The sequence below is a fragment of the Sorex araneus genome, chromosome 10, assembly GCF_027595985.1.
Source record: "Sorex araneus isolate mSorAra2 chromosome 10, mSorAra2.pri, whole genome shotgun sequence".
NCBI classification, from domain to species: domain Eukaryota; kingdom Metazoa; phylum Chordata; class Mammalia; order Eulipotyphla; family Soricidae; genus Sorex; species Sorex araneus.
The window spans coordinates 2368303-2439569 of record NC_073311.1 but is presented as its reverse complement, the minus strand read 5'-3'; the positions used below and the strand labels follow the sequence as shown (position 1 = coordinate 2439569).

Below are 71267 nucleotides of genomic sequence, written 5' to 3'. Positions count from 1 at the left end.
GAACACCAGCAGGGGCCACTCCTGAGCACAAAGCCAGGAATAGCTTCTGCTAGTGATAGGTGTAATAGAAACAAGGAAAGGAAGGGAGGGAAGGCGGGAGAGCGGGAGGGAGGGTGGGGGGCAGGGAGGAAAGTAGGCAGGCAGGAAGAAGGAAAGAAAAAGAGGCCATCCAATAACTATGATCTTTTTCTATATCATCCTTGTCATGTAGGTTTTATTCTCACAATCAGACTATCTCAGATATATCTCCTATCTCACATTTGTGCTGCAGGCAGAAAATAGGTAGAAGGATAAACTGGTTTGTCTTTTTAGTTCCTGTATTTTTTATTTCAGTATTATAGTTTATAACATTATTAAAGTCATTTATCTGTTTTCTTAGATTTATTTTTGGATTTGGGGTCACAACAGGTGGTGCCATTCCCTAGTATGGCTCAGTGCTCAGGAGTCTCTCCCAGCAGTGCTCGAGAGACTGTGCAGTGCAGTAGACTGAATCTGGGTCTCCTGCATGTAAAGCCTGTGCTCCCACCCATTGGGCTGTTTTGGGCCCTCAGTTTGCCTTTTTTTTTTTTTTTTGCTTTTTGGGTCACACCCAGCGATGCTCAGGGGTTACTCCTGGCTTTGCACTCAGGAATTACTCCTGGCGGTGCTTGGGGGACTATATGGGATGCCGGGGATCGAACCCGGGTCGGCCGCGTGCAAGGCAAACGCCCTACCCGCTGTGCTATCGCTCCGGCCCCCTCAGTTTGCCTTTTTAACAAGAAAGCAAGATGCTTTCCTGGGACTTCTGAGGGTCTATACAATGTTACGAGACTACTGTAATCTTGAGGAAAGAGAAATGATCTAGTATTTCATCTTTCCAGCCTTTACCAAGGAAGAAAGGCAAAGAAGGGAGGTTTAAATAAGTGTTTCTAGAGCCACCCCTTCAGGCCCTACCATATTGCTCTGGGAACTGGAACGTTTGGAAGATGAGCAGAGGAGAGAATCTACAAAGAAAGCAGATCTATTTAAAGGAGTAGGAAGAAAGTGGGAAAATATCTACAAGGGGAGAATATATCTCTGAGGGGAGGGAGTATCAAATAGGAGTGCTCTACCTACAAGTGTCTTCCACATGGGACGCAGAGGGGTGGCTGGAGGGACCTGGGGTAGAACTAGACCTAAGAAAGCGCATCCTCCTCCACTGAGCAGCTGCTTTCGTGCAGCAGGGCAGGATGCACTCAGAACAGTGGGAGGGGAAAAAGCCAAGCCAAAAGTTACTTGGGAGAAAATGTGAGGTGAGAAAAAAGAGCAAAAGAAGCGATGTAGGGGGCTGGAGCAATAGCAGGGTAGGGCATTTGCCTTGCACGTGGCCAACCCAGGTTCGATTCTCATCATCCCATATGGTCCCCCGAGCACCACCAGAGGTAATTCCTGAGTGCAGAGCCAGGAGTAACCCCTGTGCATAGCCGGGTGTGACCCAAAAAGAAAAAAAAAAAGATGTATCTGCTGAATGTGAAACTGGAAAAGGAAAGATGGTTGGGAAAAGAGGTCAAGGTCCCCAGCACCTCTGTGGTGACCTGGGGTGCCAGCACTGCTGTACCTCCTCCAGCTCTTGCGTAGAGTCACTGGCATGGGTGGCCAAGAATGACGGGTGGGATCCTAGATCTCCTGGAGAATGCTTGGCAGCCCTCACTTTGAAAATACCCGAATTGTTCTTCCATCTGTATTTTGTATTCAGTAAATGTTAGGTGACCGAGTACTAAGCTCTAGGACTCCTACTTCTGTCATTTGTCCCTTCCATGCCATCTCATTTACGTTTTATCTTGGGAGAGGGTCTCCCGCTCAGTGCTCAGGGAGATCAGGGGTCAGTCCCAGGGACTCCCTGCCAGTGACCATCAGCCAATAGAGCTGGATGGTTGTATGTCAAGACCCAGTAACACACTGTTGTTTGAGTAAAGAGCTGGCTGGCCACCAGGGTCCAGGGATCTTTAGGGCCAACTCCAGGGGTGTACGGTTCACGGGATGGAACTGGGAGTTCCTCACATGAAAAGCTTGTGCATCCCTGTGCTGGCTCCCAGGCCTCCCCCAGCAGGAGCTGGCTGGCTGTCCCCTCCCTCTCATCCACTATGGCACATGTGGGCAGTGCAGCGTGCTCCCTGAGTCTCATCTCTCACTGTGCCCTGCGGTGGAACGACCATCCCCTGGCCGGAACACTTTCTCTCGTTTCCTTCTTGTCCTGTATGCTGATTCTCCTCCTCGTTCCTCATTGTCACTTTCTTCACTCCTTTTCATTTTTGAGACGCTCCTTGCAGGCCTCTCAGTGGCAGGCTCATTCCTGTCTCTGTCCGGCATTCCAGGAGATCAGCAGTGATGCTATCAGTCTGCTTCTCTCCCCACCGGACTATGTAAGGATCCTAGCCAAATATTTATCTCTGCAACATTATCATTTGGTTTATGCCTGGTTAAAAGATGGCACTACAAGTATGTACCTTTAGAAATAAATTTCCTGGGGCTAGAGCGATACAGCAGGTAGGGTGTTTACCTTGCACGTGGCTGACCGGGTTCGATTCCCAGTATCCCATATGGTCTCCTGAGTACTGCCAGGAGTAATTCCTGAGTGCAGAGCCAGGAGTAACCCCTGAGCATCACCAGTGTGACTCAAAAAAAGCAAAAATAAATAAATTTTAAAAAAATTTAAAATAAGAAATAAATTCCCTTAGGCTGGAGACATAGTCCAGTGGGCATAGAACTTGCATTGTACCTAGCTGACTTGGGGTCAATCCCTGGCACCACACAGGTTCCCTAAGCCCCATCAGGTGTGATTCCTGAGCACAAAGTCAGGAGTAAACCTGAGCATTGGGGGCTGGATAGAGAGTACAGCAGGCAGGCCACTTGCCTTGCATACAGCCAACCTGAGCTCCATTCCCAGCACCCTGATTGTCCCCCAAGCCCTTCTAGGGGTGATCCCTGAGCATGGATAGAGCTAGGAGCAAACCCTGAGCACTACTGAACATGGTCCAAAAACAAACAGAAAGCCCTGATAACAATAGTGTTAAAGTTTATACTTTCGGTCTATAAAGTTACTACACTTTTACCACCACCAAAAGACCAAAGACTGTCCATCACCCAATGATAGACCCTTTGTGGTGGGGGCCTCCCAAAAGGTATTTGGAGACTTGGAGGTCCTACTGGTAATTCTCGATCAGCTGGGCTCTGAGTTCAGGCAAGAGGCCGAGATTATAGTGCTGCTTGGGTCCTGCAGTGCCAGGGATACTTGGCCACCATACAGGGCTGGGGGCCTCCAGGGAACCACCCATGATACTCGAGGTACCTTGCAGTACCAGGAATCATACCCAGGTTGGCACCTTAACCACTGTACTTTCTCCTGGCACCCAATACTTTGATCTTGATGGAGACTTGTTGGAGAGTCCCAGATAGATGAATTTCTCCTAAATACATTATTCAACTTAATTCAGCTCTAAGAACTCTCCTTTTACTTCACTATTTCAATATTTCAACCTGCTTTTATACTCTGCCCTTTCCTTTGCAAATGTCCTTTCCCAAAGCCAAATTTCAGACTGAATCAGATTCCTCAGTTCTGCATTTTCTTGCCCCCTTATGTTGGTTATCTGTTGATATAAAATAAATATAAATAAGGCGCATATGCTGCCTGAGCCCTGAGCTGCATGGCCAAGCACATGTGTCACCCGAGCACATGTGTCACCCACATCTCCCCTCTTGAGATGTGTACTATCATGCTTTCATACTTTTGTGTCTAAAGCTTGGTTATGTGTAGGTGCTTCCTCCACCCTTGGAGAAGCCCGCGTTCTCTCTTGAGCGTGTTACTCTTACTATTCTCTCTCCCACTTATCCCTTCCTCCTTCCCTCAGAAACCTCTGAATAAAATCTATTTACCTCAAAAAAATATATAAAAATAAGTAAATATATGTGGGTAGGACCAGACTATAGCCTTGCACACAGCTGACCTGGGTTCAATCCCTGGCATCCCATATTGCCCCCTGAGCCCAGCCGGGAGTGATTCCTGAGCGCAGAGCCAGACGTAATCCCTGAGCATCTTTCTAAATAAGTTTCATCAAATCAAATACTGTCTCTTTCTTCAATAAAAAACAAAACCAAAAAATTTACTGGCTTTAAAGAAGCATTTATTATTAGAAAAATATTTTTGAGCTGGGAATTTGGAGTGGCTGAAGCAGGTGCTTCTGACTCATGAAATCTTGTATAGTGCTAGTCCAGATTTCAACTGTGGGGAGAGGACTGGGCCCATGACTCATGTGATGATGTACATGTCTTGCATATTCAAGGTTCTGGGTTTAATTCTTGGCTTTCTATGACCCTGGTCCTCTGAAACCACCAGGAGTAGCCTCCCAAATAAATAAATAAATAAATGAAGTTTTAAATGACATCGGCTGGGATTGCTGTCATTTAAATTTGACTAGAACTGTATAGTTCCACTATAAAATTGCCAACTTTGGGCCAAAGCAATAGTTCAGCAGTTAGAACTGTCCCAGGTTTCATCTCCAGCACCACGTAATACTACCCTGAGTACTACCAGGAGTGATCCTGGAGCATAGAGCCAGGACTGAGCCCTGAGAACCACCAGGTGTGGTCCTCAAAATCAACCACCAAACAAAAACTAAAATAGCCAAATCAAGATAGCCCAAAGATGCTGTGTGCATGCAGGAGGCCTGTTTTGGATTCCCTAGTACTTCAGGGTCTCCCAGCACCACTGGAAACAACCCCCCAAACACTGTGATGGAGTATCCCATGAGCATCCGTAGGTGTGACCCCCTAGAACTAAAAGTTAAAAAACATTTTTAAAAGATAGCCAAGTCAAGGTTGTTCTGAGTCAACCTGGTCAATTTCCAGCTGGCCTTCTCCTTTGGGGTACAGGAGTGTCCAGACATCTGCCTTGAGAACAAAGGCTCCCAGACAGGAAAAGGTAGAAACGAGGCCTCTTTCATCTGACTTAAATTTTTGAGTTTCAACCTCATCATTTCCTCCATCTCCTAGGAATTACACAGATCCCCTTTACGCAGTGTAGGCGGCAATTGCCTGAAGGTGAGACCCCCCCCCAGGAGGCGGGGATATTTGGGGGAGCAACCACACCCCCTTGAACATCAGCAGCAAGTCTGGAGGGGCACTAACAGGAAATCAGGAATCATGATGGGTGGGCACTTACTCCATGTCAGATGACATTTTCTCAGAACCATACTTTGAGGCCTGGGGCTGAGCTGGCCCAGCAGGGAGAGGCTCACGGCGTTCTCCCCGGTGGCAGTGCTGGCCATACCCAAGCCTGAACTGGAGACAGAATGGAGACCCACTCACAGTGGACTTTGACTCTGAAGCGTCATCTCTAGGACAGGAGCCTCAGTGTGAAACGACAAACCACAGAGCAGAAGGCCAAGGCACTCAGTCGATCCTGGTCCAGGCTTGGGGACAGGATAGAAGTCAGCAAGGTATTACAGCGGGTGAGATGCCTGCCTTGCAAGTGGCTGACTCAGGTTCCATCCCTGGCACCACACAGGGACCATTCCCCAAGTTCACCAGAAGCGATCCCTGAATGCAGAGCCAGGAGCAAGCCTTGAGCACTTCAGAGTGTGGTCCCAAACCAAATCAAACTGAAAAGCAACAACAACAAAACTCGGGAAGGGATCTGGGGAACTTTGTGCTGGGAAACAAAGGCTTCAGCCCAACACCCAGAGTCACCACCACCCTCTTCCCCACATCACAGTTCCTTTCTCCCAATCCTGGAATAATAAAGGGTGAGAGATTAAAGCCACACACAGAGTGGTGAAAACCAGATTTTCTGGGCTCAGGAGAACCTTTTCAATGAACTACTTAATTTTGTTTGGTTTGGGTGCCCTAACCAGGTGTGCTTGGGGCTACTCTGGCTGGGATTCTCAGTGCTTGCTCTTGGCAATGCTCAGGAAACTATGAAGCACCAGGAAAGGAACTCGGCCTCCAACATGCCAAGCATGTACTCCAGTCCTTTGAGTTCTCAGGCCCAGGCATCTGGTCTTTTTAGCTCTCCTCTCAGAAACACACAGATCCTGAAGGCAATACCACAGGTGAGCTCCACCCACCCCAAGCTAAGGGCCTCACACTGGGGCCTTAGCCGCTCCTCCCCGTTCACATCCGCCTCCAGCAGGAAGTGCCAATCAATGCCCAGAGCCAGACTTGATCCTGCAGAGCTTCCTCTAGCCATGGGAGAAGACAGACGCTCAAAAACTTCCAAGCAAAATAAGTCCAATAGGTGACCACCGAGACACACTGCCATTGAAAGGCCAAAGGCCAAAATAGAGATAGACTGCCAACAGCAGCGAAAGGAAAGACTCTATTATAAGGGACCTTCCATAAAACTCAGATTTCATTGACCAAGCAAATAGAAGCAATAACAAATGGGACACTGTCAGATGAAGAGGGTTCTGCACCACAAAACAGATGATGACCAGAACAAGAAGATGCCCCAAAGACTGGAAGAAAATATTTTCTCACCACTCACCTGACAAAGGGATAATATGAAAGACATAGCACTGGTAGAACTTTATAAGAAAAAACAACAAACAACCCCATCGGAAAATGGAGAGGGCTTATTCTTCAAGCACTTGTTTTCCCTTGAATAGGTATCTCGCTTGTTTGTCTCTTTCTCTCTTTGCTTTTTCTACTCTAAAGAAACCTGTGTTCATATTTCTTGAATATGTACTTCCTCTCTTTCTCTAACCTCATATCTTTCTAAATAAGTTTAATTCAATAAACAAAGTCTCTAGCTTCACTAAAAATAAAACAAAACCAAAAAATTGGGAGAAGAGATGAACAGAAACTTCCTCAAACAATGCAGACATACATATGGCCAATAGGTAAACTAAAAACAAGCTCTGCATCATTTATCATCAGGGAGATGCAAATCAAAGCAACAGTGAGATATCATCTTACACCAGTGAGACTGGCACACATCCAAAGAACAGGAACAACCAGTGTTGGTTGGGAAAGAAGAAGCCCTCATTCACTGACAGGGAGAATGTCAATTGGTTCAACTCTTTTGGAAAACAATATTAACACTTGTTTTGTTTTGTTTTGGGTGAGAGGCCATACCTGCAGTGCTCAGGCCTTATTCCTGGCACTGAACTCAGGTATCACTTCTGGTGGGCTTAGGGGACCACATGGGGTGCTGGAAATTGAACAAGGTTTGGCCCTATGCAAGATAAGTGCCTTACTCACTGCTGTATCTCTCCAGTTCCCAATGCTTCTCAACAAGCAAATAAAAAACCAGAATTGAGGGGACAAAGAGATAGTACAGTGATACAGTGCCTGCTTTGCAAATGAACAACCCAGGTTCAAACCCAGGCATTCCATAAAGTCCCCTGAGCACCACCAAGAGTGATCCTTAAGCAGAGATCCAGGAATAAGCCCTGAGTATAGATGGTGTGGCCTGAAAACCAAACCAAAGCACAGACGCAACAACACTGAAAACATGAGATCTAAGCTGCAACCCCCAAACTTTGTAATATGCCCATCATGGTGAGGGCAGTGATTGGAGGGAGGGTGGGAGGGAGCATGAGAACACTGGTGGGGGGAAGTTGACATTGGTGGTGTCATTAGAATTATATGCCTAAAACTCAACTATCAATAACTTTGTCAATCATAGTTCTTCAATTAAATTTTTCAAAAACAAAAACAAAAAATAAATAAAAACCCCTAAGAATTGAGTTTCCATATGATTATGCATATCCACTTCAAATATCTACCCCAAAGGCCAAAAAACTTTAATTAAGAAATACGTCTAGGCTCCTGTCTTTGTTACATGATTTTCACAATAGTGAAAATCAGGAAACAGCCCAAGTGCTAAGAACAGGTGACTGGATAAAACACTATGGTCCAAATACACAATGTAATATTACTCTGCTATAAGAAAGAAAAGAAATCATGTAATTTGCTGCTATGTGGATGGATCTGGAGAGTATCCTGCTGAGTGATGTGAAGCAGAAGAATAGGGGCAGACAGTGATCTCTCCCATCAGTGGGATGTAAAGAAACATAATATGGGAATGACAAATGCCCAAGAGCAACAGAAACTGACAACTTATTTACAAAACTGGGCTCACTGAGGGCAGGAGGGTTGTGGTAGTGGCGATTGGGAAGGCCATTCCAAACAATGGAGGGAAGTGGACACTGTGTGGTGTCCACTGGGTGGGGTTGGAATGTCGTATGCATGAACCCTTATATTTGACAGTCTGTAAGTCATGGTGCTTTAAAGAAAAGGAAATAAAATGAAAGGGGAGAAAATATATCAGATTTATAAAATAAAATTTTATAAGCCAGCAAGGAATAGTATGATACATACAATGTGTTGAATAAAAAAAGATCTCCAGCTAAGAAACTGTAGGATATTCATTAATTCAAAGGAATGACATTGTTTTTTGGATAATCAGTAGTTTGTGCCATAATATCAAAAAGAACAGAAAAATAAAGTGTTGGCAGGAATGTTGTATAAAAGGAGCTCTCATCCACTGGCTTTGTTATGTTGTCTGAGTCAGTGCCTATAGAAAACAGTGTAGAGATTCCTCAAAAAAAGTAAGAATAGAGCTCCCATATGACCCAGCATTTCCACTGCTTTTCATCCACCCCCCAATACAAAAACAATTAAAACAAAAAATAGGTATCTATTTCACTGCCATGCTTAGCACGATGGCCAGGGTATGGAAGCAACTCAAATGCCTAGTGAGAGGCGAATGAATAAATAACTTGTGATGTAGACACACAATGGAGCACTGTGCAGGCACAAGAAAAGAGAAAGTCATGTAGTTTGCTGCAATCTTGGTGGAATTAGAGGATTTTATTTTGAGGAAAATAAGTCAGAGAAAGAACAAATAACTAACTTTTCATATCCACACTCTTAGGACAAGATAAAAGAAAATGTGCAGATCCTTATCTCTTGATTACAGAAATGAAATTGCCAAGGAAGGGGGAGGCTGCCAAGCTGCATAGAGGTGGGAAACAGGTGATGATAAGATAGGGCACTGATTAAGGACCTTGGACATTTTGGTCCTGTAGAGTAACTATAAACATCAAAATTATAAGAGCCAACACTATTGTATACACGTGAACCAAATTATAATAACAAATTCAAACATAAAGTTACTAAGGAGGCAAAGCAGGGATCAGAGGGAACTGGGGGCCTAGGTGGAGGAAAGCTAATACAGGTGATGGAATTGGAGCTGGAACACTGCATTTCTGAAACTTTTTTTTTTTGTGGCGGTGGCTGGGGAAGGGGGCTGCAGTTGTGGTAGTTGTGGTGGTTTGCTCACACCTGGTGGTGCTCAGGGCTTACTCTAGGTTCTGTGTTCAGGGTTCGCTACTGACAGGCTCGAGGGACCATATGGAGTGCTGGGAATCAAACCCATGTTGATGACATACAAGGAAAATACCCTACCTGCTGTATTCTTACCCCAACCCCTGTGACTATTATTAAGAGCACTGTAAGTCATGGTTCCTAAATTTAAAAGCTAAAAAATAAAAAATAGAAAAGAAATTCACACCATTAAACTGGCTTTTTGAGAAATCCTGCATGGTCTTCTACAAAAGGCAGTGCCTAGGGTTCACTCCTGGCTCTGCACTCAGGGATCAATCCTAGATGTGCTCTGGGAACTACATGTGGTGCCGGGGATCAAATTCGGATTGGCTACATGCAAGAAAAGCACTCAACTCACTGTATTACTATTTTGGCCCCTTCATAAAATAGAGATAATTCTATCTATCCCTAAAAGGATTAGAATTTTCTATTACCAGCTGTCTTTTTCTCCATTTTCCTAGTCACTGCCAGAATTTTACCCTTAATGTAAAATTTTTCTTTTCAAGTTTTAGTAACATAATGGTTTTTAGTAGAACAGAAGCTGTTTTTTTTTTTGGGGGGGGGGTTCACACCCGGCAATGCACAGGGATTACCTCCTGGCTTTGCACTCAGGAATTACTCCTGGCGGTGCTCAGGAAACCATATGGGATTCTGGGAATCGAACCCGGGTTGGCCACGTGCAAAGCAAACGCCCTACCCACTGTGCTATTGCTCCAGCCCCCAGAACAGAAGTTTTTAAGAGGACCAGGGAGAGAGTTCAACGGGCTGGAGTACGTGCTTTGCAAGCAGGAATCTTAAGTTTGATTCCCAGCACTGCATGGTCCCCTGAGCTCCAGTGGGAGTGGGGTCCCATAAGCAATCTGATAGACAAGCAGTCTGATCTCCTTCAAGCAATCAGTATTTATTGAGTGTCTGTATTAGGGGTCTAGGCCACAGTTCACTTGATGGACAAAGTAATCAATATCTTCCTAGAGCACTGAATGCCTGACAGTAAATTTAGACATTTGTTGAATGAGGAACTTTTCTAAAAACCACAAAACAGAAGTTCAGAAGTGCTAAATAAATGACAGTTGATTTTAGATATACAATATAGGTTTCATGTATGTGTGTGTATACATACACATACATACACAATACATGGGTTTTGGGCCACACTTGGTCGTGCTCAAGACTTACTCCTCACTCTGTGCTTAGGAATCATTCCTGGTCATGCTCGAGGGACCATATCTGGTACCAGGGGTTGAACTGGATTGGCCTCATGCATGGCTTTCTCCACTGTACTAGGTCTTCAGACCCCAGGTTATTCATTATTTTGGTCTTTGGTCTTGCTCCAGGCAGGACTCAGGGGACCACAAGGGGTGCCAGGGATTGAACTTGGGTCAGCTTCTTGCAAGAAAAGCATATGCTAGCCATTTACTATCTTACCAGTTCCTAGGCTATTGTAATTTGAGCAGTGTTCTTTGGAGGGGGAGGGGGCACACCCAGCAGTGCTCAGGGCTAACTCCTGACTCTACACGCAGGGATCACTCCTGGAGAGATCAGGGGACCATATGGGATGTTGGAGATCAAACTCTGGTTGGCCACATCAAAGAAAGCACACAGGGGCCGGAGCGATAGCACAGCGGGTAGGGCATTTGCCTTACACGCGGCTGACCCGGGTTCGATCCCCGGCATCCCATATGGTCCCCCAAGCGCCGCCAGGAGTAATTCCTGAGTGCAAAGCCAGGAGTAACCCCTGAGCATCGCTGGGTGTGACCCAAAAAGCAAAAAAAAAAAAAAAAGAAAGAAAGCACCCAACATCTCTCTGGCCCCAGTGTTTTCTTTTTGAAGGGTGGGTACACCGAGCACTGCTCAAAGATCATTATAGCAGGACTCAAGAGACCACATGGGGTGGTGGATATTGAACCCAGGTCACGTGTGCAAGGTGAGCGCCTAACCATTATGCTATTGCTTTGGCCCAGAGCAGAGTTCTTCATGTTGAAATAAATGAATGAATGTTCTCCATTTATTTTGCTTTACAGGAGAAAAAATTCATACTAATGATGAATTACTAAGGTAAGCAATTTTTTAAAAATCACAGTTGAGGGGCCGGAGCGATAGCACAGCGGGTAGGGTGTTTGCCTTGCACGCGGCCGACCCGGGTTCGATCCCCGACATCCCATATGGTCCCCCAAGCATCGCCAGGAGTAATTCCTGAGTGCAAAGCCAGGAGTAACCCCTGAGCATCGCTGGGTGTGACCCAAAAAGCAAAAAAAAAAAAAAAATCACAGTTGAAATGATAAAATTATATATCTTATGTCAAAAGTGAAAAAAGACAAGAATAAACCATGAAATATATGGCCAGCTAATTTTTGACCAAGGAGCTAAGAGCATAAAATAGAATAAAAACAGCCTGGACCCATACCTCACACCTTACACAAAAAGTCAACTCAAAGTGGGTCAAACATCGGATCAGACCTGAATCTATAAATTACAGTGAGGAAAATACATACAGGCACAGCGCTCCAAGCCCTAGATCTCAATGGCATATTCAACAATACGATGCCATTGGCAAAGACTACAGAATCAAAACTAAGCAAACATAACTACATCAAATTTAAAAGTTTCTGTATGGCAAAAGAAACACGGGCCTAGGGGTGTGGTGTCGCCAGTAGGTCAACCTCTTCTAGCAGGGCAAGCGCATCAGCAGCCTGATGGTGCCTTCAGGCTTCCCGATACCCCAACATTGCTTCTGTGCCTTTGGCCAGCCCCCAACAACTTGAGAACAAGTTTCCCAAGAAATTACATAGCCAAAAATTAGGTATGTGGGAGCCACACCCACAAACCACCTCTGGCTCAGCTATACAAGCCCATTTATTGGCCTTATTTCAGAGATCCATAGATAAATTTTGAAAGAGATTAAAAGCTGCAGTTAATTTTGGACTCGTGCATGGCTGAACAGACAGGGGTAAATCAGAGGGTGGTGGACGGGTCAGCCTAGAGCCCATCCAAGCAGAGTCCCTGGCAGCTGCCTGCTTCCACAATCCAAAATTGCTGCCATATCCACCACCTCAGGACAGACCTCAGTGAGAATTACTGCTGAAAATTCTGGTATGTGGGTTTTGTGACTGAAATCTCCAGGATTTCTGGGAGTTGGGATGAGCTACCTCCCCCACTTCCCAGTACTCCTGGAAGTACAGGCAGTCACCTCCATGAACCAACTCCAGCGCCACCATGTAAACTCTTCTATAGGCCTTGCTTCAGAGACCCATAAATAAATCTCAAAGGAGATCAAAAGTCTCAGTTAATCACAGACCTGAACAAGGCTGAACAGACTGGGGCAAACTGGAGGGGCCATGCCAGCCTGGTGCCCGCCCAAGCAGAGCCTCCAGCAGCAGCTTGCACCCACAATCCAGAATCTCCTCCAGATCACCAGCCTGACTCCACCGCCTCAGGATGGACCTCACCGAGACATAATCTGCAGAAAATTCTGGTATGTGGGTTTTGTGCTGAAATTTCCAAGCTTTGTTGGGGTTAGGGTGGTTGTTTTCCCCCACCTCTCTGCACTTCTGGAAGCCTCGGCAGTCACATACACACCCCAAAGCTGCCACCCAGTTAAAAAGCTACTCCAGGGGCCGGAGCGATAGCACAGCGGGTAGGGCGTTTGCCTTGCACGCGGCCGACCCGGGTTCGATCCCCGGCATCCCATATGGTCCCCCAGGCATCGCCAGGAGTGGTTCCTGAGTGCAGAGCCAGGAGTAACCCCTGAGCATCGCTGGGTGTGACCCAAAAAGCAAAATAAATAAATAAATAAATAAAAATAAAAAGCTACTCCATTCTCGGGCTGGAGCGATAGCACAGCGGGTAGGGCGTTTGCCTTGCACGTGGCCGACCCGGGTTCTAATCCCAGCATCCCACATGGTCCCCTGAGCACTGCCAGGTGTAATTCCTGAGTGAAGAGCCAGGAGTAACCCCTGTGCATTGCCGGGTGTGACCCAAAAACCAAAAACCAAAACAACAACAACAACAACAACAACAACAACAAACCAAAAAGCTACTTCATTCTTACCATCCTGATAAAATACTGAATGCCCTGAACAAATATGATGACCTCTTAGTACCTGTATTGTAAACCATAATGCACAAAAGGATAAGGAGAGAGAGTGTAAGGAGGAGGAAAGTGCCTCCCAGAGAGGGAGGCTGTGGGTGGGCGTTGGAGTGTTGGGGGGTGGTGGGAGAGAAACAGGGGATATTGGTGGTGGGAAATATACACTGATAGAGGGGTGGGTGCTGAATCATTGCTTGACTGACACCCAATTATGAACAGCTTTGTAATGGTCTATCTCACAAATATTCAATTTAAAACTTTTTGAAAAAAAGTAATATAGAGTTCATGCCCACTTCAGTCAGCTTAATTAGTGTCTGAATAAATAGCAGTACTCTTACATTAAAAAAGAAGAAGCAGGGAGCTGGAGAGATAGCACAGCAGATAGGGGGTTTACCTTGCACGTGGCTGACCCGGGTTCGATCCCCAGCATCCCATATGGTACTCCAGCACCACCAGGAGTAATTCCTGAGTGCAGAGCCAGGATTACCCCCTGTGCATAGCCCGGTGTGACCCAAAAAGAAAAAAAAAAGAAGCAGAAAAAGAAACATGGGCCAAAACTTAACAACAACAACTGAGTGGAAATATTTGCACTCAACAACACATCAGGTTGATATCCAAGATACATAAAGTATTCACAAACAAAATAAAAAATCTAAAAGCTCCATCAGAAAATGGGAGAGAAAGGCTGGACCGACAGTGGGTAGGGTTTGCCTTGCACACGGCCAACCAGGGTTTGATACCCAGCATCCCATATGGTCCCCCCGATCACTCCCAGAAGTAATTCCTGAGCATCATCAGGTATGGGCAAAAAAAAAAAAAGGGGGGGGGGAGAGGAAATAAAAAGACACCTTTCTAAGGGAAACCAATAGATGGCCAGTACACACATGGAAAAATGTTCCTCATCACTTATTATTAGAGAAATCCAAATCAAGATGACAGTATCATCCTACAGCAGTGAGAATAGCACATATCAAAAATATGGGGAACTGGGGCTGGAGCGATAGCACAGCAGATAGGGCGTTTGCCTTGCACACAGCTGATCCAGGTTCGATTCCCAGCATCCCATATGGTCCCCCAAGCACCACCAGGAGTATTTCCTGAGTGCATGAGCCAGGAGTAACCCCTGAGCATCGCTGGATGTGATGCAAAAAAGCAGGGAACAATCTCTGTTGGCAGGTATGTGGTGAAAAAGGAAAATCCCTCATCTACTACTGGTGGAAATGTTGTCTGGTTCAATCCTAAGGAAAACAGTATGGAAGTTCTCAGCAAACTCAGAAATGAGCTCCCATGTGTCCTAGAAATTCCACTCCACCCTTAGGTATCTATCCCCAGGACAGAAAAACACTCATTCAAAAGAACATATGCACACTATTACTCATTGCAGCACTTAGCATAATAGCTAAGAGTTGGAATCAACCTAGATGTCCCAAAACAGATCAGTGGATCATTGAAGAGGTGGTACATATGCACAATGGAATACTACGTATTTGCAAGGAATGATGAAATCATGTAATTTGTGGCATTTGGAATAACTGAATGAGGCAATGCAATGTTTTCAGGGAGGGGGTGGAGATGCCCAGTACAGCCTTAGCCCCAGAGTCTAGCGAAGAGAAAGAAAGAAAGAGTGGAGGAGAGGGGGAGGGGAGATGGATGAGGAACATTGGGGGCCGGGTCAGGGGAGTCAGGTAGGAAGATGTTGTTCAGGAATGACAGAGTCAAACATCCAAACCAACAGCACTGAAGTCAAGAGGCCCAAACTTTAGCAATAGAACTTAGAAAGGGGCCTGTCAAGAGGGCAGGCTGGAGGGGTGGGGGTGGGGTACAGGAGGGAACCTGGGGACACTGGTGGAGGGAGGTTGACACTGGTGTTGGGATCGGTCCTGCAGTATTATACGCCTGAAATTCAGCTATAAATAATTTTGTAAATCACAGTGCTTTAACAACATCCTTGAAAAGGTAAAGAAGAGATCTAGTTTAATGGTCTGAGCACATGCTTTGCATGTCAGAGGCTTGGGTGCGAGCCCCAGCACCACCTGGACCCTGATCAACTCAGTGAAGAGAGAGCACAGAGCTGGAAGGAACAACCAGGAAGGAAAATAAGATATTTTCTCATTTTTTCTATAATTGTAAAAAGATAAGTTATGATTTCCCCCAAACTTACTTGGAATAACTGAAAATCCATTTTTCTGTTTGGTTTTGGGCCTCATCTGGCTTTATTCTGGACTTGCTCTTGGCTCTGTGCTCAGGGGTCACTCCTGGTGAGGCTTGGGGGACCATGTCGGGTGTCAGGGATAGAAACTTGGTCTGCCACGTGCAAAGCAAACTCCTTACCCTCTGTACTATCTCTCCAGCCCATGAAAACCCATTTAAAAAAAGAAAACTTGGGGTAGGGGCTAGAGAGAGAACAGGTGTTTGGGCTCTTTCTGTGTATGTGGCTGACCCCAGTTATGTACACTGATCACTTCTGGGCTCAGTCTAACACTCACTGCAGGGCTAAAAGTAATATACAAAGTAATACACAATTACAATGCCAATACAATTACACTTTATGCCCCTCCCAGGTTCCCTGTTAAAAATTTTGCTACATTTATTTTAGTTACTGGTAGCACATTGCTCTTTTCTCCTCACTCCCTTTCCCTCCCCTTTCCCTCCCACCCCTCCCCTTTGTTTTTTGAGCACATTCCGCCTCCATGATCAGAGATCACTCCTGCCCAGGTTTGGGGACCACACTGGGTGCTGGCAATTGGACGTGGTTTGACTGAATGCCTTCTGTGCTGTACTATCTCAGGTGCTAGTAATCTTTATTTTAAAACAGCTCCACGTGGAGCCAGAGTGATAGTACAGTGGGTGACCTAGATTCGATCTGGGCATCTCATACAGTATCCCGAATGGTCCCCTGAACACTGCCAGGAGTAATTCCTGAGTGCAGAGCCAGGAGTAACCCCTGACATTGCCAGCTGTTATCCATAGAGAAAAAAAAAAAAAAAAAAAAGAAAAGAAAAGTAAAACAACTCCCGAGGCTGGAGAGAATTGGTTTTTAGGTGTGGCCCCAAAACTAAGGAAAAAAAAAAAAAGAAGAAAAGAGCTCTGCTACTTTACTTTCATGATATTGTGGGTGCTATTTAAAGAATCCAGAGCTATTATTATTTAGTTTTAACAATTTAAATAGCTACTAATTTATAGCAATACATTATTATTTTTGTTCTTAAAATTCATTAATTTTGGGGGGCCACACCTGGTGATGTTCAGGAATTACTCCTGTTGGTACTTGGAGAACCATATGGGATGCTAGGGATCAAACCCAGGTTGGCCACATGCAAGACAACCATCTTACCCACTGTATTAACTATGCAGCCTCTATTCTTAAAATTTAGGTATGAATAATTAATAAAACTTATAAACATAAAAGTATATACATTATTATAACTTTTATTTATAACATAAAAACATAACATAAAAATTATTTTTTTTATTTGGGCCACACCCAGCAATGCTATGGGACTACTCCTAGTTCTGTGCTCAGAGATCTCTACTGGCTGGGCTCTGGAGACCATAAGGAGTTCCAAGAATTTGAACCTGGGTCATAGCAACAGCCACTTTGAGCCAGGGGATTTTTTTTCTTTTTTGGGGGGTCACACCCAGCGATGCTCAGGGGTCACTCCTGGCTCAGCACTCAGGAATTACCCCTGGCCGTACTCAGGGGACCATATGGGATGCTGGGAATCGAACCTGGGTCGGCCGCGTGCAAGGCAAACGCCCTACCTGCTGTGCTATCTTCCAGGCCCTTTCTCTCCAGTTCTTGAGCCATTGTTTTGTTACCTGTCCTACCCTTTGACTTTGTTTTCAGGATGTGATTCCATTACGCTCATTCTTGACATTCTGGCAGCTGGCATGTCCTCTGGAGTAGCCATTCAGGAGGTGCTGGTCTCTTTCTGAAGTGACTCCATTTTCTGATTTGGGTTTTGATTTGTGACCAGGCCAGCTGTGCTCAGGACTTACCCCTGGCTCTGACTCAGGGATCACTCCTGACAGGGCTCAGAGGACCATATACGGTGCTATTATAGAATACTCAGGTCCTTGTCCTTAGGAGGTCCAGGTTGAAAGCAGAGACTGGGGACAAGATGGGCAAATTCAGTAGAAATGTTGAGGAAAGGAAGGTCAGGGAAGGAAGCTGGTGCATGGGGTATCGTTAAGTAGAAGCGGGGGGGGGGGGGGGCGGCTGGAGCAAGAGCACAGCTGGTAGGGCATTTGCCTTACATGTGGCTGACCCGGGTTCGATTCCCAGTATCCCATATGGTCCCCTGAGCACCACCAGGGTGGTTCCTGAGTGCAGAACCAGGAGTAACCCCCAAGCATCGCCAGGTGTGACCCAAAAAGCAAAAAACAAACAAACAAACAAAATAAAAGTAGAAGCCTGGGAATGGTAGAAAACCATTTTATATTTTTACTAGAAAGATGGGCAAGCACTCTGCATTAGGCTTAAGACATGCACGATGGGGGCCTGGAGTGACAGTACTGCAGGTAAAGCAGTTGCTTTGCACATGACCTAACTGGGTTTGATTCCTGGCATCTCATATATTCTCCAGAGCCTTGCCAGGAGTGATGCCTGAGCACAGAGCCAGGAAGAAGTCTTGAGCACTGTAGGATGTGTACCCCGATATCCCTCAAAAGACATGCAAGATGGATTTTTGTCTATTTACTTTTTTGTTTGTTTACTTTGCTCAAGTTTTCTCCAGGATCTCTGCTGAGGAATCACTCCCTGCAGGCTCAGGTGGCCAGATCAGGTGCCAGGACAGAAGCGGGGTCAGCTGTATGAAAGGCAAATGCCCTACCCACTGTATTATCTCTCAGGTCCCAAGACATGCAAAAGGGAGGATAAAGTGTCTAGGATGTTTGAGAATCTTTTCTTTTGTAAATCCTAGGTCAGTAGAGTAGGCCCATAGGGCTCCATTTTCAGGAATATTGTCATTTTTCTCTCCAGAGCTACTCTTTCTAATCTTATTATGCCTATATTTCTCTGTTATTCCAACACAGTTGCTCTATCAACACCAGGAAAGGAACCTGGGTGTGCTATATGCAATCTGTGTTACAGCTTAGAGGTAGAGAGGGAAAAATGGGAGGAAATAGGAGGAGGAGGAAGTTTCTTCACTTTAAATGAGCCCATACTATTGGTTAGTATAGTCCTTCTTCACATGCGTCCACAGAGGTGGGAAGAGACTATCTTTGTGGGAGAGTCTAGAATGAGATTGAGGTTTTATGTCAATTTGGTTAGTAATTAGTTGTAGGTTCCCAGAAAAATCTCTTAAAAATAGTTTTTTCGTTTTGTTTTGGGGCCACACCTGGTAATGCTCAAGGGGTTACTCCTGGCTCTGAACTCAGGAATAATTTCTGTCCGTGCTAGGGGTATCATAGGGGATGGAACCCGAGTCAGCTGGGTCAGCTACATGCAAGGCAAGTGCCCTACCTACTGTCCTATTACTGTTTCCTAAAGATCTTTATTTTATTTTATTTTTGGTTTTTGGGCTACATCCAGAAATGCTTAGGAACCACTTCTTACAGTGGTTGGGGCATCATATGTGATGCAGAGAATTGAAACCCGATCAGCTGCATGCAAGGCAAGACTCCTACCTGCTGCGCTCACCGGCCCCTTTATTTTAAAATATTGATTTTGGGGTGAAAACGATATGACAGCAGATAGGGCGCTTGCCTTGCACGCGGCTGACTTAGTTACAATGTCCCTGGAACTACATATAGTTCTGAGTCCTCCAGGAGTGATCCCTGAACACAGAACCAGGACTAAGTCCTGCGCGCTGTAGGGAGTGGCCTCCAAACTGAAAAAAAAAAATCCCTAAATATTTCCAAGCATTCTTTGAATTTTGAATTCTATGATTGTGAACTACATTTTAATAGAGACAGAGACATTTGGAATCAAGAAAGTTGGATTTCAGGTCTGGTCACACAGCAGGGCAGTGAAGAAACCTTTCCATTTTTTCAAATCGCATGGCTTTAACCCACATCCTTCGGAACGACTGCAGGGTATTTTGCCATTCAAAGTGCATCAGTTGTAAGCCGTAAAGAGCTATGGAAAGGCCAGGCATTGTTTCTACAATGTTCCCTTTCTCAGCCTTTTGATCTAATAGTGACCAGGAAGAGGGGCTGCAAGTATGTATCTATCCACGAAATTTCCTCCCTCATAAATCAGTTTCCTGGTGTTGCGCCACCAAGGCTCGCCTAATGAGAAGCCGGTGCCAAGGGCGGAGTGTGTGTGGGGGGGGGGTGGGGGGTCAATAATCAGCCTGCCAGGGCATACCTCTCAGGCCCTGAAAAAACAACTGTGTGTGCGTGTATACATACCTATGCATGCATGCATATATGGCTTTTCTTTTTTTCTGCTTTTTGGGTCACACCTGGCGATGCACAGGGGTTACTCCTGGCGGTACTCAGGGGACCATATGAGATGCTGGGAATCGAACCCCGGTCGGCCGCGTGCAAGGAAAACACCCTACCCGCTGTGCTATCGCACCAGCCCCGCATAAATGGCTTTTAAGGGGCAACACGCCGCGCCGGCTCCGGCTCCGGGATGATTCGGGGCGGGGTTAGAGGTGCTGGGGGTGGGACCCGGCCCGCCGCGTGCTTGGCCAGCGCTCTGCCCGCCGAGCTCCCAGGCCTGCTGCTGCGCGCCCCCTGCCACTCGCGCCCGTAGGGACGGGACGCGGGCGCCCGCGACCCCGGCGCACCGGCGGCCGCAGCGTCCCTGCGAGGCGAGGCGCGGCGCGCCCTGGGCCTGCGGCCGGGTCAGCGCGCGCCGATTTCCCGCGGGGTCGCAGCCGCTCGCGACCCCCGGAGTCGGGCGGGCGCGGGCGAGGTGGGCAGGGCCGGCCGCCCCCCACCGCGGCCTGGGGCTCCGAGCCGGGGCCGCGGCCACTTCCGCCCGGCACGCCGGCACCGCCTCCGCGCGAGTGCGCAGGCGCGGCCGCATCCGGGTCCCGGCGGGCCTCAGGTGGCGCCGGCGGGGCGGGCCAGGGGCGGGGCGGCCGCTCATTGTGCGCAGCGCCGAGAGGCCCGGCGGCCGGCCCGGCCCGCTCCGAGTCGGCGCGGCCGCCGCCCTCCCGCCCGCGCCGCCCGCCGCCCGCTCGCAAGATGGCCGCCGCCGCGGGCGCTGGGGCCGGCGCGGCCGCCGCGGGCCCGGCCGAGGCCAGGAAGCTGAGCGACCTGCGGGTCATCGACCTTAAGTCGGAGCTGAAGCGCCGCAATCTGGACGTCACCGGCGTCAAGACCGTGCTGCTGTCCCGCCTCAAGCAGGTGAGCCGCGCGGCGGGCCGGGCCGGGGCGCGGGGGTGGGGGGCAGCGCGCGCTCGGAGCAGGGCCGCGCGCCCCGCCGCCCGCCCCCGCCCCGCGCCCCCGCCCCGCGCCCCGCGCCCCCGCCCCGCGCCCCGCGCCCGCCCGGCCTCCCCGGCGCCGCCGCGCGCCGCTGGCCTCGCGGGGACCGGTTGCTCGGGCAACTGGAGCCCGTTACGGTTTCCCGGGCCCAACCGTCTCCTCCGGCCTCGGGGCGGCGGCGGCCGCGCTGCGTCCCGGCCGGCTCACGCCGCTGCAGCTTGCCGCGCTGCCCTTTTCGCCCCACCCCGACGGGGCGTTCTGGCCCGGAGAGTGCGTTGTAGTTGCACTTGGAGGAGAGATTAAGTTTGCTTTCCCGAAACTCGCCAAAGATACTCTGAGTCCATCCTTTCCGCACCCAGCCACTTTTCCGCAGCCCTGAAGGTTGGGCTTTCGGCTCAGTTACCATCCCGTGGGATGATGTGCCGGTCTCGGCTCGGGAGAATTCAAAGGCCAACCTGGTGGTTTTGAGAGGGGCGCTGTTTCTCCCCCTCCCCAAAGTTTCTTCCACTGGGTGTAGTTTAATTGCCTTTCCCCCCTTTTTTTGAAGTTGGTTTGTGAAATGACTGGCAATTCTAATGTCTTGAGGCTTGAGGTTTGCTAAATTTATTTTTCCATTTCATTTTAATAAAATAAACCTAGATAGATCCTGTAGCATATTAACTTCTCTTTCTAATGTAGGCTATTGAAGAGGAAGGAGGCGATCCAGATAATATTGAATTAACTGTTTCAACTGATACTCCAAACAAGAAACCAACCAAAGGCAAAGGTTATTACCAGTTATGAACATATTTTAACATCTACTTTGTTATATAAGTTGCCTCTCTCTTGTGCCACTTGCCCTGTTTGTTTTATGCTACACGTTGCTGTTTCCCTCTGGCACTCTGCCTTCTTGGGTCAAGGAAGAAAAGCTAACGATGCCAGCCAGACTCTGGGTGACTTGTAACCCTTAAGATTTGGCTAATGCTGTCCTGAAAGAGAGACCTGTTTTTTATTGCTCCCGAAAAAATAATTGCAAGTTTCATAATGTTTCTTCCTTTACAACTGGAGACCTGATGAATAAAAAACACTTTAATGTAAGTCCACCCCACCTTGCCCCATAAGAGTATGGTGGAATTCCTACCAAATCTTTCACCTTGGTTCCCTGCTATTTTCTCTAGCATATTAAAATTCGTTAACCTTTCTATTTGGTATTTTGTTTGACGTGGTCAACTTAATTGGTGCTTATCACACATTTCTAATTTTTTAGTGAAATTCAAAAGATACTTCAGTCATATTAGCAAGGTTAAAAAAAAACTCAAAGTTGTAGGCATATGTTTCAGATTTTTTTTTAATTACTTTTTTACTTGTTTACTTGACCAGAATTTGTTTCCAGGATAGAATGATTTTAGTGAGTAGCTACAAATGGTTTTAAGTGAAAAAAAATTAAACCAGTTTTAACCATCTGGGGCCTAGGTTTGGGTGTTTTAAAACAATTTTGTTAAGGGGATTCTTTACTTGAATAATATCAAATTTCTCACCCCGCCCCATTCTCCTTTGCCAATGAAAGTGACAGTGGGTGGACATCAGCTGTCTGGACCCAATTCCTGCAATGCGAGTGTACTGCTTAGGGGCAGTCCTTTTGACCACTTGTCGGTAGACCGTATTGATTCAGCGAGAGTAAATAAGTGAATGGACTAACTCAGAAAGGAGGAGAATATTGTGGTTTTGGTTTTCAGCGCTTATAGATCCCAAGGCCAGGGAAAGCTTGATACTGGCTCCCTGTGTCTTCCTGTGCTTGCAGGCATCAGGGCTTGGGGCCAAAGGAACTTGAAAAACACTTTGAGAAACTGCCTGAGTGAGGTGGGAAAGGCAGAGGAGGAAGAGGTGTAACAAAGTTATCTTGGAGGTTTGGGACTTTTAAAAGGATACTGATACAGTATATGATTTTGAGAGATACATTTGCTAGTTTTTTTCCAAGAAGCTTATGTGGCAATGCTGCTGCTGTATTTCAGAGTTGAGGAAGCCTGACCGTTGAGAAATCAGGACACTAGGGATGAATGCTGTTTCTTAAGAGCAGTTTGATTCATGTCACTCAGCACATTGTGATAGTTTGATATCAAGTAGATAATCATGATATGAAATATTACGGTTGGCTATTGGGTTTTTTTTTTTTTTGGCTGTTGGTTTTAGCACCTAAAAGTAACCTCAGTCTCACCTACTTTCCCTGCTTTTCATAGGAACTTCATTTATCTAACTCTTGGAGAAAATTTCAGTAGGAAAAATTTAAAGATATTGAGCTTTTCAGTATATTTATTACATCAGTATCTTTTTAATGTATAAGGATACTTGATTTTTTTTATCACTCTGATGTTAACAGTACCTTGTAGACCTTCGAAGTTACAAATACATTAGAGTTTCTGTGACTGATTCCTATCGAGTACTTAATGAGACTAATGAGACTATTTTTGTCAAGCCATGACACACATGATAGTGTGTTTTCTTGAACTCCACTGGTCATTTGTTTGCAAATCTTATGATTTACAAAGAATACAGTATAAACCCCCCCCAAGAACTTACTTTGAATTAGTCTTCAAAACAGATACTTATAGGTGACACTAAGGCTTAAATTAATAAAAAACACATACATGACTTTTAGAAATCAAGGTAGGATAAGGAAACCTATAGAATATCAGTAGCAATCACTAGGTTAGGAGGGAGGCTGCATTTAGGTCACACCTGTGGTGGTATGGCTTTTTGTTCAGGGAACCCTTGCATCCTTATGGTTCTGGGGAGCAAAGCTTGTACTCCAGCCCCTCAACAGATATTTTAAACTAAATATTTATTAAAAACAAAATCTTGTTTAATACAATGTTAGGTTTTTTTTTAGTTTAGTTGCTGAATTAAGAACTCAAAAATTAAAGGACACGCAAAAAGTAATTTTGTTTTTGCCAAATTTTATTTAACTTAGAATTAGCTACCTTTAAAATGATTGTATCTTGGTCCTGCCACTTTTTCTTCATTTTGTTCTTTTTTCTCTTTTGTAAAATTGGAAATTTCATTCATCATTTATAAGGCTCTCATAGTTCTGAAGTTTAATCATTGTGTATTGCCAGGAGTCAGAAGAAAGTGCTTTCTATTTAATTAAAGTAGATAAATAAGAACAGGAAAATTCCTAAGGCCTCAATCGGTGTAGAGAGTCTTTGGTATAAATTATTAGGAAGGGAGAAGGACAGAGAAAGGACTTCAGTGCTGTCATGTTAATTCAGGCAGGAAAGTAAATGATTCTCACAATAAGCTAGCAAATATGATTTAAATGATAAGAAAATGAGAAGCTTTTCATGGGCCTTGACAAAACTATTAAGCTCATTCTCTCACAAATGTAGGATCACTATGTCTGTATTTTGTGTAGGGGGGGTTGGTGAATAGGGAGAAGGGTTTGGGCTGCACCCTGCTGTCTGTTTGGGTCCCTCCCTCTGGTGGTCTGGGGTCTGCCCCAGGCAAGTGGCCTAACCCCTGTACTATCTCTTTGTCCCTAGATTATTTCTTAGATGCAGTTATTGCAAATTCAGACTTGTCATGAATGTTGCTTATGTCTTGATGCTCATAACCACTATATTTATGAAACCTGTTTGCATATTGTTAATATGTAGAACTGTAACAGTTAGATGGACTCTCCATTTTAAGTAATATTACATTCTCTGTAATGAGCTTTTAAATATCCTAGAAGAAAGCTTTCCCAGTGGTATTTACTGTCCTTTGGGTGTGTGCTCGGAAAGTGGTTAAACTGGTAGAGCTAACTCATTAGTTTGTTTAGAGATTATGGCTTTAAAGTTTCTTTTTGGCTCACCCAACAATGACATATCATATTCTTTTTAATTATCAGGCTTTAGTGTCACCTCTAAAACTTAAGTAAAGGTTACTTATATGGCTGGTTGGTACAGTATTTACAGTTCTATGTAATGTGCATCTTAACTTGATGTTCACACCTGAAATACATGCGTAATATTAAACTTCAATAGAAAATTTATTTTTTCTTCTATAAAAACAAGTACAATTTTATTCTGTAGGTTTAGCCAGACATCTAGTACCTAAATTTTTGTGAAAAACATCATGAACAGTATAATCTTCACTGTACAAAGCTTTCTACAATTTGTGTGAGGGCTGCAGGGTTAGTTCAGTAGACAGTATGTGTTTCCTGTCTGCTGAGGCCTGGATCTGCTCTCCTTCAGGGCTGCTCAGAGCAGACCCCTCGCCCAGAACTGAGTGGCCTTTTCACATTGCTGAGTGTGGCCCCCAAACCAAAACAAAGAGAAAAACAGTAATCAACTATATAATGTAGGTGTGCAAAATACAGTTTAAACAGTAAGGTTTTTTTGTTTTTTAAATTTGGGGCTACACTTGGCAGTGCTTAGGGCTTAGTCCTCATTCTTTGCTCAGAAATTCCTCTGGTAGTGCTTGGGTTACCATGTGGGGTTCCAGGGATCGAACCCAGATTCTCATGTGCCAGGCAAACATTCTACCCCCTGTATTATGGCTCTGGCCTCCATAACTAGAGTTTGTTCAGATGTATTGGGAAGGTTGAGGAAACTTTGCTTTTAGGTGTTGGGGCCATATCTGGTGTTGCTTCAGGCTTAATTCCAGGCTCTTTGCTTGGGGGTTGCTCCCAGCAGTTCTCAGGGTCAAACCCAGGCCTCCTCCCGTACAAAGTGTCTCTCTGGTTCGCCAGACCTGAATCAGAACCGTGGCCATTCAGAAGATCTCCAGGGTAGAGTTACCAGGTCTGCTTCTTAGATAAGCCAGGAGGCATGAGGTAAGGGTTTGGGTCTTTTATACCTATTTTAACAAAGTTCACATTTATTATGTGCCTAGTGCCAACTAAAGGTTCTTTTGAACTGCTTTTAAAAGTATCTTTGGGGGCTGGAGCGATAGCACAGTGGGTAGGCCTTGCACACGGCCGACCCGGGTTCAAATCCCAGCATCCCATATGGTCCCCTGAGCATTGCCAGGAGTGATTCCTGAGTGTAAAGCCAGGAGTAACCCCTGTGCATCGCCGGGTGTGACCCAAAAAGCAAAAATATAAAAATAAAAGTATCTTTGGGTGCTTTTTTTGTTTTTGACTTGGGGCTGCAATGGACAGTACTGGCAGCTCCCAGCTCTGTTTTTGAGGGTTACCACCCGGCGGTGCTGGGGGGCCTTGAGGTGTCTGTGCAGTGGAACACTGGTCTCTCCATGCCAAAGCATGTGCTCCAGCTTATTGAGCTGTTTCCTTGGCCCCAGGTGCTTATTTTAATTCTTTGTAGAAAGTACATATTGTTAGAGATAGGCAGTTTTCCAATAAATAAATAAGTGTTCTTTTTTTTTCTTTTCCCCAAAATATCACTAATAGTACTGATGGCTTCTCCTTATCCATAGATAAGCAAAAAATTGTTTTTTTAAGAACAAATATCATTGCATTAGCCTTTTATTCTTCACTGAGTAGTTGCTGGACTTGACTCATGCCTTTAGCTGTCCAGCCTCAGAAGTTTTATCTGTCATTTTCATTTCACAAATCCAACACTTTCACAATATAGCCATTAAAGTCTCTGTTTGTCTTGTGCAACTCTCTACTGTTTTACTGTATCAAATATTCTGAATGGGTCAGAAATGCTGACAGGGAGAGGTAAAATTTTCTAGAACTTGAAGACAGTGCACTTTTCCTAAGATAAGTTCTCTTTATGCGGTTCAGAGTAGAGGCAGAGGAAGGAACTCAGGCTTTAGAATCTACTCACTAAGTATAAGACTTGTCTAGGAATTAGAGAAATGATATTGTTAGTACCTGGAATCAGAAATTAAGGGAGAGATTGAATAGGGCTTCGGATGTAAGCATAGGCTTTACTGATTTAATCAACTATTGTGTATGTAATATATACATATTATACGTTATGTATAGTGTGTGTGTGTGTTCTTGGGCCACACCCAGCACTGCTGCTCAGGACTTACTCCTGGCTCTGTGCTTAAGGATCACTCTCGGCAGGAGTTGGGGATTATATATGGTTCTGGGGTTAGGTTTGCAGCATGCAAGAAAAGCATCTTACCTGTTGTACTATCTCTCCTGCCCCAGGTTTTTCACATACTGCAGTAGAAGTAGCTTGATGTCTGATTCCAGGAGTTAACTATTCACTTTATAAGCTCCTGTGTCTTGAGTTAGTCTTCCATGTCAGTTGTGGACCCTGGAATTAATAGTTTGCATTATGACTTTATGTTATATTTCCTAGAGTTTTGTTTTTCTTGGTGCTGGGGGATAAACTTAGTGAGTCATACATGCAGTGTGCACCCCCTGCCTATCCTCTGGGTTTTGTTTTGTCTTATTTTCTTCTCTGTGTGTGTTATTTATTTTGGAATCACACCTGTGGGTAAGTGTTTGCATTGGGCTGGTGTTTTGTTCTTCAGAGGTGCTGGAGATGGAAATAGCCTCCTCATGCAAAGCTTGTGCTCTGGCTGTTTAAACCATTGCCCCAGCCTTGTTTTCCAGAATTGAAACGTTGAAATGACCCTGGGTTTGATTCCTGGCACCAAGAAAAACTTAGTGATTTAAAAAGTGAAAATTCTTTATTTTTAAAATTAGATATCCCCCAAAGTACAAATAAAAGTGGCAGTTGTTAATTACCAATTATGGATCGATTCTACCAACTCTACCAGTTCTTGAATTGATCCATAGGTATGTAATATTTTATTGAAACAAAGTGTGCAGTACCTGTGCTCAGAGGAGACTTTATCATTTTCAGCAACTTAGTTTTATGCCATACTTGATTTAATGGGTAACATTTTGATGCTTGTTTTTCTGTTATTTTTTGCACCATCCCTTACACTGCCAAGGGGCTGCTCCTGTCTCTGTGTTTAATTTAAGGGTCACTCATGGTAGTGCTTGAGGGACCATTACAGTGGGGGCGATTGAACCCCAGCCTGATGCATGCAAAGCAAGTGTGTGAACTCTGTGGCTCTGTTTTGGAGTGATTTTTGGTTTTATGTTTTTTTGGGTTCACACCTGTTGATGCTCAGGGCTTATTCCAGGCTCAGGAATCACTCCTGGCAGTTCTGAAGACCCTGTAGAATGGGCCACATGTGAGGCAAGCGCCTTACCCGCCTTACTATCTCTCCAGCCTCAGTTTGGTGTTAAGTAAATTAAACTTTTTTCGGTCAAGAAAATGTGCAAAACAGTAACCTTATCCCTGTGTTCATACTTCAGCTTCTTTAAATATCACAGGCAGCTTTGTGGACGCAGTCCGGTGTGAGGAAGAAAAAAAGACGGCACGTTCCTTCTGCAGAGATTTAGTCTCAGTTCTCATGGGACTGAACATCAGCGTTTTCTTTTTTCTTTTTTTTGGTTTGTTTTTGGGTTTTGGACCACACCCAGTGATGGCTCAGCAGTTACTCCTGGCTCTGCTCTCAGGAATTGTTCCTGGCAGTGCTTAGGGAACCTTATGGGATGCTGGGGATTGAACCCAGGTCGGCTATGAGCACAGCAAGCACCCTACCTGCTGTACTGTCTATCTGGCCCCACTCATGATCTCTTTCTGCCCAAGAGACATTTTTCCCTGGCACCAGGTTAAAGGTGTATAAAATTGGTATGCAAGCCAAACAAACAAGAAAATGTGTTTGGACACAGTTTATTTTTTGTTTGGTATCTATACCGGGAGTGCTTAGGGACGCCCCTGGCCCAGTGCTTGGCTTTCACGCTGGGGACCATGGGCTGTTAGGGATTGAACCCATGCCTCCAGCATACAAAGTGTATGTTCTGAGAGACATTCAGAAACTACTGAGGACAGTTATATTTAGTTAATAAATGCTATATATATACCATCTTGCTCTTCCAGAGGCTGAATATTGTAAATACTGAATTGTCCTGTAGGGTAGAGGGGTGCTCAGAGCTTACTCTTGGCTTTGTGTTCAGAGAACCAGGGAATTAAATGGGGTCAGCTGCTTGCGAGGTACTTATATTAGCTCTGGCATGAGTTTTCCAGTCCCTGAATATTCTAAATTTTGAAAGATGTCTGGATCCAGTGATTTCAGAAGAATTTGTAAGGACTCTATAAGTTTACGTATCACAAATAATGAGGTGTTCCTGACATCAGCACCCTGGGGAGTATACATGTTTACTTTCAGACCCTAGAGCCTTACAAAGAACATTGCAGTATATTTTATGTCATTTCAGAATAGCCAGATGAAGATTTGATGAGTTAATTCTTTTAAAAAGTTGGTTCTTTAGTCTTCCCATTTTTCTAGCTTTGTTCTTCGGTTTAGTAAGGTGAGGCTTCAGTCCACGTTGAGCTTTGTCGTTGCCTTCCTCCTGCTCACCTCCTGTCCTTTCGACTGGTTCTGTTTCTGCAGCACATGCCGGTTCTTTGAAGGACTGCAGGGCTGGAGCTGGGGGCTGATGAGGCGGCTGCGGGGGCTCCTGCTGCACAGGCTTCTGTGGTGATCATGTGGATGGGTGCCGGGTGTGGACAAAATGCACGAGTCTGGGCTGCTCTCTCTGCAGTGCCTGGCTGCCTGTGGGGCTGTGCCCCTCAGGCTCAGGCCTGCATGCAGGGTCACACCTGCACGCTGGGTTTGTGTGTCCACTAGCCCCTGAGATGCCCTTTTTCTTTTTTCTTTTTCTATTTTGTAAGTGCAAACTGTGCTAAAAGTTCACTTTGGTGGTGCTGGAATGCAATGCTTTTCCCCTATTTCTCATGTGTGACACACACCAGTTAGGACTGTGTAGAGGTGGCCTTGTCCGTGTGTGGCGCTGTACATGGTGCTCCTTATGGCTCACATATCACCCCTTAGCCTTTGTCCCAGTGTGGACTGAGTAGAAATCCAGGCTTGCCATGTGACAAGCTTCCGACCAAGGACTTAGTGCTGAGATCGACAGGCATGTTGGGGTGTGTGCCGTGTGTGCAGCGTCAGATGAGCTGCTGGCTAGAGCTTGCGCATCGTAACGTATAGAAATGTGACTGTGGGGAAAGGTGGTACAGTTTTTATTACAAAGGAAGAAATTACAGCTTAGTTTCCTGTTTATATGTATTAAACAAACTCGGAGTTACAGGTTATGGAAATAGATTTTTAAAAACAAGGCAGCCTGTAGATTTGATGTTTTTATAACCCTGATGCTGGATGTCAAGTGTTGGAGGCTCCATTGCCTGGTGTTTGGGTCTCCTCGGGCTGAACGAATCAGTGCTTTGCAGTGGTGGGTGTGACAGAGCACGGACAGCTTGCTTGGACCTTTGTTGTGTTCTTTTGCCTCTTCTGTGTGTCAGGGTGCAAGGTCTTTCATCTCTGTTTCACATTCAGGAAATATTCTAAGGTGACTTTGGGACCTGGACACTAAGAAAGCATTTTAAAAAGCCGTCAGACTGCTGGGTTTATGGGTTTTTTGGAGCCGTGTAGTCTGGTCTGAGCTGAAGCTTTTAGTAGCTCAGTAATCAGAGGAGCCTCTCAGTGTTCCTCTCCTCATGTAGACATGGACATTCAGGTCCGAGCAGATAACGATGTTGCAATACAGTAATATATGGGAAAGTATTTAGTTCTTGGATGTAACTCAGAAGTCACCTAAGCAGTGATGCTATCTGCTCCACGATTGGTCTCAGAGTGTACTTCACTTTTGCCTTTTTCTTTGCATATGTGGGGGGTATCAGTGCTCAGGAATTACTCCCAGCTCTGAGCTTAGACATAATTCCTTGCAGGTTCAGGGGACCATATGTGGTGCCAGCAATCGAACCCAGGTGTTCTAAGCAAATGTACACCCCGCTGACCCTTCTGAGTTCACTTCTAAGTGAACTAATGTGAAATTCACCATGAGATGTACACAGTGTAATTATTGGTCAATATGTTGATTGAGACCTGCCATTCAGAGATGAGTTCATGGACTGCTTCTTATTAGAATATGTCTTTTAGATAGGTGCTTAGGGGAGGATGTTGTGAAGAAATTAGGACTGAAATGATAATCCTTGTCTTCCAGTTCTGACAGCACCACTTACTAGATTTGGACAAGTTAGCTTACTTCTCAAGTTCATTTTTTTCTATTGTAAAATTGTGATTACCTGTCTGACGTACTGTAGGGTGCTTGGAAAAATCAGTTGAACTATTTTAAGTGCCTTATAAAATTTAAAGCAGTTCATGTAGTAAGGAGTAAATATTTATTGCTGTGGTCTGAAGGTATCCTGTGTGTTGTGTCCCCCCCCCCCCCAGTTCTCCTTTACTGGTTTGTTTTCAGTTTCTGGGCCATACCCAGTGATGCTCAGGGCTTACTCCTGGCTCTGCACTCAGGAATTACTCCTGGGGAACTCAGGACTGTACGGGATGCCGGGATCAAACCTGGGTCTGCTGTGTACAAGGCAGGCATCCCACCTCTCTGGTTTTTCCTTCCTTCCTTCCTTCCTTCCTTCCTTCCTTCCTTCCTTCCTTCCTTCCTTCCTTCCTCCCTCCCTCCCTCCCTCCCTCCCTCCCTCCCTCCCTCCCTCCCTCCCTCCCTCCCTTCCTCCTTCCCACTCTGGTGGGGCTTGAACCAGGGACCCCAGCATACAAAGCCTGCTCCCATAGAAAGCTCTTTTGCCCCTGAGTTTGGCATTCTAGTTTATTTGGAGTTGTGTGTTGAGGCCTACGTCTTTAAAGTCTTGTTTCTCTCTTGAGTGTGTCTGTCTTGTCGGCTCTCTCAAATGTCATAGTGTTTTAGGAGCTCTTTCTCACTGCTTGCTTTTTCAGAGAGGGATCGTCCTTTTTTGTTTTGTTTTTGGACCAAGTGTTCAGGGCTTATTCTGAACCATTCCTGGTAGTGCTTAAGGGACCATATGGGATGCCAGGTATCCAACCCGGGTTGGCCGTGAGCAGGGCAAGCACCCAACCCACTGTAATATTGCTCCAACCCCAAGGATGGTCTTTCTGTTTGGGACAGGAAGTGGGGGCACATCTGGCTATGTTCAGGGACCACGCCCGGCTCACTGGTAGGAAGGTCATCGGATCATTTAAATGCTGGGGAGTGAACCCTAGTCTCCCACATGCAGTGCTTGAGCCATCTCTCTGGCTCTGATCTTTTTTTTTTTTCCCCTCAAGGTTAATAAACACTTCCTGTTGAATAGGCTCTTCTTTGTTGCTCTTGTTACTTTCAATTTTTATTTTCCCTGAAATACAAAAGTGGGGCTGGAGTGATAGCACAGCGGGTAGGGCATTTGCCTTGCACATGGCTGACCCGGGTTCGATTCCTGGCATCTCATATGGTCCCCCGAGCACTGCAGGAGTAATCCCTGAGTGCATGAGCCAGGAGTAACCCCTGTGCATCACTGGGTGTGACCCAAAAAACAAAAAAGAAAAGAAAAAAAAGGAAAAGGAAACATTCCAAGTAAGAAGTGAAGGACATACTAAGTCTACATGTTTCTACCTTAACCAACACGTGCTCAGGGACTAGGTAGCTAAGAGGGAGATCTCCACTTTTAATCTTGTTTTCACATACCTGAAAGGCTTAGTATTCGATTTCTTTCCCCATTAACCACTCACTCTTGGCCAGAGGGGAGGTTGGCAGTAGATGGAGTTGGGGGACGGGACGTGACCCAACTCTTCCTCTTCCTGCACAGCCTGTCCTCTCTGCCTTGGGGTCTCAGACAGAGGTACCTGGCGGTTTCTGCAGAAGTGATTAATCCTGCAGAAGTGATTAATCGGCTTTAGGACAAAAGCATCCATTCACATAGAATGAGTACATTGAAAGCAACTTTTCATACTCAAGTTGTAGCTGCATTTCTGATCTATTGTGAGCTACGGCTCAGTCTTTGTCAATAAACCTGCAAATAAACTTTCAGAACTAGCTCTGGGAAAAACGTTTTCCAAGTTCTAGCCACCAATTTGTAATATTTTAAAGGTGCGGGTTGTTGCTGGAAACGACTCATAGTTTTCATTCTCAAAGCACATTTTGCTTGCCTTGAAGCTGTTAAATCTCTCACTTTTTCTTTGAAACTTACTGTTTTTTTAATCAGTCATTGTGTTAAGTGCCCAGTACTGTTTCTGCTTAGGCCCACAGAGGAAAGCGAGAAAATAGTCAGTGTCCTTAAGGAGTTTCTTTGGTGAAGCAGGATGTACTTTCAGAGTCCAAGCAGTGTAGGACCAGCTGGTGGATTCTGAGGTGTCAGTTGTGGAATTTCAGAGAAACCATTTCCCTTGCTCAAGATGAGAATTAGGTTATTTCCTAGGTTCATAAGCAGTCCAGTTAGGTTACAGAGAGGAAGAACATTTAGGCAGTCTTCCTGAGGGGTCATGCATCTTGGAGTTTGCTCTGCTGAGAGGTGCTTCTCACTCTGAGGAAGATTGGAGATAGGAATTATCAAGTTGTGAGGAAGAGTGTCTCAGCAGTAAGTCAGTTTAGATGATTAGTTCATAAATAGGATGACGATTTGCTTAGCTTATTTTCGCAAAGTAGTGTTACATTGATCTTGAAGTGTTTTGGGGAGAGTTTGGACTGGACGGCTTTCGAAGCTAACAGCATTAGCTTTTGTCAGGTTACTGGGAGTGGAGCACGATACCGCGGGGTAAACGGAATGGTTTTTGCTCTTAAAGTACTGGTTGTTAGCCCATTTTCCTTCTCTCGCAGGTAAAAAACAGGAAGCAGATGAGTTGAGTGGAGATGCTTCTGTGGAAGATGATGCTTTTGTCAAGGTAAAGTGCTCATTACAGGTTAAGACGTCTATGTTGGGCCTAGTATTTGCATGATGAATTCATGCATTTAACCTGAATAGCTGATATGGAAGCATGTAGGTAAAATAGACTTGTGTATCTATTATCATCCATGTTATTCTCAGAAATACAGCCAATAACTTTTAAGTAGAAATGCGAGGCCGTGGACCCAGAAGAGCAGCTACAGGCCAGTTGAGGGTGTTTGTTCCTGGACGACATACTGCAGTGGAGGATGTTGATCATGCATTTTCCATCTGCCCATTGAATTTTGCTTTTGACTATAATAAACAGACTACACTAATGGTAGTCCTTCAGAGAAAATTGCTGATGTGTTAGTGGGTAACAATGAAATTGAGAAATTCATTTTAGCTTTTTAAAAAGAATAAGCCAGATTGCTTTCAGCTAAGAAGAGTTGTTCTCTCAACTGACCTGTGGAAAAGTAGAATGTGTCATATTAGCTGGGGCTGTGGCAGCTCTTGATGCCAGCTCTTTCTAATTATAGGGGTTTGGGTTTGTTTTCATATTAATGAAGCATGACCTGCTACATATTGATTGTGGATCTTCTGTGGCATGTGCAAAATTATGCACTGGTTCCTCTGATAGCATGTATGGTTATATTCCCATATGCTTGTTCTCTGTGTCCAGTTAGTCCATGTTGTGATAGATCTCTGTGTGCTTGATCCTGTCAGCTCATAGCTCTCTGCCTGCCTCTCTCCGTGCACCACACTCAGGTTATCTTCACTCCCTTCGGTCCCTGCTTCACTTGGAGAGCAGTTTGGAGAGAGAAATGTTTGGTTGAGAAAATACCCCAGAATAACCAGATAGTTTAAGGAAATATTTACTTCAGGAATCCATCAACAGTGTTATTGTGTGTTGGTAATCAGCTTTTGCTGTAGTTTTTTTAAGAACTTCAATTTGGCGTTCTGTTATCCTTTGTGGTATAACCTCTGCCAGGGGTATTCCTTTGTTCTCACTGTCTTTAACTGTCTCCTAGTGTTTATATGATTAAGTTAAAGTTATCCATATGCCAGAAAAACATTGTGACCTAGTAAAGGAACTTTCCATTTTCAAGTGTCTTTTTTTCTTTCAGCTCTTCAGTTCATAAAAATGACAGTGTTAAGAGGAAATACATACTTCTATTTGGCATAATAGTTGTTACTTATAGGTACCACAAAGGATGTGTTTGTTTCATAATCTAGAAGATGTAGATTATAAACATCTAGAAGATGTTTCATAATATCTAGAAGAGCAAGAATCTGTTTTCAAATCCTGTGTGTACACATACGTACATGTATATTTTCCCCCAAAGTAGCTTTTGTGAAATACTTGGTAGAAATTAAATGAACTTCCTAGTTTCCCAGAGTGAGTAATAATTTTGAAACTTAACTGGCAGCAGTGCGTAGATACTTGAATGGTGTAGGAATTGATTCCTTTTGTAAATGAAATGGCCATCAAGATAGTTGATATTTCAGAATCAGTGAAGGACTTGGTGATATCCCTTCAGTCATTTCTTGAGGAGGAACACCTTTGCTACCATTATAAACTGCTGACTCCCATTTTTAATCTCCAGTGTCCCCCACTTGTTTTTGATAAGGTTGGTGGGACTACTATTCCACATGTTCTCTGTCTTGAAACAGGCAGATTTCTTCTTCATGGCCGTTTTCTGCAGAAACATCTGGTCCCTCACTGCAGTTAGTATGAATTATGAATAATGAGCTGTTGTGTTTCCCTTTCAACCCAGAAAGGGTTTCTTAGATCTCTAGGAAGCAGGGAAGGGAGAAGGAGGGTTTATTCTCTTCACTCGTTTCTCAAGTTCATAAAAGAGAAAGCTAAGCAGATTGCTGCTTCTCTGTTTCTGTTCAAGTGACAAATGCTGAAGGGCAAACATTTCCCTTCACAGAGACAGTCCTGTTCTGTCTTCCAGCATTGTGGCATTCCAATGAAATAAATCGATTTTGAACCAAATATACTGAATTATTTGCATTACTTTTTCAAGAACACACCTTGATGTAACAGTTGAGATTCTTTGTTGTTTGTTAAAAGTTAATTTTATGTTAAACGGTTTAAGACATTAAATCAACTGTGGCCCAAGGAGGAATCAGGTAGTTTCTTTTTTTTGTTTGCTTTTTTTTTTTTTTTTTTGCTTTTTGGGTCACACCCAGCGATGCTCAGGGGTTACTCCTGGCTCTGCACTCAGGAATTACTCCTGGCGGTGCTTGGGGGACCATATGGGATGCCGGGGATCGAACCCGGGTCGGCCGCGTGCAAGGCAAACGCCCTACCCGCTGTGCTATCTGTGCTATCGCTCCGGCCCCTTTGTTTGCTTTCTTTAAAAAAAAAAAAAAATTATTAGAGAATCACTGTGATGTACAGTTACAAACTTGTGAACTTTTGTGTTTGCATTTCACTCATACAGTGATCCATCCCTCCACGAGTGACCCATCCCTCCACCAGTGCCCATTCACCTCCACCAATGATCCCAGTATCCCTCTCACCATCCCCACCCCATCCCCCACCACCCCACCCTGCCTCAAAGGTATTTTCAGGTAGTTTCTTTGAAGCCTGTCTTTTAAGGCAGCTTCTGTCTGTAACCTGGTAAAAATTAAGTGCCTGCAGCTTGAGGGCGTTTCTAGTGGGTGTGCAGTTAGTGTATTTTTGCATGAGATTTGAGAATGAATGGGAATGTAGAGTTTAATGAGCTGGGTATTGGACCAAACTCTCTTACTTTTTAAGATACAGTTGATATGTAAAGTAAATGATTGAACTTTGACTTTGAGAGTGTCAGAGTAGGGAGATAAATCAACAAAAAACGTTTGGTAGTTAGCCTACTTTTCCTCCAGTTGTACCAAATTTTCTTACCATTTAAAAGGACTGTGAATTGGAGAATCAAGAGACTCATGAGCAAGATGGAAATGACGAGCTAAAGGATTCTGAAGAATCTGGAGAAAATGAAGAAGAAAATGTGCTTTCCAAGGAGTTACTTACTGCAGAAGACAACAAGAAATCTCATGAATTAATAGAGGCAGAAGGAATAGAAGATATAGAAAAAGAGGACATCGAAAGTCAGGTCTTTAGTCAGTTTTATTAAAATGTGACACAGATAAATTAAGTACTAAATAATGACAAGTATTTTTCCAGTTCAATGTAGAAGTCTCAGAATTAAAACAAGATACTTTTATTTATAAACCAGAAACTTGCTACCTAAGATAGTCTCTAAAATTTTTGCTTATTATCTTCCACAGACATAAACAATTTTTACATAGCTGGTATGCTCTTAAGTTGGTACTTATTCTACGTTAAGTTCTTATGCAGCACCTTGAACGTGCTGCTGTGGTGCTTGGACTGTGGCCCCGAGCCCAGCAGCAGCCCCCAGGATCTCAGACACGTACATGTGGCTGTGCTCCTGCTGCGCCACAGATGCTAGCAGTCGTCCTCTGGCTATGCCAGCGTGCCCGGGGGTGGCTTTCCTCTTTCTTTTCTTCTTCAGTAGATTGAAAGTTAGTTGTTTGCATTTGTTTGGTGTATTATGAAAGATGGGGAGAACATGTAAGTTTAATGCAAGAACATTTAATTTGACACATCTTTGAGTGAAGTGGCCCATTTTGGCCTCTTTTGAGGTATGTCCACACATCTTAAGAAAATCAGTGGAATAGGGTGAGTCAGTATTGATAGCATTTATGCATCAGACACCTTTGTTCTCCAAGACTAGTGAAGGGAAGGTGTAAGAAAGAGTCTTTTCTGATTCTTTATTGGTGTGCCTAATTTCAGTCTGAATCATTAAGCACCTAGTACCCACGGTATCATAGACACTGCACTGAGCCCGCACAGGGCATAGTCAGGTAGAGCTTAAAAGCATTCTCATGTTACCCAGATAATTTGTAAAGCAAAGCTATTGTATACCCTTTTACTTAGGAAATTGAAGCTCAAGAAGGTGAAGATGATACCTTTCTAACTGCCCAAGTAAGTCTATGTTTAGTCCTATCAATTTGATATTGTGGATGGGAGGGTTTGGGAAAGGAATCTTTATAATTTTTTAATTTATAAAACTGCCTTAAATTTAATATTGACCTAAATATTAAATGGATTCTATATAAAATATTTTGTTAGTAGCTAGAATTTCTGTTGCCTCAAAGTTACTGTGCCAAGTTTCCTGCTATTTTCAGAATACAAATAATCCATTCTTTCTGTAAAACTTTATCTCTGGTTTCTGTTCTTTTGAAATGTGAATAGGTGCTTTGATTTGGGGGGGGCAGGGGGGAAGGGGGCTGGTCATAACTTAGGTATAAAATAAACCATTTACTGTACTACCCTTCTGTTACTAATGCCCGCACAAGCAAATGGATGAGCAGCGGGCTGACAGTGACCCTGGTACAGTGACCCTTCCCAGTGCAATATCAATGTAATACTCCTAGAAGGAGACTGTCTAAACGTTTAGGAGAGACATTAAGAGAAAGAGAGAAGGAAGTACCTGCATTTGTTAAGCTTGGTTTTGGTATATGTGATATAGACAGTATATATTTTAACTGAAGTCAGACATGGCCTGGGAGGTAGCTTAGAAGCTGGAGCACATGTGAGAGGCCCTGCCTGGTCCCTTGCAAGCCCAGGTAGCCCCTGAACACAGTCAGCCTTGGCTCCTGTTTCCTCCCCTCCCCACCAGTCAGGTGTAACTGACATGAAACTGTACACTTTGAAGCATTGATTGTCTCTTGTCTGTTTCTCATTCTGTACCCGAGTCCTAATCTTGTGTTCTCTTTAAATAGAGTACTTTCATCAAGGAAGGGCTTCCCTTTTTACTTAATTTTTGAGGAGGGGTGCATACCTGGCAGTGCTCATGGGTTACACTTGGCTCTGCACTTAAGAATTACTCCTGGTGGTGCTCAGGGGCCATATGGGATTTGGGGGATCCAACCCAGATTGGCTGCGTGCAAGGCAAGTGCCCTACCCACTGTACTATTGCTCTGACCCTGGACTTCCCTGTTTTAGAGGAGATTAGGAGTCTGATCAGGCCCTTCGTTTTCTTGCAGTAACCCTAGTAGAATGGTATGTAGTGGGACTTTGCTTTGCCTGGCTTGCTGGAATGTCCTTTCCTGTCTCCTGCCTAGAAATGATGGTGAGCCCGCAGTGCTGCTCATGCGCTTACTGATTGCCTGGCTCTGTTACAGTGGGGAAAGAAACTGCATTTCTGGCAGAAATTATAATATTTTGAAATATCCAGGAAGGAATGGTAGGGCTACCACAGTCTCTCAGCATACTGCCCACCTCACTTCTGTTTCTGAGTGCTAAAGAACGGGCACCGCTTGCTCACATGCTGGCGGAGCTCCTGTTCTAGATGACGGGCTTGCAGAAAGGGGGTCTCTGCACTTGGGAGCTCGCCTTTCCTTGCCACTGGGAAGCTCCTAGAGTGGAATAAATTGTAAGGCATGTGGAAATGGTACTATGTCTGAGGGTGCCCCGTCATATAATAAACATTCTGCAAGGTCATGATGGAGGAAGGCAGTTTTAGAAATGGATTTCTTTTCAGCTTTTCACAAAATTGTATGTGCTAGAGATGGCCTTGTTTCTATTGGCTTCTCATAATAAAAGAAGTTAATTCTCTCCTATGGGTTTGCACCAAGATAAGGTTTTTAGAGAAATTATAGGTAACATGAATATTTTCTCTTTCTAAATAATGTACAATGACAATTAAGAAATGTACAAGTGTGTCTGCATTGCATTGCAGTCCAGCGCTTTTTATTTCTGTTTAGTGGCCATGTTGTTGCTACTGTGTACATTAGGAAATACTATATGGGGACTGGGACTGGAGTGATAGCACACAAGGTAGTGCAGCCGACCCAGGTTCAATTCCTCCTTCCCTCTCGGAGAGCCCAGCAATCTACCCATGGTGTATTAGATATGCCAAAAAAACAGTAACAAGTCTCACAGTGGAGACGTTACTGGTGCCCACTCGAGCAAATTGATGAACAAGGGGACGACGGTGCCATGCTACATGGGAACTGAGGATGTGGCTCAGTAGTAAAGCCCGTCATGCATGTATGGATCCTGAGTTTGATCTCCTTTGCTGCAAAAAAAAAAAAAAGAGTTTTTTTTTGTTTTGTTTTGTTTTTATCCCTGTGTCATAGAGTATCATAGGGCCGGAGAGATAGTACAAGTGGGTGGGGTGCTTGCCTTGCCTGAGCTTAACTGGAATTCAATTTCTGGCACCCCATATAGTTTGTCAAGCATAGCTAGGAGTGATCCTTGAGTTCCACTGGATGTGTGACCCCCATATTCACATACACATTATATGACATGTTAGCTTTAGTTTTCCACTCTTGACACTATTGTTCCAGTTTTACCTCCATCCATTCACTTGACCTTTTCTGTATTTTTCAAAACAAATCCTGGACATCATATTTTGCTTAAGGACAGGGGCACCAGCGAGATAGTACAGGGGATATGAGGGGCTTGCCTTGCACACAGATAACCCTAGCGCAATCCCTGAGCACCACCAGGTGTGGCCCACCCTACTGCCCCTCCAATTTCCAATATGACTTCTTTAAAGGACTCTAATGTTTTTACGATGTAATTTTAAATATGACTTTTAATATCAAACATGGTTATTACATAAATGTCTAATTTTCTTGATTTTTTTAAAACAGGTTTTACAGTATACAAATAAACTTCACTCAGTGAGGTTGATGTGTTTGGCTCTTTATATGTGTTTTCCTTCTACCCTTTTGGGCCCTCACTATTGTGTTAAAAAAGGTCTATTGTTTATCTTATTTAGCAAGACTTGGCAAAATTTTTCTCTTCCTTTTTTGTTTTATTTTTACTTATTTTTTTTGTTTCCCTTGTCTCCTCTTGTGACTGCTGGTCAGCTGCTTGTTTGTCGTGTGCCTTTCTGCAGCCAAGGTGCTGTCCTAGAGACTGACCCTAGATGAAGCTTGCAGCTCCTTACTGAGGCAGCCTGTCCCACTGAGCTCTCCGGTGAAGGGGGGTGGGGCGACCCTGGAAAGACTTTAGGCTTTGTGGGTTGGAACTATTCTCTCCTGCCATGTGGCGTGACAGCAGGTACAGAGTGTAGGTAAATAAATGGCCTAGCTGTTTGTTTCAAATAAAGATACTTGCAAGAACTAACGGAGTTGGCTGCCCTTTGCCGAGGAGCTTCCAAGGCCTGGATTTCGCTGGTTACGTTCCTGTGGAATCGTTCAGCATGTCCTCTGTTTATGCTATTGCCTGCAAATGCGTAAGTTGGTTATTGAATTATGGGGACTTGCATCCTCAAGTCAGAACCCCTGATCCCCAGTACTCACTTCATAACTACTTTATAAGTAGTGTTATTTATAATGTCATATTTCTCCATTTGTATATGCAATAATGTCCAGTGATGGTATCAGTCATTGATTGTTTGTATTGTATGGATTAAGATCATTGAAGTGCTGATCATTTTCTCTTTAGTAGCTGACATGCTTCCAGAAACATAAGATTCTCTATCTACTCTGCAGCTGTTACACCCAGTGGTATAGTTTATAGAGGAAAGCCAGAATATAGAAAATTAATTTTTTTTTTCTTTTTGGGTCACACCTGGCAATACAGGGGTTACTCCTGACTCTGCACTCAGCAACCACCCCTGGCGGTGCTCAGGGGACCATATGGGATGCTGGGAATCGAACCCGGGTCGGCCGCGTCTAAGGCGAACGCCCTACCTGCTGTGCTTTCAATCCAGCCCCTATCCGCCCTTTTTTTTTTTTTTGTGCTAACATCACTGTAATGAGCTGGCTTGTTAGCATCCTCAGCAGTGACTCTTCTTCCTTGCTCCCTTAGTTTTCTTTTGAACTCATGGATTTAAGTATATTTAATGTATTTCAGTTCACTGTATTGTTGTCTATATCTTGTAAGCGCCTCTTTGATGGACTTTTTTTTTCCCCTTGGTTTTTGGGTCACACCTGGCTGTGCTCAGGACTTACTCCTGGTTCTGCACCCAGAGGTCACAGGGCTTAGGGGAACCATATTGGGTACTAGGGATTGAATCAATGTTGACTAGGTGCAAGACAAGCGCCCTCCCTGCTGTGCTGATGCTCCAGGCCCTCATAGACTCTTGAGTTCTTGCAGCATGATGCTCGCAGTCTCTGATAACTTCCTTGAATGGCCTTGCTCACTCTTTCCTGTTCAGAACCATAGGTAGTCATTGTTTTTATTTTATTTCATTTATTTATTTTTTTCATCATAAGATGTTGTAGGCAGCAGTCTCAGTGACAAGGAGAGTTTATTACTCCTGAGTTGCTTCTGTTTTCTCGACATTTTCAGTTTATAGTGCTAGAGAATAACATTTGTGGTTTTGTTGTTTTCACTGTAAAGGCCTAGTAAATTTGAACTCAGAAATACTTCCAGTTCATCATTTCTTTTATTGTACAGTATAATTACTGAAAATACTTTAAAGGTTTTTACCCTAATGAATGATATCTGTCCGAAGGATATGTTGCCATCTACGAATGAACAAATTACTGTGCTTTGGACTACTTCTGCCCTGTATAATTACACCATAGGCTAAAACATTTTATTTTATTATGGTTTCATTCATGTTACTATATGTGTTATTTAAGTAAATACTTGATTTACTTTGTTTTCAAAATTGAAGTATTCTTTTTGAAACTTACACAGTGAAAAAGTTTGGCTCCTCCCCTCCCCTCCCCTTCAGAAAATACCACAAATGTTGTTCTAGGGTAGGGAGTGGTGAACGGGCTAGTAAGCCTGGAGGTCCCTCCGGGTGATTCTCCTGATGAGGACAAGTTGCTGATGGCAGCCACACTTAGGATTCTGGGTGTTTGCTCAAGATAAACTCAACTTCTGTGCCATCTCTCCAGTGGCCCCTCCCCTGTTAGAAATCTTAATTTTAAACTTAAAATTTCTCCTTAATTATTTTTCGGTCTTTGGGCTGCACTCAGCAGTGCTCAGGAGCTGCTGCTGAGGATGCTGGGACACCCCTGTGTCTCCCTCCTGAAGGCCGGGCCCAGCCCTTTGTGCTCTCTCCCTGGCCGCTGCGGGTTCTGTCTTAGAGTTCTGTCCAGCGTTCACTGTTTCTCAAGGTCAGAGCAGTCAGATAGGGTTTGTTCAAGAGTCTGCTCTGTCCATACCTGTTTGTAACCTGAGACAGGGCAGTGTTGGGAATAGCCTTGTCCTGGAGTGGGTGGAGTCCTGCCTGTGGGCCCCCCACGCATATCTCCAGCCTTGCACCTTAATATTTAGGCCTCAGCCTGAGGTACCTTCTCAAATGGGATAGAATGTGGTTCAAGTTCCACTGCTGTGACATGCATGAAGTAGGACTCTGGGCTGACTTTTCATCATTTCCTCAGTCTGTAAATGAACATTATACAGACTCTCTGCTTGATTGTTCCAAGGATCCATCAGGTGTTGGCCTAGTGGTGAGATGACTGGTTTGTTTGTAAAACTTGACTATCATGAAGATCACAGTTATTTGAGTATTTTCCTTATTGTTTTCTCTAGACTATTGTATTTACTAATGTTTGAATGGTTAAAAATGTCTCCTAGCCTTAGTCAGTACCTCTGGTGTTTTGCGGTATTTCGGGGGGAGCAGTGCGGGAGAGAAAGGGAGTGCTGGGCTCTCACCCGTGAGCTCCATCTCTCCACTCTCCTGTCCTTTCTCTGCTCCCCTTTACATACTCAGCGTTCACTGTATTTCTCAAAGCCAGACTTACCTCCTTGGAGCTTTTGTGCCTTTTTTGGTTTGTTCTTTTTGGGGGGTTGTGAGGGAGGGTTGGTTTTGTCTGGTGCCACACCTGGCTGTGCGCAGGACTTACTCCTGACAGGACTCAGGTGGATCATATGGGGTACCAGGGATGGAACTGAGATCAGCTGTGTGCAAGGCAAGTGCCTTAACCCCTGTACTATTTCCCTCCCTCCCCCGCTTCATGAAGCTTTCTCTGAGAATTTTCTGCACCCATTTGTTTAATATCTTATATTTAATCTTATTTAGGTCTCATTTTATCTCAGCTTTATAGGGAAAATATGGTCACTGTCATCCGAGTTCTGTGCCTCCTTCCTCGTGCCTTGACTCTTCACATCCTCTGAATAGGAGTAGTTCTGTCTTTCCTCCTAAGACCACACAGTCAATTCAGCAGATAGCTGCTAAATCCTTACTGCCAATCTGTATTTGATGTTAGCCTGTAGTCTTTATGTATTGCCCAAGGACATAGCCATCAGTGATTTAGGTTATTTTGAAGGTTTATTTTAATAGTCTGGATAATATGGTATTTACATCCGGTGTTTTTTTTTTTTTTTTTTTTTTTTTTTTTTTTGCTTTTTGGGTCACACCCAGCGATGCACAGGGGTCACTCCTGGCTCATGCACTCAGGAATTACTCCTGGCGGTGCTTGGAGGACCATATGGGATGCTGGGAATCGAACCCGGGTCGGCCGCATGCAAGGCAAATGCCCTACCCGCTGTGCTATTGCTCAAGGCCCTACATCCAGTTTTTAAGGGAAAGGTAATCTTCCAGTTCTTTCTACTTGATATGTGTACATGCATGCATACACACACACACGCGCACGCGCACAATCACAAGATTAACTCGGGACAGTGGTAGAGTAAGTATAGTAAATACTTTGCTAAACGGAAAAGTACGGCATAGGCTTGTCTTTTGACTCTTACAAGCCACTGCTGCTTCAAGGGTAAAAGGAAGATAAAAGGAGCTTTCTCTGGCTTCTCAGAATGTTGGCGTTTGAGTAAGGGCTTCGAAAAAACCACCACAAAGATAAGTATTGGAGTGTCACCTTACGGAAAGCTTTAGCCTCTTTTTCATATGTGAAATCACCTTATTTTTTGAGATAAATTAAGAAAGTGAATTTTATTATTGTTGCTACCTGTTTACTGTTTTCTTTAGGAACAAAAACTTCCGTGGGAGTGAATTGAATTTTTTTAAAAGGTGCATATCATGATTGTGAAAATCTATCAACTTAGACGTGTAAACTTCCCCGTTTTCTCTCACTGCAGAGATTCGGGCCTGACTTAGGGTTTTGTCTGGACTGTCCAGGTGTTTGGTGCCTGTGTGGTGGTCTCCGTGCAAAGGACAGGTGTGTCCTGAGCTGAGCCTCATCTTTTCTGCTAATCCTGTTTTTTTTGTGTGTGCTTCATTTTCACTGGAACTGGTTTTCTTTTTCAGAGCTGGGTCAGGCCCTTTTCCTAACAAGCATTTAACTATATGTTATAAAACTAGTTTTACCACTGTGTTGAAAAGCTAAAGTTACAAAAGCCGGGGCTGGAGTGATAGCACAGCGGGTAGGGCATTTGCCTTGCACGCGGCCGACCCGGGTTCGAATCCCAGCATCCCATATGGTCCCCTGAGCACCGCCAGGAGTGATTCCTGAGTGTAGAACCAGGAGTAACCCCTGTGCATCGCCGGGTGTGACCCAAAAAGCAAAAAAAAAAAAAAAAAAAAAAAAAAAAAAAAAAAAAAGTTACAAAAGCCTTCGAAGACATGTTGAGTCATGAGGCTAAAATATAAAACTATATAGATTCTCACAGCAGCTAGAAAGAGCATGTCTAATTGGCAGAAACTGTGGCCAGAAGGAATTCATTTTATGCATCATTAGTATTTTTTTTTTCTTTTCATTGAATTACCATGAATTACAGTACAAAGATATTTATGATTGAGTGCATCATCGTATTTTTAAACATCAAATAATTTGTTTTATTCTCCAGTCTATTAATATTGTATTTTTAAAAGTATAACTTGGTTTGAATTGTACTGTTGGCATCACAGATAAAGGAGTGACAAGTTGTATTTTTTTAAACATTTGGTTTTTTAGGATGAAAAATTTAAAGTTAGAATGTTCAAGCTTATCCCTCCACTTAACTAAAAGAGAATTTTGAAGAAAATGATTGGTCATTTTAGAACAAATCATTCTTTATTGCAGTGGCCTACCATTCTCCCTAAGCTAAAGCATTTTTTTTTCCCTGGTTTTGTAGGTTAGAAACAAATTTCAGTACCATTCATTGATAGATTCTTGAGTACAGTATAAAGATTGCGTATTAATTGGATTCACATTTCCATCAACTAAAAGTTTCCTTGTTTTGGACTATTCTGATTCTTAAATGTGTGGCATATTTGTTATTTTTTTTCCCTCAGCATCTTTAGTTTCCTTCAAGTTACTTTAGTATGTCATTCTCTCAGTGGGGTACAGTGTTAAAGTTGGAAATAATTAAAAATGATTTCTTAGAATGTAATAACCATAGGGAAAGTGTGTGACAGGTTTTTGGGAATGATTGACTTTAGGAGCCAGAGTGATGTTCAGTGGGTAGGTGCTTGCCTTGAGCGCGGCCGACCGAGGTTGGCCTCTGGCACCACATGGTTTCCTGTGCCCTGCCAGGAGTGATCCCTGAGTGCCGAACCTGGAATAAACCCTGAACTACTGGGTAGGACTCAGAAGACAAATGAGCAAGAGAAGAATACCACAGGACTTTATACAAATCTAAAATTGTATCACCACTTTGAGATGCTGAAGTTTTATGAGAGTGGTTCTTAGAGTGTGGTCCGTAAATCCACTGAATTCGTGCAGCCCAGACACTGCACAGATTCTCAGTCTCTACACCAGGTCTTCTGTGTCTGACAAGCTTGGGCAGACTTTCCAGGGGATTTTGTGCAGGTTCACTAAGATGTGGTTTGAGAACCACGTAGCTTTATAGCATCTTGCAGAGAGTGATCTCAGCTTTCATTTTCAAGCTGATGAACTATGGTGGCCGTAGGATGCAGCTCAGTGGCCAGATTTGGATTTGATTCTTATGACCCTTTTTTCCCATCCCCATCTTCTAAAAGTTAGATTTTTTTCTTTACTAAGATGACTGTATGTTATTTATTCATTATGGTTTTTGAGTAAAATGTTGGTTTTGTCCTCAATTATTTCACTGATTTTCACAGTATTTTAATGGCTAATGAAAGAAAATTTTTTGTCTTTTCAGACTAGCACACCTCTTAGTTTTAGATTAGGTAAAGATACCACATTTTAAAATTGTAGTTGTTGTTTTAAAAAAAATGTGAGTTACTCGTCTTGATTACTTGTAGCATAAATACCATTGAAAAGTGGCTGACCATTCACTGGTGTATGTAACTGCTCTAAATTCATTTTTAGCAGATCAGAAGGAGTGAGTACTTGGACAGTCTCTTTCTCAGAGTCACCCTTCGCACTCTGAGATGCCTCAAAAGGAGCATAGTTTAGCTTGTTTCATTTATAAAACACATTTGCCTTTGAAAGTGTGTCTTCAAGTTAAGACTTTCAGGACTATTTTGTTGAATTAGTAATACCCTAGCGTTGCCTCCAGTTGTGACACACAGAATAATCATGGTAGTCTTTCACTGGCAACTCTTTGATAATGATTCAAATGAGTATGATGCTGCTGAAAAGCAATCCAGTACATGGGTTAGCTGATCATTGATAGGTTGGCCCATCTCTTCAATACCAAACATGGGCCACGTCTCTCTTATTGGGTTCCGAGTTTGATTGGATTATCCTATATTTTATTAATGATGACTATCCCTAATATTATTAAATTATAGATGGATTTAGTAAATTGATTTTATACTGTTATACAAAATGAGTATTCTATTTTACATTTGATTATTTTTTAAATTTCAGGATGGTGAGGAAGAAGAAAATGAGAAAGGTATGTTTAATGCTAAGTAGAGTTTAAGAATGTCTGATGTTTAGAAAAACAGTAAATTTTATGAAGTAACTTAGTTTTGAAATGCATTTGCTTATAAAGTTATCTATTTAGTGAATTAAGTTAGCATCTTTTAAATATTTTTAATTGATTTCAGTTTTCATTTTAACTTAAAAAATATTCTAACTTGATGGTGCATATCAGTTACTGTAGTGAACAATGCCATTTAAAAATTTTAACTCAATTTTAATTTGTTATTTAAAAAAACATAGCATACGGTAAGTTCATTGCATTCTTAAGACTGGCACTGCAGTAACTCATACGTGCTTATAGTATGGATAATGGATTTTACTGCTGGTTCAAAAATGGTGGGCAACCAGGAGACTGACTTTTCGTTTGCCGCTTGGAGGAATTGACGGTCTTCTGACAGTCCTAGTGCTTTAACAGAGCGGTCTCATCCAGTACGGCCACAGGGACGCCAGTAGCAACACTGTGGTCAGCACAAGACTACAGAAGAGCTTTTGGACAGAAGCCACAGGATTCAGCATTGGACTAGGAAGGATGCGGGGCCGGGTTCTGAGCAAGGCCAGTGGGAGCCCTGGAAGCAAGGAGAAGCCAAGCCACTGACTGAAACCTCCCTGGCCCGAGGCCACTGTGTTGTGGGGGAACACACAAAATTGGCCATTCCGGGACTGGCTGGGCAGGATGAAGACTGGAAGCAATCCATTTCCTGGACACTGGGGAGCAGTTCACCTGCGGAGCCTCCGGTCGCCGTGTCTGACGAATCTGGACGACGCAGGAACTGACAGAGAAGAAAGAAGGAAGACGAGGGGCCCTGGAAATGCCTGGAAGGCCGATTGAGACCCTCAGACTGTGACCTTTGAAGACACCATCATGGGAATTCCTGAAGGCCACAGGGTTAAATCCCACGATGGGAACACTGAATAACAAATCTGCACACTTGTCTCTCGCTCACGGAGGAACAAAGTCTTCTCTGTGCCATTAACTTACCACCAGAAACGAAGAGCTGGTCTCCCCAGATTGGAGCCACGTTCCCGTCTCCTTGTTGGTGTTTGTGTGTAAGAGGTCATGTTCTCCATGAAGAATGAGTGATCCGGGGTAAAGGATTGTTTCTCTCAGTTAATAGCCTTGTGTTTCTTTCCCCTAACCTTCCATCAGTGCTAATAACTGGCTTTCTATTTTCTAGGTCCTTTTCTAGCTTATGAATATGAAATTGTTTAAACTTCTTGTTTTGCCATATTTATTCCTGTTAAATCCTCTTAGATATAGCAGGTTCTGGTGATGGTACACAAGAAGTATCTAAACCTCTTCCTTCAGAAGGGAGCCTAGCTGAGGCTGATCACACAGCTCACGAAGAGACGGAAGCTAATGCGACTGTGCGGGAAGCTGAGGATGACAACATCTCGGTCACAGTCCAGGCCGAAGACGCCATCACTCTGGATTTTGATGGTGATGACCTCCTAGAAACAGGTAAAAATGTGAAAATTACAGATTCCGAAGCAAGTAAGCCAAAAGATGGGCAGGCCCCCATTGCACAGAGCCTGGAGAAGGAAAGCAAGGACTGCGAGATGAACGTGAACCATAAAGATGGTAAGAAGGAAGACTGCGTGAAGGGGGACCCTGTCGAGAAGGAAGCCAGAGAAAGTTCTAAGAAAGCAGAATCTGGAGACAAAGAAAAGGATACTTTGAAGAAAGGGCCCTCGTCTACTGGGGCCTCTGGTCAAGCAAAGAGGTTTGTTTTCTATGTCAGTTCTTTACGATACTGAATTCCAGCGTTCAGTAGGATCACTCTACATTAAGGGGGTGGCTTCAAGACCCTGTACAGTAATTAGTCCTTATGATCCTGCCTATAATATTTTTGACCGTCATAAGTTACTTTAAAAAAAATTCAAGATCTTCGTAATATGCAGTGTGTCCTGATTGCATTGTCGAATTGTCAGCATACATTTGGTTTTTTTGGTTTTTTGTTTTTGTTTTTTGTTTTTGTTTTTTCCAAAATTGACAATATTTTTGTGTTTTATTTTTAAAAATCCTTGTGATGATGGTTAATGAACAACTATCAGTCCTAAGAACACAAAATGAAGTCAAGTCCCAGTCCTGAAATCTGGAGAAGATGGCCATATATCCACTGAATAGAATTGTCAGAAAAATCTAGATCTTCAGGCATCTTGGGGAAATCAGTGCAAGAATCTTAAGGGAACCATTGGTTCAAATAACCTATTCTAGGCCTCTGCAATTTCTAATTTGTATAAATAGCAGTAGTTTGAAATAGTCAATTTCAAGCTGTTCGATTTTTGTTTTTTGTTTTGAATTTTCTTCTGGTGATTTGCTTCTTCAGCTCTTCAAAGGAATCTAAAGACAGCAAGACATCATCCAAAGACGACAAAGGTAACGGATTGTTTTCAACTCAGGGTTTCCTTTATTCATTTAATTATTAGTAACTGACAAAACTAAATTCATTCAGTGGGTGTAGTATAAACTGGAATTAGAGCTTTCAGCAGACTTTTTGAAGCATTAAAATTTAATGTATCAGCTGAGATGAGTCTGCTGAAAACCAGTTTTTTGGTTTTTTTTGTTTTTTTTTTGTTTTTTTTTTTTTTGCTTTTTGGGTCACACCCAGCGATGCTCAGGGGTCACTCCTGGCTCTGCACTCAGGAATTACCCCTGGCCGTGCACAGGGGACCATATGGGATGCTGGGAATCGAACCTGGGTGGGCTGCGTGCAAGGCAAATGCCCTACCCACTGTGCTATCACTCCAGCCCCAAACCAGGTATATTTTAACATTGTATTCTAAGCAACTGTTTGGACATTAACTTAATAGATTTTTTCTTTCTTTCTTTATAACTTAAGCTTTTTTCTTTCATAGTCATTTAAAACAGCTACATATCACCAGCCCGTTTCCCTATGCTGTTACTAATATTTGTATTTTTTATATATATATGTATATGTGTGTGTGTATATATATGTGTGTATATATATACATATATATATATATGGAGTCTGGTATTGAGAAGAAAAATCTGTGCCTGCTGTTTGAGTTTTTCATTCTTTAAATTGGGACACATTTCTCTTAACATAGCCAATATGTTAATTGGTTCATGTTTTTCTGAAGGTTCATCTTCAGAATTTATTTCCTAATTTGGCTTGTTAAAGTTTGATGGAAATGATGTAGCAAAACAATTTTATGTTCTGATAGTGTAAAGGTAAACATTTTATTGCTTTTTGTTATTGGAGAGTCACTGATGATCTCATGGGGAAATGGGCATCGGGTTATATCTTTATACAGTGCATATGTTCTCTACTTGAAAGATACTTGTTTCCTAAAACTTACTTTAAGAGAACATAGCATCCTTTGGATACTGCTGAGTGAAATGTCTCATGAGTGCTGCTAGAAGGGATGTCTCTGTCTTGTCACGGGCGTTTTAAGATGTTTTTCACTCAACTGCCTTTTAGCCTGAGAAATTTTTGTGGGATCCCAGGGTAAAATAGGTCATCATCATCATCATCATCATCATTATCATCACCATCATCATCCCGTTGATCGTTGAATTTCTCGAGTGGTCTCAGTAACCTCTCCATTCGTCCTATCCCTGAGATTTTAGAAGCCTCTCTCTACTCGGCCTCCAATGCAACGATGCTGCATTGGAGGCTCTTTCAGAGTCAGGGGAATGAGACCCAGCTTGTTACTTGCTTTGGCATAAGAATACACCGTGGGAAGCTTGGGAGGCTTTCCCATGTAGGCAGGAAGCTCTCAGTAGCTTGCCAGTTTCTCCCAGAGGGAGAAGTAGGATTGCGGCTGCGTGCTTCTGGGAGCTTGCTTTTAAGTCTCTGGATGTTGGCTGTTGATGGGATTACACACACCTGGGTTCCTCTGCCAGTATCTTCATGAGTGAGGCTTGTCCAAACGTGTGGAGAGGGGCCTTGAGCATGTCTATGGCTAAGTTCCGGAGGTCTTCAGCCACCAGGAGCTCTGCTCGGGGTGGGGAGAGAAGCTGGAGCCCATCCCCTCCGAGGGGCCCCGGGGAAGACAGCCAGGGATGTGGGCAAGAGACTCTGTCATACCTATGTAAGATAGGTATGCAAATCAAACATTAACTGGTCACGAATCATAAATTTATTTTTAAAGTTATGTGGGGCTTGAGAGATTATAGTACAGTGACCCTGCGTTTGCCTTGTACGCAACGAACTTGAGTTGGATTCCGACACTGTATAAGGTCCCTGAGCTCATACACAGGAATAAGCCCTGAGCATCAAGATCAGTTCAAGCCAAGCCAGACTAAACCTGAGTTAGGCAAACCATCTGGAGTTGGAACCCATAGTTTTCAAAAGTGAGGCCCAGGCCAGAGAGAGCGCAACAGGCTGAGTGTGGGCTACACACATGTTCCAAGCACTACATAGGTCCCCTGAGCATTGCCATGTGTGCTCCCTGCCTCCCTATGTACCCCCCACAAAAGAAACAAGGATTTATAGTTGATCCTGCTGGTAAATTTTAGTGATGAATATAGTAACATGCTTACAGTTGTGGTGGCTGATAAGACTTTAAAAATGTTAAATGTTTTAATTCTTGGCTAAGATGAACTTTTCCTGTTATCAAAAGAAGTTTGGTTTTGGTTAGAGAAGGTAGTACCTGAACCCAGATATTAAAAATTGTCACTTAGAGGGGCCAGAGTGATAGTACAGTGGGTAGGGCATTTGCCTTGCACGTGGCCGACTAGGGTTCAATCCCCGGCATCCCATATGGTCCCCCAAGCACCGCCAGGAGTAATTCCTGAGTGCAGAGCCAGGAGTAACCCCTAAGCATCTCTGGGTGTGACCCAAAAAGCAAAAAAAAAGAAAAAGTCACTTAGAGGCCAGAGAGATAGTACACTTTTGAGAGTAGACATACACAGTCCTTTAATTAAAATGAGTTAGATATGTGTTGTCTCATAAATTGATACTGACAATTTTTCAACAAAAATTTGTGGCATATGTTAAACTGTTAAAAAATATGTACTTTCTAAGTAGACATAACTTGAAGTTACAAAAATCATTACTATTATATTAATTGCTTTGTATACACTGTTACTTTTAGACAGGTAAGGAATCTTTTCAAATAAAGTGAAAAGCATGAAATTGCCCTTTGTAGCAGTATATTTGAAGAAAAACTAGGATACTATATTCTAGGAACTGGCATCCTTCTATTTGAAACCATAATTTGTGGATGGAAATTGTACAGGAGTGACTCATGTACCCATTTACTTAGTCTAAAGCATCTTCTTGAATTGGACGTACTTTAGAAGATCATTTTAATTTCAAGGCCAGAATTATCTAGCTACAACCGATTCCAGCGCGCTCTTACTGTTGTTGTCATAGAGAATGAAAATGGCTGGTTGGTTAGTCTTTGCTATTAACCCTTAAATTCCTTTAAGAAGGAATTTAACAACAACAAAAACATTGAACACCATGAGACACACAGTTGCAAAGTTGTTCATGATTGTAACCCTTAGATTCTTGAAAGTGGTTGATCCTGTCCCCTGACTTGTCCCCTCAAATGCCAGTTTCTCGGAATGTGTAGCCCACAGCACATGGGGGTTGGTACACTCCCAAACAATGACTTTCACGGTCACTTAGATGCAGTGCTGTGGAAGACTGTGATTTATTCAACTCAGCAGAACTCCAAGTCACATATTGTTTTCATACACATTTTCACTCAAGATTCGTGTACCAAGATGTGTATAAGTTGGTTCAGACCTGTTTCCCCGTGGGTTGTATTGTCTGTTCTTATGTTTGATGGTGTGTGTGTGTGTGTGTGTGTGTGTGTGTGTGTGTTTCTGTGTGTGTGCGCGAGCGTGCGCGCTCTGAGATACCGAGAAGAATGGTATGGTATAGGTAAAAGATGGTGTTGATACTTGATTGATCTTAATAGCCCATTCGTGAAAGTTTGGTATAATAAAGTTAAGGTGTTTAAATGAGTGACTTTTATAATTTTGAAAGAATTTGGCCCTATATTTTTGTAAAAACGAATTCTAACTCAGAAAGTTCAATGTCTGTTATTGACTGTGTTCTAGGGAGCGCAGGTAGTGCCAGTGGCAGCAGTGGGAGCTCCACAAGAAATATCTGGGTCAGTGGACTTTCTTCTAATACCAAAGCTGCTGATCTGAAGAACCTCTTCGGCAAATACGGAAAGGTACATTCTTTATGCCTTTTGCTCTCTCTTGCATCTCCATTTGAAGCAAGGCAGTGTTGTATAAAATCTTCTAGTTTCTTGTTTTGCTTAGCTCTGGTTAGGCCTAGTTTTGAAGTTCTGTGGTGACAGGTGAGTTTGATGGTTGTTCTCACTGACCGCTGGGAAGGAAGCCTGATGAAATATTCTATCAGAAGTCCAGCCTCTGTCAGCACATTTGGCCTGCTGAGCACCAGCGGGGGTCTCGTCCAGCTACAGGACCAGGAAACCCTCCCGCAGTGAATCAGTAAATGAAAGTTCTCTACATAATGTGTGTATGTGTGTGTGTGTATATATATAGGTATGTATTTATTTGTGTCTGGGGGAGTGGCGGGGAGGCGTGCGGCCACACCTGACGGTGTGCTCAGGGCTTATTCCTGGCTCTGCACTCAGTGATCATTCCTGGTGGGCTTGGGACCGTATGGGATGCCGGGATTGAATCCAGTTGGTTCCGTGCAAGGCAAGCTTCCCACCCTCTGTGCTGTCTCTGACCCCTAAAGGTTCCCATCCACACTAACACCTAGTGGAGTGAATTTTAGTTATCACCTTTTTCTTGGTTTTCCTAGCACTTAGCTTTGTCACGGCTAATTTGATGAAACTGGGAAATACAGGTGGATGAGTACTAGGCAATGAGGTACAGAATTAGGGGGACAGAATAACTGATGTGGTCCCTGTTGTATAGATTTCAGGCGGAAATAGAGAAAAGGGAAACATAAAACCAAAAGTCGTGATGGGCCCTGAAGGGAGTGTAGCCGCAGGATTCGAGAGGAGAGACTTGCTGCTGGCTCACGAGGAGAGTTGTGTGGCACACAGGGAACTGAGCAGAGGCACTCAGGGTTCTAGGAAACCCAGTGGATCGTCTGTATTCTTCAGAGGCCGTGACTTCCTACCACACATATTTTAGCTTTTAACCCATGTCTTAATCTGCACCAATGTAAGCCCTTTTAGAGCAAGGGCTTGTCCTACTCTGGTTGGCATGTACTTGCCAGGCCTTCAGATATCTCCTAAGCTGATGGAGTACAATGAGCCATTTAGGAGTCTTTACTTCGAGAATCGTTGGAGCATTAAGGTGATTGAGATTTGGGCCAGAGGGAAAAACATAGTGAGGTGCTTGCTCCATTGCAGCATCCCAGATGACCCCCCAAGTGACTCCAGGAGTGCCAGGAGTGACTCCCGAGTACAGAGCCAGAAGGAAGGCCTGACTATTGCCAGGTGTGGCCAAAGCAAACACACAAGAAGAGTAACTGTAGTTATTTTTTTTCTTCTCTCTTTAACCACTTATTGTTAGAACTTTAAAAACAGTTTTCTTTTGTTTTTTTTTTTTTTGGCGGGGAGGGGCGGGGGTCATACCCGGCAATGCGCAGGGGTTACTCCTGGCTCTGCACTCAGGAATTACCCCTGGCAGTGCTCAGGAGACCATATGGGATGCCGGGGATCGAACCCGGGTTGGCCACATGCAAGGCAAATGCCCTACCTGCTTTACTATCGCTCCAACCCCAAAAAACAGTATTCTTGGAATCAGAGAATGGGTCGGTACAGTAGGTAGGGCGCTTACCTTCATGTGGCCACCCTGTTTGATTTCTGAACACCACTAGGAATGACCCCAGAGCACAGAGCAAGGAGTAATAAATCACAGTTGGGGCAAATTAGCCTTTCTGAGGGTCAAGTTCCTACTCAATGCCATTGTAAACAACCCTATTTTCCTCTACCTGACATTGTTCTCCCCATTCCATACTGCTTATTTCCTCTCGCCTTCCTGCTTACTTGCCCCTGCTCTGTCTTAGAGAATTGAGACCGTCAGCCAATTCCATGCCTGGTGTGTGTGCATGTGTGTGCACTAACACACACATTAACCTTGGTTTTGGTTTTGCAGTGCAGAGATTGAGCCAGGTCTCATTCATGCTGGGCCTGTGCTTTGCTGCTGAGCCGCATCCCTGGCCTGACATGACTTTTAAAAGCTCTTTAATATGAAATAATATGTAGGTTGGGTTTTATGTTGTGATTACTGATGTTGGCTTTGTTTTTTTTTTTTTTTTTTTGCTTTTTGGGTCACACCTGGTGATGCGCAGGGGTTACTCCTGGTTCTGTACTCAGGAACCACCCCTGGCGGTGCTCAGAGGACCATATGGGATGCTGGAAATTGAATCCGGGTCTGCCGCATGCAAGGCAAACGCCCTACCCGCTCTGCTATTACTCCAGCCCCTGGCTTTGGTTTTTGGCCACTCTGGCTTGCTCTGAGGTCTTAGTCCTGGCAGTACTGGGGCACCGAGACCTTGTACTGGTGCTGGGCGCCCTAACGCTGTGTTCTCTCTCCAGCCCTAAGGTATATTTCTAAGCCTGCAGTTTCTCTTTTTATTTTTGTTCTGGAACTTCACCCAGAAGTGTTCCAGGGGCCTGAACTCAGGCTCCCAGGTGCAAAAGCACCAGCTCTAGGTCTTTGCGCTGTCTAACTGACTCTTTGGTGCTTTTTCTGGTGTGGGGATGACTCTGGAGTGGTGCTCCGGAGGGGTCGGTGTTGTCTATGCAGGTCCTAAAGCCGCTCCCTGGGCACAGGGGGCTGGTGGCGTAGGTCTTTGACCCCGGGCTGGCTCTCTGGTCCATGGCTGCTCTTGGAAACACAGCCTTGGTATTTTAATTCAGTGGACTGTGTGGGCCTATGAGATAGACGTTTTTGGTCCAAGTGTAATTGAAAATATTATTTCTGATTTTGCAAATTGTAACATTATAGTTATACCATTACTTTATTGCTGTAACATTTTAGCCATATATTTGAAGAAAAGCAAAGAAAATAAGATGATGATTATTATTTTTTTTTAGTGAATCATGAAGAGGTGCAGTTACAGACTTAAAACTTTCGTGCTTGCGTTTCAGTCATACAGTGATCAAGTACCCATCCCTCCACCAGTGCCCATTCTCCACCACCAATGATCCCAGTATCCCTCCCACCACCCCTACCCATCCCCTCACCCCACCCCGCCTCTGTGGCAGGTCATGCCCTTTTGCTCTCTCTCTCTCCTTTTGGGCGTTGTGGTTTGCAATCGAGGTATCAAGTGGCCATCATGTTTGGTCTATAGTCTACTCTCAGCATATCTCCCAGCCCCAGTGGCCCTCCTAGCACTCTTTATTTGGTGTTCCCTTCTCTATATGAGCTGCCTTTTCCCCCAGCATGTGAGGCCGGCTGAAAATAAGTTTTTGACAGTTTAATTGATTCCCCTGTGTATTTTCCAGGTGTTTCTAATCATAAGAACATAAAACGTACTACAGGTTTTCAGTAGCAGAGGTCCTGACTTTATTTACCCTTTGTCCTGAATTTGTGTATCCTGAATATACCCTTTAACTTTCAATGAGAGACATTACTGGTGCCCACTCGAGCAAATCGATGAGCAATGGGATGACAGTGACAGTGACAGTGACCCTTTAAATGGAATAGTTCCTGTCCTGATGTCCAGAACAGTGCTTCTCCGCCTCCTTTGCCTCTGTGTTCCTCACGCCTCTGTGCCCACCTGCTGTGTGGTTTCACCTTGGGCATCCCTGTTTGAGGAGTACTGATCTAGAATCGACTCTGCTGTGACAGGTTCTGAGTGCAAAGGTGGTCACAAATGCCCGGAGTCCTGGCGCCAAGTGCTATGGCATCGTGACCGTGTCCTCCAGCACGGAGGTGTCCCGTTGCATCGCCCACCTCCATCGCACGGAGCTGCATGGACAGCTGATATCTGTTGAAAAGGCAAGTGTGCTGGGCTGTGGGTGGGCGAGGAACCCTCTGATGTCAAGATGGCATGGTCATAAAGATGGAACTGTGACAGGGGTTTTTCCACCCCAACTTACATCTTTCAGGTTAAGGGTGATCCTTCCAAGAAAGAACTGAAGAAAGAAAATGATGAAAAGATCAGTTCAAGATGTTCTGGAGACAAGAAAAATACAAGTGATAGAAGTAGCAAGTAAGAATGATTATTTTTGAGACTAGATTTTTGGTACATTGAACGGAAGTTCTCATTTTCTTTGCTTTCTTGTGTGGGGTGATATGATCAGGACACAAGCCGCTGTCAAAAAAGAAGAGAAGAGGTTGTCTGAGAAATCTGAGAAAAAGGAAAGCAAGGATACTAAGAAAACTGAAAGTAAAGACGAAAAGAATGATAGTGGAACAACTGGCCAAACTTCAGAATCGATGAAAAAAAGTGAGGACAAGAAGCGAATAAGTATGTTGTGCTTATTACTCTCCCACCCCCTTGAATGCAGTTCATTGTTAAGGTTTTTTTACAGTGTGAAGGAAAAGTTGAGCATATAATGGAGGTGATTGTGTTAGCTTTGGTGGTAGATGTCACTTTGGGGGAAGGAAGTTGAAAAGAATGACTTTCTACTCTTGGGCAACAAATAGTTCTTCACTGTTAAATCTGGATGGGCTTAAAACTGCCATTAATATGTAGCTGTGGGGGCGCTAGCAGGGAGGGCGTTTGCCTTGCATACAGCCAACTGGGTTTGATCCCTGGCATCCCATATGGTTCCTCGAGCACTGCCAGGAGTAATTCCTGAGCATCACTGGGTATAACCCAAACATGAAAAAAGAAGAATTTAGTTGAGTAGTTGAGGGTGAGATATTCTGAGGTCACTGATAGTGTTTATAGTTACAGGCTACGCTTTCATTTGGGGGTGCCGGGCGGCCAGTGTTGGATCTGGGGCTTCACCATGAGAAGCCTGTGAAACCTGTGCTCTGCTGCTTCTAGATCCCAGCCCCGGACTCAGCTTTTTTTTCCTCCTTTTTTAAGAAAATGTTCATTTTTGGGGCTGGAGAGATAGCACAGCGGGTAGGGCGTTTGCCTTGCACGCGGCCAACCCGGGTTCAAATCCCAGCATCCCATATGGTCCCCTGAGCACGGCCAGGGGTAATTCCTGAGTGCAGAGCCAGGAGTAACCCCTGTGCATCGCCAGGTGTGACCCAAAAAGCAAAAAAAAAAAAAAGAAAGAAAATGTTCATTTTCTCAAATGCCTCTATTCCAGTTTTCAGCTTTTTCAGCCCACACCTAGTGGAGTTTAGGGGACCATTTGGGGTACTGGGGATAGAACCTGGGTCAGGTAGTTCAAGGCAGTTGCCCTGCCTGCTATACTATTGATTCAGCCCAGACTGAGCATTTTTTAATTTAGCAGAGGGGGAGAGAGGGGAAGAGAGAGAGAGAGAGAGAGAGAGAGAGCTCAGGGGACTGTAGCGGGTGCCCGGGATTGAGCCTGGGGTGCGTGTTTGCAAGGCAGCGCCATATCCTCTGTAGTCTCTTTCCGGCTCCCAGAGTGTGTGGGTTTTCCCATACTTGTTCATCTGGGTTTCTCTTCTCTTAGGTTCAAAGAGTCCAGGACACATGGTGATATTAGACCAGACTAAAGGAGATCATTGCAGACCATCAAGAAGAGGGAGGCACGAGAAAGTAAGTCTCTGAGATGGGTGCTGCTCTGCATGTTTCCAGGAGAAGATCATTCACAGTCCACGACCATCCTTGCATACTTCAATAGTGGAAAACCGGAGAAAAAGACATTGATTACTTTCATCATTTTCAAAGATTGGCTGATCTTGAAAGACAGAATACCAAATAATTTTAACTTCTCATTTTCCCTTGTAGATTCATGGAAGAAGTAAAGAAAAAGAGAGAGCTAGCTTAGATAAAAAGAGGGACAAAGACTACAGAAGGAAGGACATCTTGCCTTTTGAAAAGATGAAGGAGCAGAGATTAAGAGAGCACTTAGTTCGTTTTGAGAGATTGCGACGAGCAATGGAACTTCGAAGGTAGGAAAAAAAACTATTTTATACTGGTCTTTACTATTAGGTTCATATTTATGTTAGTTACAAACCATGATTCTGAAACCTGTTTTCCCACAGAAAACTATTTGCCACTTTCAAAAAGTGCGGTAAAACCTAAGAATTTCTTCAGTTTGCATCGCATTTTAACCCTTACCAACTCAGTGCTTATTCATTCTCTTCGTCGAAGTCTGTCTGTTGTCACTTCATTGGAAACGCTGTGGGCCCACGGCAGCCGGCCAGCTCCTCCCATGCCCAGGGCTCATGCAGCCGGGCTTAGACCATGTCTCTGGACTTCGTTCAGTGCTCTGTCCTCCCTGCCAGAGCTGCCACCAGAAAGATCATGCCTTTAAGGAAGTAAATTCACTTTGAGATATGAGGGTCTCAGCATAACCTGCGGTGCTTTAAAACAGCAGGTGTAGAGAAGAACAGTAGTGCTCGGGCTCAGAGCCCCCAGCACTGACCCAGGCAGCCTTATCTGAACACAGCACAACAATGTCACATAGGAGGCTCAATTAAGAACTACCTGAGTCCTTTTAACAGCGGTTAACTTCCAGCCGTCCACATGTTCACGTTACTCAGGTGACTTAGAGTTATCCTGCATTGCTCAGAGTTTACTTCCTTGCCCTCTCTTTCGGAGTTGCAGAATGCATTCTTTCCTTCTGAAGGGCAGTGGCGTGGGAGCAGAGAGGGTGGGGAGCTCCTGAGCCCGTCATTCTCCTCACAAAGGACACCTGTTGTGCTCAGGGACCCTCGGGCCAGGTGTATCGGACCCAGTGGCATAGAACTTGTGATTTAATGAAGGTGCAGCCTGGCAGTGCCCTTTTGTGTTAAAGTTTCAGTGTACTCTTTCCTACCCTGAAATGAAGTTGATATCGAATATACCAATCTTTATAAATTCTGGAAAGTAAATATAGTGCCATAACTTTTTTAAAAAAATGTTTTATTATTATTATTTTTTTGGTCACACCTGGCGATGCACAGGGGTTACTCCTGGCTCATGCACTCAGGAATTATTCCTGACGGTGCTCCGGGGACCATATGGGGTGCTGGGAATCAAACCTGGGTCGGTCGTGTGAAAGGCAAATGCCCTACCCGCTGTACTATAGCTCCAGCCCCAGTGCCATAACTTTTAATGCAAAAGAGAAACCTAAATTTAATGTAGTGTATATTCCAGATCAGAATGCTTGGTCTTGACTTAGGAGACCTAATGAAGTGCTCAGGTGTTTTGCTCCCCTCTTCAGACCCATGAACATGTGACGGCCCCCCATCAGGCTGATGCTAGTGTGTTGGGCTGGCAAGCTGAAGACAGGGCACTGCTGGCATTTCAAGTGAGCAGCTCTTGAAATTTTTCAAAGCAGATATTTCCTTTTGTGTACTTGGAGTTGCATTTCAGACAGACATTTAAACTTACAGATAATCGGGTCAAAACGGGTAAACCAATAAACCATTTAAAATGAGTTACCCAAAAAAAAAAAAGCCCACGAGAAAAAGGTTGTTTAGTTTTAACTAGTTTTCTTATGTTGCTATGCTCTTCTATATGTACACTTAGCCTATTGAACTATCTCTTCGGCTCTAACATCACACCTTTGAAGTGATTCTATTATTGTTTTAGTTTTTCTGTTTATCAGGAAAAGAAAAAAATCCTTGAAAATTCTGAATGGATTGTTTCAGTTGTTTCGTAATCAGAAAAAACTTTGAACATCCTTTAATCTATGTGAAATAAATGAGTTAGGGCCCAGGCTCAGTTGCTTTTTAAGGTGATTTGATTCATGTTGTTTTAATGTCTGAAGGTCCATGATAGAATTTGAGATATACAAGGAGCATTTTTTGTTTTGTGCAGGACTATCATGGCTATTCTGTACATCAGTTAGTAAGAGTCCTTGGTCTCCCTCACGAAATGCTTGTAAGGGCCCCCCTTCATGTAATAATTAAGAATGCCTTGCAGCCTTTCTTGAGGTGGAGACAGTGAGAACAAACAGTTTGTAGACAAAGGCTGCTTTAGCATGAGGAAATGGTGCAAACACACTTAAAATCGTGTATAGTGATCAGTTTTTTAAGTATTTTGAACAGCTACTGCCTCCTGTCTCAAAAAAGCATGCTTCCTGGACCCATCTCTTACAGGCTGATGAACACTCCAAAGGAATCATTAAGGGCAGCTAATGGCTACAAATTCAAGTCATCCAAAGAAGGCCGGCTCGCTGAGGAAAGAGTAGATACTAGATACTAAGACATTCCTCTTCCCAAGATATTGGAGTTGTAGTTTTGTAAATTCACATTTGCAGACTACCTCATTTTAAAAATGTCACATAACGAACTATTACTATAGTTGGATTTTTTTTTATACAGGAATCATAAAAGACAACTATCCTAAAATTTAGCTGTTCAGTTGACAGTCTTAGTTATATAATATTGCATTGTTTAAAGTTTCCTTTTGAGTTCTCTTTCAAATTATGTTAAACTACTTAGGTTGAGTTAAAATTTAAAATTGTGCCAGCTGCAAGGAAAAATTCAGATTCAAAAAACTATTCTCTTTCACTCAGTGCTAGCGTAATTTAAGTATTTCTAAATACTGGTTTTTGTTAGACGAAGAGAGCTTGCAGAAAGAGAGCGTCGAGAGCGAGAACGCATTAGAATAATTCGTGAACGGGAAGAACGGGAACGCTTACAGAGAGAGAGAGAGCGCCTAGAAATTGAAAGGCAAAAACTAGAGAGAGAGAGAATGGAACGTGAACGCTTGGAAAGGGAACGCATTCGCATTGAACAGGTGCAGTCAGCAAATCTTTTTCTCTTCATCACTGACCTTTTCAAACCTGTGGGTTTTGTAAAGCATCTTTAGAATGAGTTCAACAATGAGCATACAATGAGCATTGATTGTCCCTGAAAGATAACAGTGAATTACATATGAGTTAAAAATACAATTATTATTGACTTTGTGCTAGCCACTGGGTCATAATTCAAGTACTGCAATATCATGGCAGCTTGATAGTTTGAGCACAGGACTGTGAGTCCAGAGTAGCCATAATGCAAGCTGAAAGTGTCTTTGCATTGCTGGTGGGAATGACCTCCCCAGGCTGGAAGGAAACGGGCCTCTCTGTGGAATTGACCCCTGGGGTACCGGCATTTACCTGTTAGTGACAGTCTGACTTAGTTCCCTTAGGTGCTTTTGTTTCGGTCAAATGAGAAAACTAATTGTAACTCCCAGCTTCAGCCTTTCCCCACCCAGTCTGTTCTCTTGAGTGTTGCCAAACAAAAGCCATAGGCTAGATGACTGATTTCTAAAGTCACATGTGTTTGTCCAGACACATGCTGGCCTGCTGCTGCCTATCATGGTTTCTTTGTTTTTCCTTTTTTTCTTTTGGCTTTTGGGCCCCACCGGGCTGTGCTGAAGGATCACTCCTAGTGGGCTCAGGGGACCATGTGGGGTGCCAGGGATTGAACCCATGTTGACCATGTGAAGGCAGGCCGCCTTACAGGCTGTCCTGTTGGTCCATCCCATCCTGTCCCACACCCCCGTGGTTTCTGGCGGGATCGTGCGAAGTTGCCTGTGTACTCACTTACCTTGGTTTCCGTTCTGCATCGGTGGCTCTTCATTCTGTGTTGCCTGAAGGAACGGCGCAAGGAAGCTGAACGTATTGCTCGGGAACGGGAGGAGTTGAGGCGGCAGCAGCAGCAGCTTCGCTATGAACAGGAGAAAAGGAATTCTTTGAAGCGCCCACGGGATGTGGATCACAGGTAGTTGCTTGCTTCCTTCTGGGAGAGTTCTCTGGCTCTCGCTCAAGGGAGGACTAAGGAGAGTGCTGGCGGGGGGCCCTCAGAAAGTCCCTGGGTCACGGTGGCGGGACAGCACAGAGCAGAGCGAGCCCAGTGTTGCCGTGGAGGACAGAGCTCTTCCGGCCCTTTGTACCACCTGAGGCCGTACATGCGGCCACGGCAGACTTCACCCATCACTCTCCAGCCCAGGCTGGGGTTGAGGGCTCAAAAACGGCTGTCATGACCCGAGGAAGACAGGAAGTCTTAAGTCTTAAGTCTGCTATGGATGCATCGACTTGCGTGGTTACTTCATTTTCTTTATATAATTTCTTGAGGTTTAATTAGTTGAAAAATCACTGGAGTGGATGAGTTATATTTGGGATTTATCTCTTTAGTTTTCACAAAGTCTAATACAACTGAAAAATTGTTACACTTTATGTTAAGTTGTATTATAGACTGCTGGTTAGAATTTTGGTTTTAAATGGTATCAAGTATTCATTTTCTTTTACCACTTAATTCAGAAACTTAATGCTTCCTAAAACAAGTTTTGACTATTTACTTAGCTTCGATATTTTTCTGTGACTCAGTGTAGTTGGTAGTTCCTCATCTGTTCTTGGAGGAGGGTGCTCAGTCTTGAGAGTGCTCTGTGTCCCAGTCGGGGTTGGTGTGGCTTGCGTCAGTGTTGCCTGATGATTGTGCGCTGACATATATGAGCAAATGTCTCTTTTTAAGGCGAGATGATCCTTACTGGAACGAGAATAAGAAGTTGTCTCTAGATACAGATGCACGGTTTGGCCATGGATCTGACTATCGCCAGCAGAACCGATTCAGCGACTTTGATCATCGGGAGAGGAGCAGGTTTCCTGAGAGCTCCGTGCAGTCATCCTTTGACAGGTAGATAGAGACATGGGATTGTCGCCTCTGAGCCCTTCTGGGGGCTGGGGATAAGCATGGATTTCTTTGTTTCCCCTCCTTTTATTTTTTTCTTTTGGGGACATACCCAGTATGTCACTCTTGGCTCTGTCTAAGGATCACATGATTCCTGGCAGTGCTCATGGGGACGTGTAGGGTCCTGGGGATTGAACCTGGATTCTCTGTGTGAGAAAAGCTCCTTATTTACTGTGCTACCACTCCAGCCTCTAAGTTAGATTTTATCTAGTAAAATCTTTGGTATTTTGGGTCAAAACTCAATGCTTGTGACAAATTATGTGTTTGGTGTATTTATATTGATTGGAATGTGATTCATTAGTCAAAAATCAGTTGTGTTCAGCTGTCATTGCGTGCTTGAGAGTGTTGCCTTTATTACCTTAACTATAATTCTTGGTGCGAGGACTCTTGTTTCCTCTCTTTGCCTTGGCCGTTAAGAGCAGTGATGCATCCCTGTCTCAGGTAGTGACTTGGGATGCTTTTTCTTTGTTTTGGGTCACCGAAAGGAGAGAACGCTTTGTTGGTCAAAGTGAAGGGAAAAAGGCACGTCCTGCGCGCAGAGAAGATACCAGCTTTGAAAGGTACCCAAAAAATTTCAGTGACTCCAGAAGAAGCGAACCTCCACCAAGAAATGAACTTAGAGAAACAGACCGGCGAGAAGTACGTGGCGAGCGGGACGAACGGAGGACAGTGATGATCCATGAGCGGCCGGATATCCCGCACCCCCGGCACCCCCGGGACGCCGGCCCCAACCCATCACGACCCTCAGCTTGGAAGAGTGAAAGCGCCATGTCCTCTGACAAACGGGAGGCCAGGTTGGGTGTTATGGTGTTTTTGCGGGGGGTGCGGGTGGGTATAAGTAATACTCAGGGGCTACCCCTGGTTCTGTGCTTGAGGGTCAGTCCCTGCATGGCTGAGGGACTTTGCAGTGCCACATCGCGCCTGGCTTCCTGCACACAAAGTCTGAGCCCTCCCCCGGCTGCCTGCCTAGGGGTAGTGTGCATTTGGGTTATTAAAGTCCCGGCATGTTTGGGTTTGCTTATGGGCCACACCTGGTAATGCTCACGGTTTACTCCTGACTCTGCTCAGGAATCATTCCTGGTAGGGCTCGGGAGTGCAAGGGATCGAACTGGTGTTGATTATGTATAAGCAAATGCCTTACAGACTCCTTACCTGCTGTATCTTCTCTTTGACCCCTGAAATCCCAGTATTTTGACCATGTGTTGGGTCTGTTGGACAGGGTTGAGCGAGCAGAACGGTCTGGGAGAGAAGTATCAGGACATGTGAGAGGGGCCCCCCCTGGGGCTCGCAGCAATGCTTCAGGATACGGGAGCAGAGACGGAGACCGAGGAATCATCACAGATCGAGGAAGTGGGACGCAGGTGAGCGTTTGAGGGTTCATGGTGTATTCTTCAGAAGGGTATGAGACACTCTCCTGATGCTTCTGTTTTTGATGTGGCCTAGAATAATGGGGGGTGATTAGAAAGCTCATTTGTCCTAAAAGATTTCTCACACATAGCTGAGACTCAGCAGGCCTGATCAGTCCGATACTGGCCCCTTTGTTCTTGCTCTGCTGGTTGTATTTGCTGCCGGGAATTGGTTGTTGCATCTGTAAGCAAATCTTCTTCCGCATGACTTTTACATATATATAGATATTTTTCCGTTGGGGGCCATCCCTGGGAGTGTGCTCAGTGGTTGCCCCTTGCCTTGCTGGGCTTGTATCCCAGCCTCGCCTGGCGTGCACACAGGCCTGCACGAGCTCGCTCTCGCCTGGGGTTCTTAGGGAAAGCTAAATCCCTGTTGTCCTTTTCCTTTCGCTCTTACTGCAGTGGGGGGCTGCACCAATGGGGTTCTGCACCCGGCCCAGGTGCCCGCAGCATGTCACACTCTTCATCGTGCTGCTGTACACGGCTGGCGCAGATACGGAGATAACTCACTGAGGGTGGGGCGGGGAAGGGTCCCCAACAGCAGCTCTGCTGGGGATTCCTCAGCGTCGGGGGAGGAGGCACTAGGTTAATTAAACGCTTGGCTTTGGGCTTGCAGTGTGGTCACTGTGTCCTTGAGTTTGGCCAGACAGAGGCTCTGTGGGCTTGTCTTTTTTTTTCTTTTCCTTTTTTATTTTGGGCCACACCCACGGATGCTCAGGGCGTCCTCTTCAGGCTCTACGCTCGGGGCTCCTCCTGGAGGTGCTGAGAAGTGCTGTGGATGGAGCCCCACTGAGATGTATGTATGGCTGTAGTCTCTCTCCCTCCCGGCCCTCATCTCCGGTTTGTGTTTGACTGTGTGCTAGTTCGGGGTTTGTCTTTGGTTTGGATGTGAAGGCAGGGGCAGCTTGGGCCACCCCGGCAGAGCTTAGGGCCCACTGCTGCCTCTGTGTGCAAGGACAGCTCTGCTTTAGTCCTGTATGACCTCCCTCCCCATGTACCGGGTTTTTGTAGCATATTTTTACTAGAAAAAATTTCAGTCTTTGCGTACTTGATTGTACCGCTGCATGCATGCTTATCCAAACCATTTATGAAAAAAAAAAATCGAGCCTGGTAGTCTTCTGAATTTTAGTATTTATTTTTTCCTTTGTGTGCTTAGGCCTGGGCAGTGCATACAAAGCCCATGTTGGCCTCCTCCTGTGCTCCGGCCCGTTGAGCATCGCCCCAGCCTGATCTAAGGGTTTCTTAATAGAAATGTTTGCTAGAGCAGTTCTTTGAGTTGTTCATTTACCTGGAACAGAGTGTTTGAGACCGGACCTGTAATCAGAATATTCTCTCACAATAGACTTTAAGGCAGTTGCATGATTTTTAATTCCTTTTTCCCTCCCTTGGACATTTTGTGTTTGGGGGGCTGGAGAGAGGTAGCATGATGGGCCTACAAAGTCCTGACCTGGGTTTGATCCCTGGCACCACATATGGTCCAATAAGCACTACCAGGTGTGGCCCCTTCTTAGCGGTCTTCCCCACACACACAAAAAAAAGAAAAGAAAATTCTGATATTCTTAGTTTGGAAGTCGTTATTCTGCCAGTAATTTATCTTTGTAGGAGATCTCTGACTTTGCTTTCTGTCGGCTAATTTCCTCCATTTTTTTCTTTTCTTCCTCTAGACACTTCGGTCTGTGGATTTTGTTTCTTAATGTTTATTGCTGATTCTCAGAGTTATGGGTGTATGGGATTTTGTTAGAGTTGTGTTTCTAGTACAGTGTAAAAGGATCAGATCTGTTTCCGCTTCTTGTTTGCATGGTGATGATCATTTAATTTCTCCTGATTTCCTGTAAGGTTTTGACCTCTCATTGTGTCGTCTTACATATCTTTGTAGAGCAAATTATAACTAGATTCAGGCATTGGGTAGATAACCTTGGTGCAGAAATATTCAGGACTCAGAAATTCTGAGTACTAAAAGATAATGAACATAAAATTAAACTGTGGAGCTTTTTTCAAATTTTATACCCAGTCCTGGAGTCTTCGTGGTCTCTCGTCAGAGAATAGCCAGAAACCTTTCCACACGCTCCTCCATTCTGCATCTGTCTCTCTTACCAGGCATTTTCCTGGTTGCCTTTTGACATTACATGTATGTCAGGGCGGGTAGACCACAGCCATGCCTGATGCCCAGCACTCCATGTTCCCTGAGGGCCAGCGATATCCCTCTTACTGTCAGAAAAGTCTCCGGCCTGGACAGGCGGCCCTGAGGCCAAGGATGTGATCACTTCTCTCTCTCTCTCCAGCACTATCCCGAGGAACGCCACGTGGTAGAGCGACACGGTCGGGACACAAGTGGACCAAGGAAAGAGTGGCATGGGCCACCTTCCCAGGGGCCCAGCTACCATGACACGCGGCGCATGGGCGACGGGCGCTCAGGGGTGGGGATGATGACCCAGCACGGAAGGTGAGTTGGACTCTGGCTTCCTGGCCAGGCGCACCTGCTGCCCTGTTTGATCCCCTCCTATGTTTCCTGAGCATCCCCAGGTATGACTCCCCTAAATCAAAACAAAATCCAAAACTTCCGGCAGGGCTGCAGCCCGTGGTACAGGTATGGCCTTGTACCTGGGGGGCCCTGGTTGCAGCACCAGCACTGCGCTGAAAAAGTATTGTGTGCCAGCACACGACCTTTCTCCTTTCTTAAAAGTCAGTATAAAGGCCACGAGTGTGACTGGCAGCAGTGCATTCATTCCACATGCTTGTTACAACTCCTGAGACATTGAATTGCAGCTGGGAACAGCCCTGGACCTGCTCAGGGGTTTCCTCCCTTTAACTCAAAGTCTCCAGGCCAAGGAGCACCGAGCAGAATGAGTGCTGGGAGCCTGGGCCGAACTTGGTAGTTGGCACCCGTGGGCACTAGCGTCAGCACTTCCTAGTCAGTCCATGTCTCAGACTGTCGGCCTTCCAGCTGACCTAGGGAAAAGCTGTGTCAGATTGGCAGGTGCCTAATGGGGTAATTCATTTATTTATGAATTTTTGGTTGCTGTTGTTGGTTTTGGGCCACACTCAGCAGTGCTGAGGACATACTCCTGACACTGCTCAGGGGTCACTCCGGGCAGGGCTCTGGAGGCCACGTGGGGAATTGGGGGGCCAGTCCCTGGCTTTCTGGAAGGGGAACTCCCTATCCACTGTGCTTTTTTGTATGAATCTACTTGTTTAATATAAAATCTCCTTCCCCCCCCCCCTGCTGGTTCCCTTAAATAGTGAACTTCAGACATTCTTTTCTGTTCCTGGCTGTAGGTGGTGTCTCTGTACACAGACCTTAAATTCAGTGTTCCAGCAAACTCCTTCCCCTTCTGGCTTTCTGTGCTTACAGGAGAGGCGGGTGCTGGGGTCGGGCCTGGGGCTGGGGAGGCAGGCAGTGTGCTCTCCCTTCTCCTTCCTGTCAGGACCCCCCATGGTGCAGTTCTTGAACCCGCTTGCTTCTCTGACCTGCTGGTGCCTCCTGCAGCTCATTGCCAGCCTGGGCTGGAGGAAGGGCTCCCGGCACTTGTCCCCAGCCGGTCTCGCAGGGTTTTCCGTGTACTTGGCCACAGTGCATTTTCACTTCCAGCCCCCTCACGGTGCCAGGGATTGGCCCCATGGCCTCACACATACAAGATGAGTGCTGTAGTGCTGAGCCACATCCCTGCTCCGTGTTCAGTGACTGACTCATGCTGCCCTCCACTTGCTCTGAAACCACAAGCAATTTCTCTGCTTCTCTGGGGGCCACACCCGGTAATGCTCAAAGCTTCCCCTGGCTCTGCACTCAGACATCATTCCTGGCTGGGTTCGGGGACAGTGTGTGATGCTGGGGATCACAGCCTGCTATCTGCGTGCAGGACCAGTGCCCTTCCGCTCTGGTGTATTGCCCCGGTCCCCATAGTGGCTTCTCTGGGTCACAGGATCCAGGGGACTCTGCTTCAGACCAGTTGTTACAGATCGTGGCTTATTCTCAGTCAGCCATTTCGCTGTTCACTATAAGGGTTACTGATTTTTATATAAGGGCCTGTTTTTCCCATCAGTACCTACTGTGTTGCATTTTACATACAAGGGAATCCAGGGTCTGTCCTGGCATCCCATATGACCCCCCAAACACCTCCAGGAGTATTTCCTGAGTGCAGAGCCAGGAGTAACCCGAGTATTACCAGGTGTAGCCCAGAAAGAAAATCCAGAAATAGTTGTGGAGCGGCATCGTGCATGGTTAGCGAGTGGGGCAGCCTGGTGGGAGAGGTACTTCAGGGGGACGAGCACTGGGCGCTGGCACTGGGACATGGTGATGGTGGTTCTTCTGTTTTGACTTCGTTTTCTCTGAACCTTCTTCCCAGTAATGCATCCCCAATCAATAGAATTGTACAGATCAGTGGCAATTCCATGCCAAGAGGGAGCAGCTCCGGATTTAAGCCATTTAAAGGCGGACCTCCACGACGATTTTGAGAAGAGCTTATTGCCGTGGTTTCAAGTTAATTTATTGAAATCTTCTATGAACTTGATTGACTACTTACCAAGAGGACCTCTGGCTTGCTTGAGAGTTTGTCGGACATTTTTTTTTTCTTTTTTCTTTTTTTTAACATGATTTTCTCAATTTTGGAGAAGATGTTTAAATAGTTCTGTTGTAACTTTTAATAGTTTTGTGTATCATTCAGCTTTTATCTTGCAGAACTGAGACACATTTGAAAAGATTGGAATCCAAACCATTTTGTTTAATGCTGTGTGAATATAAAGAGTAGTTCCCAACCGTGCGCTAGTAGTTGATTTGCAGCATTAGCTTTGTGGTATCTGGCCTTGGAATTCTTCTTTCCAAGGTTGTTAGCCTCCATTTTGAAGGCTGTCCCAGCTTCAAAGGTCTCCTGTCTTAATTTTTAGAGAATAAGATTGTTCCTTGCATTTCTGAGTATTATGTAACCTATTTTTGCAGAAGGTACTGTTACCTTAAGTGCATCTGTGTATCCTGGTTTAAAAAAAATGTACTCTTTTTTGAAATAAACCTTCATATTCTGTATAGCTGCTGAAGCGTTGGGAACCTTTTTAATTGTAAATGGAAACCGATGTTGAGTGCAGTGGCACACTTGTTCCCGCTCTGCATGGCCTGGCCTGGGTGCTGGGCGGAACCTTGGCCAGGAGTTTTATGCCCCGAGGCCCTTAGACTGAGTGGTGCAGGTAAGTGCACTTTTAGGTCGGCTGTACCGTGTGATGGGAAATTCCAACTCTCGGAATTGTGTGGGTATTAATGTTTCCATGTTCCCAACTATGTTGAGAAGTGGAAAAAAAAAAAAACCCAGGTTCTGAATTGGTGAATCAGTTGGGTTTTGTAAATACTTGTATGTGGGAAGGCATTGTTGTCTCTTTATGAAAATAAAAATCCGCACCTGGAAGTGTGTGTGTCTTTGTTTCCAGCTTGTCAGGTCTTCGCCCCTCTGGGGGCCGTGTGGCGGGCGGGGCCTTTGGGAAGGGCTGGCTCCTGGCCTCTGCTGGGGTGTCAGGCGTATCATGCTGCCTTGCTTTTCTCTCAAGGCAGCTTTTCCAGGGAGCTCCTTCAGGCAACATCTGGAGGTTGCCTTGGACTTTGTTCTTTGGGGACTTTGGTCACACCGGCAGTGTCAAGAAGCTGCTTCCAGCTGGGTGTTAGTCATCGCTGTGAGTGTGGTTCCCGGATAGAGCTTGATCCTGCCCGAAGAGAATGTGCTCTGCCCGTCAGACTGTCACTCCCGAAGATCCCCTTTCTCACAGCGGGCGGAACACGGCCTCAGAGTCGTTGGTTCTGGCCAGACTGCAGTGTAGCCATTGCTGTAAAACAAGCAGTGGGAGACTGGCGACAGTGCAACAGGGAGGTGCTTGCTTTGTCTGTGGCCAGCCTGGGTTCAGTTCTCAGACTGCATATGGTCTCCCGAGCTCCTCCAGAGTGATCCCAGACCACAGGGTAAGACTGAGCACTTCTAGGCGTGCCCCTCTCCCAACCTTCCCCCCAAATCACCCAAATGGCCAAAGACCCGTAAAAAGTTTCCTTAGTCCTGTTT

General features: G+C 44.7%; 1 protein-coding gene across 18 annotated transcripts; it reads left to right on the top strand.

Moving 5' to 3' along the window:
* The first annotated feature begins 20550 nt into the window (after positions 1 to 20550).
* On the top strand, positions 20551 to 70625 carry SLTM (SAFB like transcription modulator). Of its 18 annotated transcripts, none has more exons than XM_055118073.1 (22): positions 20551 to 20734; positions 21491 to 21578; positions 33387 to 33451; positions 36339 to 36536; positions 37382 to 37429; positions 43785 to 43952; positions 47098 to 47125; positions 48635 to 48875; positions 49482 to 49531; positions 53192 to 53310; positions 56921 to 57070; positions 57181 to 57284; positions 57376 to 57542; positions 58675 to 58760; positions 58953 to 59116; positions 61715 to 61895; positions 62739 to 62863; positions 63614 to 63775; positions 64315 to 64623; positions 65049 to 65190; positions 67518 to 67678; positions 69579 to 70625. In XM_055118073.1, the coding sequence occupies exons 1-22, from the start codon at positions 20573 to 20575 to the stop codon at positions 69685 to 69687; spliced, it is 3027 nt and encodes a 1008-aa protein (XP_054974048.1). In that variant the 5' UTR covers positions 20551 to 20572; the 3' UTR covers positions 69688 to 70625. The 18 variants fall into 18 exon arrangements, with proteins under 18 accessions (XP_054974048.1, XP_054974042.1, XP_054974041.1 ...); XM_055118067.1 differs by having other exon boundaries at positions 48464 to 48875; XM_055118066.1 differs by having other exon boundaries at positions 48461 to 48875.
* Positions 70626 to 71267: the final 642 nt, after the last annotated feature.

Coding starts and splice junctions, on each gene's coding strand:
- SLTM (XM_055118063.1), top strand. CDS start 20,573: ATGGCCGCCGCCGCGGGCGCTGGGGCCGGCGCGGCCGCCGCGGGCCCG. Junction 37,430..43,784: donor ATACCTTTCTAACTGCCCAA/GTAAGTCTATGT, acceptor GGTCACACCCAG/CGATGCACAGGGGTCACTCC. Junction 49,532..53,191: donor ATCATCCAAAGACGACAAAG/GTAACGGATTGT, acceptor ACTGTGTTCTAG/GGAGCGCAGGTAGTGCCAGT.